The sequence below is a fragment of the Oreochromis aureus genome, linkage group 23, assembly GCF_013358895.1.
Source record: "Oreochromis aureus strain Israel breed Guangdong linkage group 23, ZZ_aureus, whole genome shotgun sequence".
NCBI lineage: Eukaryota > Metazoa > Chordata > Actinopteri > Cichliformes > Cichlidae > Oreochromis > Oreochromis aureus.
In genome coordinates this window covers 1,597,614-1,669,702 of record NC_052963.1, presented here as the reverse complement: position 1 = coordinate 1,669,702, position 72,089 = coordinate 1,597,614, and the positions used below count along the sequence as shown (strand labels likewise).

At 40.5% G+C, this 72,089-nt stretch overlaps 3 protein-coding genes and 2 long non-coding RNA genes across 6 annotated transcripts; 2 read left to right on the top strand and 3 right to left on the bottom strand.

The window, feature by feature from the left end:
• Positions 1–18,897: 18,897 nt before the first annotated feature.
• LOC120436415 lies at positions 18,898–20,203 on the bottom strand. Its single transcript, XR_005610407.1, has 4 exons — positions 20,020–20,203; positions 19,436–19,495; positions 19,249–19,339; positions 18,898–19,082 (listed from the first exon to the last, which is right to left on the bottom strand). It is a non-coding gene; the product is annotated as an uncharacterized LOC120436415 (long non-coding RNA).
• Positions 20,204–35,444: 15,241 nt separating this feature from the next.
• Positions 35,445–37,242, top strand: LOC120436008. Its single transcript, XM_039606233.1, has 8 exons — positions 35,445–35,636; positions 35,830–35,878; positions 35,994–36,002; positions 36,144–36,271; positions 36,431–36,499; positions 36,571–36,650; positions 36,924–37,025; positions 37,129–37,242. Exons 1-8 carry the CDS (start codon positions 35,622–35,624, stop codon positions 37,184–37,186), a joined length of 510 nt encoding a protein of 169 aa, XP_039462167.1. The 5' UTR covers positions 35,445–35,621; the 3' UTR covers positions 37,187–37,242.
• A 1,685-nt stretch (positions 37,243–38,927) lies between these two features.
• LOC116333551 lies at positions 38,928–41,929 on the top strand. Its single transcript, XM_031756803.2, has 6 exons — positions 38,928–39,023; positions 39,099–39,261; positions 40,250–40,347; positions 40,477–40,630; positions 40,841–40,967; positions 41,255–41,929. Exons 1-6 carry the CDS (start codon positions 38,929–38,931, stop codon positions 41,608–41,610), a joined length of 993 nt encoding a protein of 330 aa, XP_031612663.2. The 5' UTR covers position 38,928; the 3' UTR covers positions 41,611–41,929.
• Positions 41,930–42,031: 102 nt separating this feature from the next.
• LOC120436418 lies at positions 42,032–44,110 on the bottom strand. 2 transcript variants are annotated; one of them, XM_039607423.1, is made up of 6 exons: positions 43,947–44,110; positions 43,646–43,691; positions 43,327–43,418; positions 43,138–43,248; positions 42,664–42,940; positions 42,032–42,499 (listed from the first exon to the last, which is right to left on the bottom strand). In XM_039607423.1, the coding sequence occupies exons 1-6, from the start codon at positions 44,072–44,074 to the stop codon at positions 42,425–42,427; spliced, it is 729 nt and encodes a 242-aa protein (XP_039463357.1). In that variant the 5' UTR covers positions 44,075–44,110; the 3' UTR covers positions 42,032–42,424. The 2 variants fall into 2 exon arrangements, with proteins under 2 accessions (XP_039463357.1, XP_039463356.1); XM_039607422.1 differs by having other exon boundaries at positions 42,032–42,488.
• A 293-nt stretch (positions 44,111–44,403) lies between these two features.
• LOC120436018 lies at positions 44,404–45,541 on the bottom strand. The gene is made up of 3 exons (XR_005610052.1): positions 45,476–45,541; positions 45,143–45,258; positions 44,404–44,620 (listed from the first exon to the last, which is right to left on the bottom strand). It is a non-coding gene; the product is annotated as an uncharacterized LOC120436018 (long non-coding RNA).
• Positions 45,542–72,089: the final 26,548 nt, after the last annotated feature.

Genomic DNA, 72,089 nt, shown 5'->3' with positions numbered 1-72,089 from the left:
AAAACTTAAGATGTTTAATACACATTTTTTTTTACATCCAGTCAATCAACTCTGATAATTAAAATGAAACTGATTTACAAGTTCACTCAGCTACCTTAAGGAGCTCAGTTAATTAATAAACTTAAATCAACTTAGCTAACAGATTATGTTAGTTAAGCTAAAATAGATTCCTAAGTTAAAAGAACTACTAAAGTATTTGAATGAACTAAAAAACCCAAGTCAACTGAACTAGAACAAGAGTTTAAACAATAGATTATTTTAATTTAGCTGAAAGGGTTTTCCCAAGTAAAAATGACAATTAAAGGAGTTGAACTGACTAACAAATCTCAGTCAACTAAACTAAGACAAAAGTTTAGACAACATGTGATTTTTCATCAACATAACATTTGGTTGTGTTACAAGAACAAACTCTATTTCTTGACTTAACTTAAAATTTTAAGGCAGCCCTGTACCTGATATTTTTAAGTTGAAACAACAAGTTATATTTTACAGTGCAGTTGTGTTACTTTCCAGCCAATGACTCTTGCATGAAGGACTTTATTTTTTACAACTAGTAATTCAGGGGTTCATATTCTATACTTTATTTTCATATTTTTTTATTTAGTTTTGTAAAGAAATTTAAGAGACAAAATTAAATAATATGAAAGTGCTCTAACAGGTGAACACAGTGGAGCAGTGGTTAGTACTGCTGCTAAATTAAATGGTATTTAAACCCAAATTGTCACCTTTACATAATCATAATGTACCAATAATTAACACCAGAAATATAACCATTATGGAAGGCAAAAATTGTTTAACATCAGCATTGTAACATCAGAATAGAATATCTATGAATAGAAACCTGCACATTTTCATGGCCAACCACCTGGAGATGGAGAATAAACCAGCTGTACTCCATTTAAACATCCAAGGTATACTCTCAGTGACAGCTAAAAAATACAAGCCCAAACAAGGCTGGAAGGCTGGAAATGGCGGAATACTGGAAGAGCATATAGGATAACAACGCAGCCCATACTGGCTGAAGAAGCTAACTACGCTCCATGAGTGTCTGGCACCACAAATGAAATAGCTGCTAATGGACCAGACACACCCAGAATGGCTAACCAAAATCCAGACAGTCCTGATCCCCAAGGATCTCCTGAAAGGACCGGTCCTAAACAACTATCTCCCTCAGTACCACACAGAAGCTGATGTCAGGCATCAGATTTGGGCACAGAAAGGAATTTGCAGGAACACCAGAGGGGATGAAAGACCACCTACTGGTAGACAAAGCCATCACCCAAGACTCCAAGATCACCTGGATTGACTATAGCCTATGACTCAGTGTCCCACATGTGGATCCTGGCATGCATACAAGATCCTTCATCAGGAATTCAATGGGGATGTGGCAAAAAACACTAGAGGCCAACTTCAATCCAACTGCACAAGTTGCCATCAAGTGCTACGTTTACCAAGGAGATGCTCTGTCCCAGTTGCTGTTCTGCATATGCCTACATCACCTCAGTGAGATCATCAACAAGACTGGCTATGGATACCAGTCTATGTAATGGAGTAATCGTCAGCCACCTCCTCGACATAGATGACATCAAGCTGCACGCCGGGAGTGAACGAGACATTGATTCACTTATCCACACCACCAGGATATACAGCAATGACATTGGAATGTCATTCAGACTGGAGAAATGTAGTCGGATGGTAACAAACAAAAGTAAAGTAGTCAGAACTGAGGGGATTGTACTACTAGAAAGGAAAATTGCAGACAGCTACAAGTTAAGGGAAAGCTGCATGTACCTGAAAATCCCACAGGTAAATAGGAACAATGAAGAGGCCACTAGGAAAGGTGCAACCATCAAATACCTGCAGAGAGTAAGGCAAGTCCTAAGGAGTCAGCTTAATGGCAAGAAAAAGATCCAAGCAAACAATACCTACAACTTGCCTGTAATCAGATACCCCGCTGGGATAATGAGTTGGCCAAACGAAGAGAGTTAAGCCACTGACAGGCCCCTGGACAGTATGTACCGCTGGCACATAGAAGAAGTGGCTGAGATACAACAAAGATACCAGTGGCTGGACAAAGCTGGACTGAAAGACAGGACAGAGGAGCACAAGCTCTTAGCACAAGATCCATAGTGTTGGGTTTAAGTCTATCCTGCTGGTAAAGAAAACCTGTTACTGAAAGCAACTACACAGACACCAGTGTACATTTCACTTGCAAGGGGAGCGTTGGAGAGCAGTGCTGCAACTCGCCTGTCCAAGCAACTCCAACTCCTCTGCGTCCGCCTCACTCTTTTATTGACAACAGAGGTTACACATAATTCAGTTAACCACGTGACAGTTTTAAGGCAAGCATGTGTGTGTGAGCAATGTATGTGCCTGTCCATGTGTATGTGTGTGTGTGTGTGCATGTGTGTGTGTGTGTGTTTCCAGCTATACCATACATACACATACGACCTTTCAATGAACTTAAATTGTGTGTATGAGGTATGCAGAAAAGCAGAAGTCTGGTTTCTAAATCTATAATGGAAATTATAATGTCAAGGCTGCTTCCGCTCATCTAATGATACACAAGTGCACGCAGACTTTTATCAGACCTAATAAGGATACTTTATCAGCATACAAATGATTATATATTTCTAAGCATAAATGATTATATGTTCCTAAACACAAATGACAATATAAAAAATATCAATTCCAACACACAGAGGCCAGGCTCTACCACACCAGGTGAGACCCCAGGTGCAGGCTGTGTAAAGATGCCCCTGAGACAATCCAGCACATAACAGCAGGGTGCAAGATGCTAGCAGGCAAGGCATACATGGAACGCCATAGCAGTATAGCCTGGAAGTCCTGAGGTCAAAATGCACTTGCATTTATCGTTCATGTATGGGCAATCCAAGTGTGCCAACTATTATTAATTCTCTCCATTTACATTTTCCAAATAAATTAACAGTGATAGTTTTGTCTGCCGCTAATCTTAGTCTATCGCCTTTGTGATTTATTTTAATACTCTGGTTCAAAAATTTGGCTCTGTGAATGGGAGACTCCAAATCCAGCAACTGGTACATGTCCCGCAAATAAGTGTCCAACCTGCAGTATTTATTTATTTAGTTATAGGCGGAAAAACTCCATGTGCTGACAGGTAGGAGAGAATTACCAGTTTTTAGTAGAGATGGACCGATCCGATATTACGTATCGGTATCGGTCCGATACTGACCTAAATTACTGGATCGGATATCGGCCAGAAATAAAAAATGTAATCCGATCCATTAAATATCAAAAAAGCACCTCACAAAACTTGCGACACGGCGTAACTCGGCTCATAACCGTCGGAGCACGTCGGAGCAGTATGCGTCACGTGATAGAGCGGCTGTGGCGTGCGAGACCTGTAGGCGGTCTGGTTGAGCATTTGGAGCCTCGCTACCAAACCAGCATTTCATCTCCAAGGAAGTTATCCCAGAGAGAAGTAAAGCAAGTGTGTAAGTTCATCTCTGAATGTTTGTAAAGCGTTCCCACGTTAAGCTTAACAAGCGATATATGGAGCAACTGCCTCTCTCTCCCTCTCCTGCTGCTACTTCATGAAACTGATTAATGATCAGCTGATCGGCTTTTCTGTCGCGAGTCCGTCTCTCTTCTTTGTTTTTGGCCCACTTTGCACCAGAAAGAGGAAACCAGCGGCTGAACAACAGCAGCACATTTAAGCTTGATAAGCTGTTGTTAGAATGTATTTAATATTACTTTCTACACCAGGATCCTTTTCTACGTAGCTGACGGCTGGTAACTGTGCAGGGGCGGATCTAGCAAAGTTTAGCCAGGGGGGCCGACAGGGCATGAACAGGGAAAAGGGGGCACAAAGACAATAATTTATTTCTGTGCATTTTTTTTCACACTGCATTAAATTAAAGTTGATTACATCGATTAAGCATCATGAGGTGGGGGGTGGGGGGTGGTTCCTTATTTTTTTTGCTTTGAGTTGGCAACCCTATTAGTTAGGTTGCTTAATATTTCCACTAAGAACTCTTTAAAATACCAGAATAGGGAGGATGGTGCAGATTTAAGTTTATTAGATTGATCAGTGTTGCTGAACTATGAAATATTTTGGGTGCAGTGTGTTTTTTGCATACCAGGTATAACAGAATAGCTTTAGTGGGGGGTTTTTAAAACTTGAGTATGAACTTATACAAAATGCAGCAAGATATTAAAAAAACGGCAGCACGGTGGCACGGTGGTTAGCACTGTTGCCGCACAGCAAGAAGGTCCTGAGTTCAATTCCACCATCAGGCCGGGGTCTTTCTGTGTGGAGTTTGCATGTTCTTCCCGTGTTTGCGTGGGGTACTCCGGCTTCCTCCCACCGTCCAAAGACATGCAGCTTGTGGGGATAGGTTAATTGGATAATTGAAATTGTCACTAGGTGTGAATGTGAATGCTTGTCTGTCCCTGTGTGTTGGCCCTGCGACAGACTGGCGACCTGTCCAGGGTGTACCCCGCCTCTCGCCCTATGACAGCTGGGATAGGCTCCAGCGCCCCCCGCGACCCTGAAAAGGATAAGCGAATGGATGGATGGATGGATATTAAAAAACAGTTTTATTGATTAAAAAATACCGATATGAATCCGATATAGTGTATCAGCAGATATCCAAATTTATGATATCGGTATCGGACATAAAAAGTGGTATCGTGCCATCTCTAGTTAATAAATCTGCAAACTTTGTGACATCATGTTGAATTTATAGCAGAGTGTAACTTAAAAATATGCAGAATTAATTTCTACTTGATGGAATGATCTATCAAGACAGAACATGCCTGTTTAGTTTACTCATGTCCACTCAGTCCACAAACAGTTTTCAGAGCAGAGCTGTATCCATGAAAACTCAGACATCAGAACATCCGTCTTGAGGCAACTGTGAGAGCGTGTTCTGTCCCCTTGAAACAAACTGTAGGTTTCAACAGAAAAAATAAAAATTGAATATCAAGTTGGAAAACCTTAAATGTTAAATTGACTGCATTTTTAGGTAATGTCCGGTTTTCGGGAAGGTACCATAGGGTTGCTTGTTTCCAAAGACCCAGCTCAGCCCCCATAAAAGTTCAAACAGCTAATAAGTTACACACCTATGCACATCCAACAAGTTCAAACTGGTCTAATACATTTTAATTTAGCTTGACAAAAGTACCTCTACAGTACAAAGAAAATAATCTTAAAAAAAATGTCCAAAGAAACACCTTCATAAAGCCTGCAGAGCACTTAAAAAAAGAAAAAACTAGGTGAAAGTTTGGCCTCTTTTATGCAAAATATAGACAAATTATGGGTCGCTCAAGACTTTTGCACAGTATAAGAGTTTAAAGAAGTCTAAAGAATAAATCAAAATATTATGTTGCAACCTAAATATTTTGATTATAGAAAGTAGAAAAAAATGAAGGACATACTCATAATTCAAACAGAGGTCTGAACAAACCAGCAAACAATAGGCTAAATGAAAAATTAAAGCTCCAGTGGTCAGGTTTGGGATCTATGAGGAAGCTATGAGGAGCTCAGCAGCTGATTGTCAGCTGGCTGACCTCCAGGTGAAAGCTGCAAGACGGCCATAGGGACAGATGTAGCTATACACAGTGATAGCAACATCAATAATACATGAAGTTAAGAAATACCAAGATCCGAGGACCTGGAGAAGATGTGAAAGGTGAAGATAATGGTCCTCGTAGTAATCTAAGCATTCAGAACAGTGACCCCCAAACTGTGCGACTGGTTCCAGCAGATCCCATTAATGGCATCAGACATCTCTGCTCAAAACAGCACAGTCCTAGTATCAGCAAGCTCCCTGGACCAAAGCTTGAATGATAAAGACTGAATGCAGGGGCAGTGGACATTTATTTGTTTTTTTATGTCGCATAAAAAATGGTCACACACCCCAGACATAGGGGTGAGTTCTAATCACAATTTTGTTGTCATCTGAGGAGGCAGCAGTCACAGTGATCATTTTGTACAGAATAAATGTCTCTTGACCCATGAAAGGCCTCTTTTTTGTGTGAGTGTGCACAGAGTCCAAGGCAGAACGCTGGTCTTTACAGTGAAAGTTGATAAGACCATTGTGATATGCATTCTCTAGCTGTGGTTTAAAGTTCGGATGATTTAGAGTGAAACACTGGGCTTTGTTGAACTTCACTGATAGTGTACCCCTCTGAGGACTCTTTGAAAAACTGAGACGCTATTAAATGTCCCATTATTGAAAAAGGTTACTTTTTCAAGAAAAATGGCTGTTCATAGAAGTCAGTCAAGTGTTTGACTTTAGTGACTATGTTGGATCAGTGCCTATAATATCAGAGGATGTTGTTTCTAACACAGAAAATATACATGAATCTGAACTGGAAATGAAAAGGGGCCCAACCCTCATTTTAGTGAAATAGTTTTGTTAACAAGGAAATTGATTAACAGTTTCATGTAGGTCCTACAATAGACGTGAAATATTTGTTTGGCCGATGTTTAACTTTGTCTCTTATAGTGTGCCAGTGATTTTTTAAACAATGTTCTCCAGTCTCAGTTTTTCTTACTGATGAACCTTTCAGCAGTCTTTGCACATTTTTGGTTTTACGGGGTTCTGGGAAAAAAAAACAAAAAAACAACAACTGTCACATAGAAACATGTATACTTTAATCCAAATATTGTGAGGGAGATTTTTTTTTCTATTTTAGACATTTTATATAACAAATAATTCAATAATTTTTTAAGTAAATAAAAATATAATTATTCCCGGAAGCCCTATTCAGAGTAGTGAAATCAGTTGAAGTAAACATCCTCGTTGTCACACACTCAGTGTGGAGACTGAAACATTATTTTCTGATTGTTTTATGTTGACCTGTGGAAGATGTCACAGTGTACCCCACCTCTTGTCCCACAACCCCACAGAAAATGGATGGATGGATTGCAGGTTTACCAGCAGAACACATCATTAAAACTATATACAGTGGCTTGCAAAAGTATTCGGCCCCCTTGAACTTTTCCACATTTTCTCACATTACAGCCACAAACATGAATCAATGTTATTGGAACTCCAGGTGAAAGACCAATACAAAGTGGTGTACACGTGAGAAGTGGAACGAAAATCATACATGATTCCAAACATTCTTTACAAATAAATAACTGCAAAGTGGGCTGTGCGTAATTATTCAGCCCCCTTTGGTCTGAGTGCAGTCAGTTGCCCATAGACATTGCCTGATGAGTGCTAATGACTAAATAGAGTGCACCTGTGTGTAATCTAATGTCAGTACAAATAGAGCTGCCCTGTGACGGCCTCAGAGGTTGTCTAAGAGAATATTGGGAGCAACAACACCATGAAGTCCAAAGAACACACCAGACAGGTCAGGGATAAAGTTATTGAGAAATTTAAAGCAGGCTTAGGCTCCAAAAAGATTTCCCAAGCCTTGAACATCCCACGGAGCACTGTTCAAGCCATCATTCAGAAATGGAAGGAGTATGGCACAACTGTAAACCTACCAAGACAAGGCCGTCCACCTAAACTCACAGGCCGAACAAGGAGAGCGCTGATCAGAAATGCAGCCAAGAGGCCCATGGTGACTCTGGACGAGCTGCAGAGATCTACAGCTCAGGTGGGGAATCTGTCCATAGGACAACTATTAGTCGTGCACTGCACAAAGTTGGCCTTTATGGAAGAGTGGCAAGAAGAAAGCCATTGTTAACAGAAAACCATAAGAAGTCCCGTTTGCAGTTTGCCACAAGCCATGTGGGGACACAGCAAACATGTGGAAGAAGGTGCTCTGGTCAGATGAGACCAAATGGAACTTTTGGCCAAAATGCAAAACGCTATGTGTGGCGGAAAACTAACACTGCACATCACTCTGAACACACCATCCCCACTGTCACATATGGTGGTGGCAGCATCATGCTCTGGGGTGCTTCTCTTCAGCAGGGACAGGGAAGCTGGTCAGAGTTGATGGGAAGATGGATGGAGCCAAATACAGGGCAATCTTGGAAGAAAACCTCTTGGAGTCTGCAAAAGACTTGAGACTGGGGCGGAGGTTCACCTTCCAGCAGGACAACGACCCTAAACATAAAGCCAGGGCAACAATGGAATGGTTTAAAACAAAACATATCCATGTGTTAGAATGGCCCAGTCAAAGTCCAGATCTAAATCCAATCCAGAATCTGTGGCAAGATCTGAAAACTGCTGTTCACAAACGCTGTCCATCTAATCTGACTGAGCTGGAGCTGTTTTGCAAAGAAGAATGGGCAAGGATTTCAGTCTGTAGATGTGCAAAGCTGGTAGAGACATACCCTAAAAGACTGGCAGCTGTAACTGCAGCAAAAGGTGGTTCTACAAAGTATTGACTCAGGGGGCTGAATAATTACACACACCCCACTTTGCAGTTATTTATTTGTAAAAAAAATGTTTGGAATCATGTATGATTTTTGTTCCACTTCTCACGTGTACACCACTTTGTATTGGTCTTTCACCTGGAGTTCCAATAACATTGATTCATGTTTGTGGCTGTAATGTGACAAAATGTGGAAAAGTTCAAGGGGGCCGAATACTTTTGCAAGCCACTGTACAACTGGTAAAAGAAGTACTGAACACATCACCAATTATTTTATAATAATCCATCCATGCAAAGAAATCAAAACACTGAAATTATGTTATGTATGTTAATGAAAAATGACACAGAGAAAAAGTATTCAAGACATGAATAAAGGTGGTGGCGTAAAAAATCACGACATGATGCACTCAGCTGTCATGGCCTATATACACACCCAGCACGCAGGACTTCATTCCTGAAGCAAAAGCATGTTGAAGTGCTTTTAATGTCTGCTGAACAACATTTAGACAAGCCTGTGTAATACTGAGATCTGCAGGTGCGCATTCGCTGTCAAAATAAAAGACGCGCACCAGATAAGAAGTTGCAACGCGCGTTTGCTTACATATAAAAGGCTCTGTTTTTGTCCACTTGAGTGGGATTTTCACAGCATATTCTGCACCACATCTCTGTGTGTTCATCATTTGTTTGAAGCCAGCTCACCTCCTGCAACCACTTTTCTGAGAATGCGCACTTCTTTTGCGGTTCGGACTCCTTCTGACATTTCTTTGGAGGTGGAGGAACAGCAAAGTAATTGCTTAAAGGAGCTTCTTCGACATCTTTAAGAGTTCTAAACAAATGTCTGTCCTCCTCCAGAAAATCTTATGTACGCAAACGTGTGTTGCAACTTCTTATCTGGTGCGCGTCTTTTATTGTGACAGCGAATGCGCACCTGCGGACCACTTATATGCACCCCTGGCCATAATGCAGTCTATGTGTGGAAGTTAAAAGGCACTGCGCCCCGAAAACTCATACCAACAGTGAAGTGCTAATATCGTGGTGTGGGGCTGTTTTACAGCATATGGCACGCTTCATATAATTGAAGGAAGGATGAATGAAAAAATGCACCAAGATATTCTTTAAGTATTTATTAAGTATTAAATGAATTTCAGTAAGCATGTCCAACTTTCCCTGTGTCATTTCACATTATTATACATAATTTATGGTCATCTTTGCATGCATGGATTGGATGGGTTGTTATTAAAATCTGGTTAGAATTTCATGTCAATAGCACCTTAAGAATTATTTTTACTTGGAAAAATTGCCATAATTCTTTCTGCACAGTGGTCATTGTAGATATACAAGCCACAGTACTGAAGTGTCTGTGAAGGTTCTCAGTCATCAAGGTCATCATAGTCTAAGGAGCTTGGAAAGAAAAGCGTCTGGACTTCTTTAAGTTTCCTTGAAGACATTTCATCCGAGAAGCTTCTACAGTTCTAAGTGCAACTGGTGGAAAGTCCCTGATTTTAAACCCTATGGGAGTGTCAAAGAAAACTCAACAATGTGGTGTATGCTGTACAGTGTAATGAGGAGTGCTCAGACCTCTGCATTGGAGAGACCAAACAGCCACTTCATAAACGCATGGCACAACATAGAAGAGCGACCTCCACAGGACAAGACTCGGCGGTCCATCTGCATCTAAAGGTCAAAGGTCACTCTTTCAAGGATGCCAATGTTCACATTTTGGACAAAGATGGTTTGAAAGAGGAATGAAAGAAGCCATTTATGTCCACTGTGAATGACCATCTATGAACAGAGGGCGTGGCTGAAAACACCAACTGTCTGCCATCTATAATCCAGTTTTAGACCCTTCCCAAACGCCTTAACACCCACTCACATTCTGGGCCATCTGACCTCAGGAAATCACATGATAGGGTGGGGCTATTTCTCACAGAGGGTTCACCCAAAACCTTGGTTGATGTGACCTACACCCGTGTGTGATTAGGTAGAGGATCAACCCTCTTGGGGGGACACTCCCATAGGGCTTAAAATCTGGGACTCTCCACCAATTGCTCTAAGAACTGAAGAAGCTTCTCGGATGAACACTTAAAGAAGTCCAGACACTTTTCTTTCCAAGCTCCTTAGACAGCACTCAAGTAAATAAAATGTAGTAGTAACTCGTTATCTATGCCCCAAAATTGATTCTGTATATCTGAATGTCATGGCAGAAACGTTTTGTCACTCATCCAAGTGACTTCTTCAGTCTCAGCTGACTGCAGGTTTCCAACCTTATAAACAGTACAAGGTTGGGGAAACTCTTATCTATGGTAATCTTTAATCTTTAATCTTGAACACATGTACGAATTGTGTGAGACAATAGCACCTGCTTCACAGCATGGAGAATTGACCCACATTGTTACAGTGCTTCAAACAACTGTGATAGCTTTTAGTCAAAGGTGTAGCAATAATAATGAGGTGACATTCACAGAAATTCGAGGTTTCATATAATTTCAAGATCTTGTTTTAAAACTGATCAGTTCATTCACAAAAAAAAGTCACAACAAGAAAGCAAAGGACCAGGCTTGGACTTGGATATGTCTTCTGGAGTGCTGCCATAGCCCCATAGCTGACTGTCTGTTATCTGCTGCACTGCACATCATGTCAGTGCAAAGTAGCCCTTTAGATAGGCACTATCTATGACAAGCACTTGGTGGAAGTGATAAAGCTCCTTGCTTCTCCATTTTCCCAGATAGGAAACATTATTTATGTCTATATGGACTTTTTAACTTTTTCTTCCACAGGAAACTGCAAAATGTGCTTTGTCCTCAATAACTTTGTCCTGCTGGGAAGCAAAAAATTAAACTGCTGCACCTGACAACACAAAAAATTGCATTAAAATGGCATTAGCTAATACTTTGTGGTTATGAACCTTGTTTCAACAGCGGTTTTTTGTGAAAAGGTTGTCATAAAGTGCAGATGCTCTACACCAAACAGCACACAGACACAGTGAAAGACTGGATCCATGGAACATGGAGCGTTTGTCTGTTTTAAACTGTTCATTTTTTTTTTTTTTTTTGATGTAGTGAGTTAACCAAAATGGCGCTAGTGTGTACGGCTGGCCGTCTTTGGCTCCGTTTTCCTGAGTGTTGCTTACTTTTTGCCTTTTTATTTTCTATATGCTTTCCTGATGCTACTGCTCTAATTGCCTGTGATCGACAAACTCTTTTAAATCTTTGACCTTTGAATCACCAAAAGCCGGATCTATATTGGAACTTAGGGAATTTTTCCCAGTCTCATACCTCCGCCTGCACATAATACCTGCCCTTTCTTCCACCACACAAGAAACGACATAGGAAACGGGGTAAACGGAGTGGTATTCGTGTTTGTATTAAGGCCTATCTAAAAGCGCATGAAGTTATTAATTACCACTCCATCATGGATATCTTGTGGGCCCTCCCAGTGTACTTTCAGACTGTGTAGTCATCAATGGATCCGCTATGCTGGACAGCAAGCTCACTCAGTCTTACTGGTTGAGTTCCCACCTGTATGGAACTGGAAGCGGGTCTCTGGAAGAGGTGTGGATTATAGCAATTTACGCCGGCTGAGACCTGCTCCTAGTAGCGTCAATGTGACTCCAGATGGCTCTGCTAAACTCTAGGTCACTGGCGAACAAGTCCTTCGTTGTAAACGACTTTTTTCTCTCGTCAAGGCTGGACCTCCTGTTCCTAACGGAGACCTGGATTCGCCCCGGTGAGTCCTCTTCATTTTCGGAACGTCTTCCCCTGGATTGTGCATTCTTTAACTCTCCTAGGACCATGGGCAGGGGTGGAGGGCTAGCCTCAGTTTTTAGAAGTAAACTCCAAGTGCAGCAATTGCCTCCTGCCTTGTATTCCAGCTTCAAAGTACAACTAAGGGAGCTGACTGGCTCCCCCCACAGTCTCTGTGCAGTGGTGTATCAACCTCCGAAACTCAACAAGGATTTTATCCGTGAATTTGCTGATCTTTTAGGATTTCTTTTTTAAAATTATGATCGTGTTCTTATTTCTGGTGATTTTAACATTCACATATGTTGTGAGGCGGACCTACTGGCTAAGGACTTCCTTGCCCTTATTGACTCTTTTAATCTTACTCAGTGGGTAAGAAAACCAACCCACATTAAAGGCCATGCGCTTGACTTGGTTTTGTCATATAGACTGGATATTTACATCATGGACATTAATGATGCTGGGATTTAAGACCATTTCCCGGTCATGTTTGATGTTGAGTTATGCACTCTTAGACGTGAATGTCGCGGAGCAGAGAGGAGATGGATAAAAGATAAACTTCAGGTGTCCCTTGACATTCTGCATACGAGCTGATCTAAATTTAGAAGGCTGCCAAAATGGCAAAAGCTTCTTTTTTGTCGAACATCATTGCAGCAAATAGTCACAATCCTCGAGTTCTGTTTAAAATCTGTAACTCAGTGATTAATCCTTGCTCTGATGTTTCGAGGGAGGCTTTCCCAGCTCTCTGCAAACATTTCTAAATCATTTTATAGACAAAATCTCAGTGTTAAGGGCCCCTCATTTTCCGGCAGTAAATCAAGCCCCAGTTTCCGAATGTTCAGCAGCTTTCCAACAGTTTGAACCTGTGTCATTCTCAACTTTGAAGGAAATAATTAAAAACCTGAGCAGCTCAAATTCTTTGCATGACATTATTCCCTCTCATATCATTGAGGATGCTTTGAATACAATTGGGTCCTGGATCTTACTTTTAATGAACTCATCATTGTTATCTCGCTGTGTTCCAACTGTCTTTAAACATGCAGTTGTGCAACCTGTTATTAAGAAAAGCAGCCTTGATCATAATGTTCTCGCAAATTACAGGCCAATTTCTAAACTCCCTTTTATGTCAAAAATTTTAGAGAAAATAGTGCTTCAGCAACTACAGACCCATTTAGAGATAAACAGTATCAGTTATAAATTCCAGTCCGGATTTAAACCGCGTCACAGTACCGAAACTGCCCTACTAAGAGTTTTCAATGACCTCCTTCTAATCGCTGACTCTGGGCGCTCTGCGGTCTTAGTTCTATTAGATCTGACTTCAGCCTTTGATACAGTTGACCCTAAAATTCTTTTGGCAAGGTTAGAACATGTAGTTGGCCTTAAAGGAAATGTTCTTTCATGGTTTAAATCATATTTTTCTGAGAGGTCATTCTCTGTCATGATGGGAAAATATTCCTCTTCTTCTGCCCCTTTTCGCTGTGGTGTGCCTCAAGGCTCGGTGCTGGGTCCTGTGTTGTTCTCCCTGTATATGTTGCCATTGGACTCCGTTTTTGAAAAACATAATGTCTCTTTTCATTGCTATGGTGATGATATTCAAATCTACCTCCACTTGACTGGGGATGTTTCATCTTCACTACGTCCTCTGTTTGATTGTTTGAGGGATGTCAGTAGTAATATACCTACAGCATTTTTTGCCCCCCCCTCCGCATTCCCCCACCCGCATCCCCTCACCCCCTCCCCTATCCCTCTGCGCGTTCATGTGAGTGCGTGTGCGCGTGAACGGACTTTTGTACATGCTTGTGAGTTCAGGGGTCATATGAGTTTACATGTGTTTAATAGCGTTTTATTTAATGAAACCATTATGTGTTTTAATTAAGCTGTTTTAAAGGATTGTATAGGTCACAGAGCTCTGTTATTTAGACATAGATGATTTAATTTAACTAGTTTAGGAGCATTTTGCTTTTTCTTTAGTGCTTCGAACAGTCACAGGAGCAAATAGTTTTTAAACAGAAAGCTTTTTTCACCTTCTAAAAAACACATATTCACACATAGCCACACTATCACTGTAACAACCCCCAATGTTCCTTTAATGCAGACAGTCCGATAATTATCTACTAGTCACAAACACACATAGATGATTTAACTGTTTTAGGAGCATTTTGCTTTTTCTTTAGTGCTCTGAAACACACAGGGGGTAATAGTTTCAAACAGAATACCACAAACAGCAGGTATTCCTTTAGAAATAAACTCTGATACTTCTAAAACTTCAGATTCTTAATTCTGCAACAGTTAGACAGAGGGGGGTTACAGTTAGACCCCTACAGTCAGCAGAAGAGGTCATCCTTATCAAGAGCATCTCAACTGTACTTCCATAGTTTTCATCACAAACAGTGTCCTTTATCTTATCATGTCAGAGGTCAACTGAAACCAGGTCCAACAGAGCCACCAAAGGTTTTTCACCTTTCTTCCTTACATCCTACCCTTTTTTATCTCTACATCTCAGAGGTCAACTGAAACAAGACCCACCTATATAAAAACACCCTAATCAAACACCCTGTATTTTTCCTCACTACTTTACATCGGCCCTTGAGAGCATAACACTTTGTTCATCAGCACGAGCATTTTACTTTTAATTTAACTAGTTTAGGAGCAATTTACTTTTCTTTAGCGCTTTGAAACACACAGAGGCTAATAGTTTCAAACAGTGTCACAAATAACATGTATTCCTTTAGAAATACACTGTGATACTTCTAAAAAACACATATTCACACCTAGCCACACTAGCACTGTATCAACCCCCAATGTTCCTTTAATGCAACAAGTTGTCAAATCTAGTCAAATCTTCCTCTTGACATTTGCGCATCAGATTCTATTCAATCTTTTAAATCACATCTAAAAACGTACTTGTTTAACCTGGCGTTTAAGGCTAATTAGTGTGATTTTCATCTGGCTCTGCATTTATATTATGTAATTATTTTATATCTGTAATTTATATTTTATATTGTGATTTTATCTGTATCATGGTTTTACTGGAAAGCACTTTGGTGTACTTTGGTCTCTAAATGTGCTATTCAAATAAAATTGATATGATATGATTTAAAACTCCATCATCACATATGTCTGGATTTTTCCTAAAATGGCTTTTTTGATCATGTCCTGAATTTTGGCTTGTGTGGGATAAAACTGTAGCCAGTTCAAAATGTAATTAGCCATTCAGTCAGTCTCAAAATGAGCACTCTGTTTGTTAAAGTAACTAATATCACACATTACTCATTACATTCATTTTTACATTTTTACTTACGCTCTATGACACATGCATACAGGGCTTTGGGGGTGGGAACACTGAATGGCGTCTGGAGGACAGTCTGTTTATTCAACCTCACCTCTGGTGTTGATGGCCACTCCTCAATTTTAAATACATGTAGGGTTCTTGAGAAGGGGCAGGCTAGCACCAGCCGTTGTCTGACAGAAGGTCATTGGCACTATGCCCCTCACCCTGTTTTGCACTTTAGAACAGCACGCATCAACACCACATATTAGTGGACAGAGTGAGGCATGGAGGAGGCTCTTACACCTCCGTTCTCTGTTCGCTCTCTGGGGCAGGGGGCCAGGAGGAAGAGCTGGCCATGTGGTCAGGGTCTGGGCTGGTGGGCCTCCCTGCTGCTGTGGGTCTGCTTGTTTCCACCTCAGAGTAAAGGGGACCATCTCCTGAGTCTGGGGGCAGATTCCCCTTCAAGGGGTGCTGTACACTGTAAAAAAAAAAATCTGTCAAATTTACGGTAAAATACCGGCAGCTGTGGTTGCCAGGAATATACCGTGAAAAAAATGTGGGATCTGTAAAAGACAATACGGTATACTGGTTTTGTAACCCTAAATTTTAAGGTAGACAACGTATTATTTTACCAAAATCATGATAGAAAAAAAACAAATATATTTGTCAATTATACAGCAATTTAATGTAAAAAATACAACTTTCCATAGCTTTTTACGGATATTTGCAGTAAAAAAAAAAAAGTTATAATATAATAATATTTACAGTAATTTGTTGTTAATTTAACAGTAATAGGATAGACCCTATTATTGTAAATAACTGTAAAAATAACAGAAATATGTTAAACCTTATTAAAACCTTTGACAGTAAAAAACACAGTGAAATTGTATAACAAATTACAGCATTTTATTTTGACCAGATACATTTTACGGTAAATTCCTGGCAACCACAGCTGCCGGTATTTTACCACTAAAAATACAGTACAATATGAGGAACATAAATGGTTTACCGTACATTTTACATTTGCAACCGCTAAATATAGAAAAATCTAAAGATGCTCATATATAACCAAGGTAGTGAATATTACTGATAAACAATGAGAAAATTTGACATACCATTTGAAAACAGACTAAACATATCATTTTCTCTATTCCTACAAAACAGCATAGATCTTGAGAATACAGCATGTGTCCATATATATGGCTGGTAATCCATGGAGGAATGAATAAATATGAAACAAAATATTACCTGCCCCTGACCTATCAACAGTAATGAGTCACTGGGTCCTGCCTTGGTGAAGGAAAGGACTCAGTGGAGTTTCTAATGCGCATGGTGTCGAAGATACAAGCTCTGCAGGAGTACTTCAATGTCCATCAGGAGTTCACTTTGGACTGGCAGGATCCCTCTGCAGCAAAAATGGACAAAGTTTGATCAGTGCTTGAGCAAAATGCACAGAAATGAACAAAACATGCTGCCAAAAACAGATCTAATGATTAATGATTTCTTAAGTGTAAAATATACAGTTCTTAAAGGATAGCTATTGTCAAAATGCAACCTGGGCTGTTTTTTTTTTTTAACTGTAAACGAGACAAACATATATCTAAAAGCATAATTACGACAAACGAGCCGCTTTTTGAGATTGACCGTGATTTTGTTTTGTGGTCAATAGCCAGTGAATGGGAATACGAGGGGCGGGGCATAAATTTGAGCGCATCAAAATCGATACAGTAAAAAAAAAACAGCCCAGGTTGCGTTTTGGCAATAGTTATCCTTTAAATCTACTTATGTAAAAGTGATACATACAGGAGTGCAGAATTATTAGGCAAATGAGTATTTTGTCCACATCATCCTCTTCATGCATGTTGTCTTACTCCAAGCTGTATAGGCTCGAAAGCCTACTACCAATTAAGCATATTAGGTGATGTGCATCTCTGTAATGAGAAGGGTGTGGTCTAATGACATCAACACCCTATATCAGGTGTGCATAATTATTAGGCAACTTCCTTTCCTTTGGCAAAATGGGTCAAAAGAAGGACTTGACAGGCTCAGAAAAGTCAAAAATAGTGAGATATCTTGCAGAGGGCTGCAGCAGTCTTAAAATTGCAAAGCTTCTGAAGCGTGATCATCGAACAATCAAGCGTTTCATTCAAAATAGTCAACAGGGTCGCAAGAAGCGTGTGGAAAAACCAAGGCGCAAAATAACTGCCCATGAACTGAGAAAAGTCAAGCGTGCAGCTGCCAAGATGCCACTTGCCACCAGTTTGGCCATATTTCAGAGCTGCAACATCACTGGAGTGCCCAAAAGCACAAGGTGTGCAATACTCAGAGACACGGCCAAGGTAAGAAAGGCTGAAAGACGACCACCACTGAACAAGACACACAAGCTGAAACGTCAAGACTGGGCCAAGAAATATCTCAAGACTGATTTTTCTAAGGTTTTATGGACTGATGAAATGAGAGTGAGTCTTGATGGGCCAGATGGATGGGCCCGTGGCTGGATTGGTAAAGGGCAGAGAGCTCCAGTCCGACTCAGACGCCAGCAAGGTGGAGGTGGAGTACTGGTTTGGGCTGGTATCATCAAAGATGAGCTTGTGGGGCCTTTTCGGGTTGAGGATGGAGTCAAGCTCAACTCCCAGTCCTACTGCCAGTTTCTGGAAGACACCTTCTTCAAGCAGTGGTACAGGAAGAAGTCTGCATCCTTCAAGAAAAACATGATTTTCATGCAGGACAATGCTCCATCACACACGCGTCCAAGTACTCCACAGCGTGGCTGGCAAGAAAGGGTATAAAAGAAGAAAAACTAATGACATGGCCTCCTTGTTCACCTGATCTGAACCCCATTGAGAACCTGTGGTCCATCATCAAATGTGAGATTTACAAGGAGGGAAAACAGTACACCTCTCTGAACAGTGTCTGGGAGGCTGTGGTTGCTGCTGCACGCAATGTTGATGGTGAACAGATCAAAACACTGACAGAATCCATGGATGGCAGGCTTTTGAGTGTCCTTGCAAAGAAAGGTGGCTATATTGGTCGCTGATTTGTTTTTGTTTTGTTTTTGAATGTCAGAAATGTATATTTGTCAATGTGGAGATGTTATATTGGTTTCACTGGTAAAATAAATAATTGAAATTTGTTTTTGTTAAGTTGCCTAATAATTATGCACAGTAATAGTCACCTGCACACACAGATATCCCCTAAAATAGCTAAAACTACAAACAAACTAAAACTACTTCCAAAAACATTCAGCTTTGATATTAATGAGTTTTTGGGTTCATTGAGAACATGGTTGTTGTTCAATAATAAAATTATTCCTCAAAAATACAACTTGCCTAATAATTCTGCACTCCCTGTAGACAACGCAGCCCTAATCACAATCATAATTTGTTGGAAAACGTATTTAAGTTTCCTATTGATTTATCATAGAACTTGAAGTTAATGGCTGAATGCATGGTGATGAGACCTATCATTCAATCTACATTTTATAGCGTATGAAACTGCTCACCTGGACATGAACCTGAGCTCGGCTGATTAAGAGTAGTGTCTCCTGTCTATCTTTCTTTAGCAAAACTTGAATAATACCACTGCTTACCTCTTATTGAATCTTTGGGTGCAGACTTAATTGAAGAGCCTCGTATAAACAGGCAGGGTGTGATGTTTAGGAAACCAAAGAATACAGGCGCCATCATTTCTGCCAGAAGACTCATGGGGTGCAACGAAGCTTTCATTGTGGACTGGCTAGATACCTTCTGCATTCAGAAAGAAAACAAGAAGGGCATACACCATAAACAATAATAACTGACAAAAATAATGAGACAAGAAATTAAAGTAACAAAATAAGTGCAAATGAAGTTTCCCTGTGTTGCAGTGTAGCTGAATGTTTTTCAACAATTTGATTTACGGTAAAACACATACCAAATATTTCCAGCCAAGGTTTGTTTCAATCTTCAGCATGTTTTTCCTGCCATTGTCTTGAAACTGTTTCATCTGTCCCTCTCATTTGATGCTGTTTACAAAAACAAAACAGCAATATTGTAAAGGGAAAAAGGAAAATGAATTTAATGGAAAAAAAAGAAAAAAAGATTATGACCTGAAATCTCACCATTTCCTGAGAGTCACAGGTCCTTTGAGTATCCTAATGGTTTCTGCTCAAATTCAGTGTCTGAAAAGGGCAGGAACAAAACAAACCTTTTAATCATAAAAAGAGAGTTCTGACACTGGACGTTCACACATCGCCATTGCACATGTAAACGAAGAAACCACCGCCACACCAGTGACATGGGTGGGGGCAGAGTGTCTTCGGTAAAAATGAGCCTTAAACGCGCCATACCTGGTGTATGTCTGCTTGCAGCCTGCTTCAATACACTGAAAGAAACAACGTGGCTCATTCCGATGCAGTTTACAATGAAGCACGTAGCCCCTTGATGACTGAACTACCTTACCACAGAAATTACAGGTTAACATAACTCCATGTACTTTGGTAATTCCTCCCTAGCGAATTAAGCACGCCAAACACAGAAACTAATCCAGAGCAATGCTTCCCTCGCCACAGTAATGCTAACTCAACTCACAAATGCTAACTAAATTCACAACCTCACTCATAAAAAACGAACTGCTAAAATTATCTATAAACGCTGGGCTGGTGGATTTTTATAACAGAGATAACTTGAAGTTGCATGTACTCACCTCACCTCGAACTAATTGTAAGCTGCCAGGATGTCTACAAATTCCGAAGATGCTGTGGTCCAAGCAGCAATAAATGGCGCTAATATACGAGTTCAAAACTGTGTCCGTTAGCGAAGCCAACTTGAGTCTCCTGCATGAAAAAAAGAGCGGTTGGCACACAGCTCAGCAGCACGCCGCGCTATTGGTCATTTTCAGGTGATGTCATCCCGCAATGTAATTCCGCTCTTTGTTTCTTTAGGAGGAGGTTTGAATTTGATCAGAAGTCACGTCTGCAGACCGCTGCAGCCACGTCTTGCCTTGCTTCCCCTTTTTTTGGTGAAATGGTTCGCTCATACTGCACAATGTTGCTACCAGAATTTTTTTTTCTCTGCAATTCGAAAGTAAAACGTCTGTACACAGTTTACCAGCAGTTTAGCTACCAATCAACAGCATCACACAAACTCAAAATTTAAGGCGGACCCACTTAAGGTGGTCTGATAATATGGCGTGAAACACAACAACATAAAGTTGTTTTAAAATAATAATTAAAAAAGATTATTGAAATCAATTTTATTCACAACCATAAACTTTATTTTTAACATCTTCTTTTGCTGTTGATTTTTTTTATCAGAAGGTTAACAATGATATACTGCAGGCCTAACTTTTAATCTGTATATCAGTATCTGAATTTTAAAATAAAAAAAAATACTATCAATTTTATTGTCTTTCACTGCTGATATTTGCTTTAAATTCTTTTTTTTTAAATGGTATTTACTGGTTGTATTATTACGGTGGACCCTATTGTTTAACATCTTGCTTCTCTAAAAATGAATGTTTTTGTTTGCTTAAAAATCTACAGCTTTATACTGTGAATTCCAATGTGCACAACCCCAAAAGATGTAGTTTTACTCAAATAATACCGTAAAATCTAAGTTTTTCAGACATTTTCAACATTACAATATTTAATTGTAAAATGTATGCATATTTATTTGTTTTCACAGACAGTATTTATAATTTCAACATTTTATCACAGTAAAAAACAAAGTTTTATCCAGTCTCACAATTAACGGTTATTCAATCTATTTAATACAGTAAAAGGAAGTTTTTGGTTTTACACTCCATTACCGTTGGAATTTGACGGTGTTTTGCTGTATATTTTACTGACTTTTGTTACAGTGTAGAGTATGTTTGAGGAGTGTGAGTGTGTGTAATGTGCTCAGTACTGTGTGTTTCCATGTTGGGCGAGTGCTGAGTATTTGCATATGTGTGCATGAGGGTGGGAATGCATGTTTGTGTCTGTGTGTGCCTGTTTGTTTTTCCACTCGATAAAAGTTAACGTGAGGGTTAGGGACAAATGCAATCGCATGGCAGGATGTTGTAAACGGACCAAACTTCAGTCAGGAGAACAACTGAGATAATCCATCCACAATACCAGGTTAGTCATTAATATACTGCTGCATGGGCTGGGCTGTAGTTACAGTGTAAGGGTTTAAACACTGAGCTTTAAAATGAACAGTGGTAATAAAAACCGAGAGAGGCCGACAGTGATCACTGACTGTTTTTAGGGGCTTGTTTTAATGTTTTGTATCTTGTTCTATTTAATCTCAACATGTTAAAAACACAACAGCCTTAGTGAACACAGAGTAGTTTGGGCCCGGAAGAAGGGTTCATACGTCATCACTTAAAGACTTGATATATATGTTAAAAAAAAAGAAAGGTTCTGGCCAGGTTGGGTCCAAAAATGTGTGTTTGGGTTGGGTATAAAGCAAGGACTCTTGGAAAAAATAAGTAAAATTAATTTTCATAAGTTACCAAACCATAATGTTCTGCTTTCATTTTAATTCAATTATATAGGATTTTTAGTTTTGTGGTTTTTGGTGTTTTTTACTTTAAAATGTGTTTCCCCCCAGATCTAGCAAAATCAGACTTCCATTATGAAGTGGAGTTATGTAGGAAAACATACCATGTGCAGATCAGAGGCAAAGCAAATGTAACTGGGACGTGCTGCTTGTGTTCTTCTGTTTACTATCAAACACCCACATAAATACTGTGACTGCTATTGCTTTTGAACATTTGGTAGAAAGTGTTGATACATTTGTTCTCTCTCCTCTGCATTCCCTCTTAAAATGCAATTTTGATGTGTTGAGACCCACAGGCTGAAAATGACTTCCACTCCAGCTCCGATACTTCATACTGTTTTCTTGCTCACTGTTTTTGTTGTTTTTGTTTTTTACACAGTTCTTTCTCTGAATGTCCAGTGATCATTTTTCTTTGGCTTTTTTTTTCTACCTTTGCTGTGTTGTGAGATACGTATTAAGTCAAATTCAGCTATAGTTGTTACATTTTGTATGGTGATGCACTGTGCTGACAGTGTTGGACAGTGTTTTTTTTCCTCATCTTCTTTTCTCTGTCTTTCATAAGCAATTTTGTAGCCCTTTGCTATTGAGAAAAAGCAGATACTGAAGCAGGCACTCTCGAAATTTGTAAAGGCATGCCTATTCAAATATGATTTAGTGGTATTTTCTAGCAGGGACTAGCAGGATCCTAAAGACCTCTTTTCTAACTAATGAAAACAAACAGCATTCCTGGCAATCTCTAATATCACCTGTTCAGCCAGCCAGTTTGCTCTCAGCTCACATCATACCAACTATCAGACTAGTGTTCAGGTGTTCATGGGTTGTCATTTTTCAGTGTCTTCATAGTTTAGTGGTTATACATTCGCCTAACTTGAACATACCTGATTAAAGGCCAGGAGGACATATAAAGGAAGAGGAAGAGGAGTAGAAGAAAAAAAATCTGCCAAATCAATCCTGTGGATCTGCTGTAGGACCCCTTGTACTGTTGTGGATTTTATTATGACATATATACCTGTATACACTAGACATGTAATCATATTTACTCACGTAAATTCTGTGTAATCATATATACTCATATATGCTATGCCCACTCACAATGGAGTGTTTTATAAAGTGGAGTCACTGTGTTAAGCATTTAACCTGAATGTTCAAATCACACGGCCCACATATTTAGGTCAAATATATCTAGCATCATATTTATGAAAAGGTTTGAGCCACTTGTTGTAGGAACACATGTTGATCAATACTGTTTGAAATTGTAGTAATTAAGATCAATAAGTAACTTTTGATTGTGTTATAGCCAACGGTGACTAGTCCAACATAGGGTTAATGCAGCTTGGCACTGCTAAAGTATGCACATAGGATCCTTTCTCAGCGTTCATCTGTGTTTATCTGTACCATCCCACGGTGAGTACAGCCCTTTCAATGCCTGTATAGTAAACAAACCTGGCCCTGCTGGGCATGCCCCTGAGATTCTGGTACATGCCTCAATCACCTGAAGGAGAGAAAAACCCTTACTTAGCATAGATAGTCGTTTATGTCTGGCATGCGCACCCAACAAAATTGTCAAATTGATTAACTGTTAATTGCCGCTTTGCAGACTTTCTGACTCACTTTGGCCATAAAACTGACAAAGGGACTCAATTCAGTGATGGATGTAAGACTGGTTCTCGAGAAGTTATGGGGTAGGGTCAGAAAGTATGTATTATAGGTGGAAGATGAAAAGAAAGAACAAAGGATGAAGGGTATACCCAATGGCAGGAGGGGGGATCACTGTCCCTATATAACACGAGTTGGATTTGCATTGGGTAGCTTGTGTCTGCTGTTGTTTGTTTTGTGTTAGTTTCTAATCTGCATGTGCTCACGGCGAACGCCCTGGGGGAGCTTTTGCTTTTTCCTTTGTTTTGCTGAACGTGATTGTTCAATAAAATAACTGACATAGAGCTCTGCTCTTCTCCTGTGATTTTTGTGTTTTTGATTTTAATTGGTATCTGGATGCAGAAATCAACTTCCTTCTAACCTGAGTGGTGGTTGAACTATCTCTTAAATTTTCAACTCAACAGTACATAAGGAAGCAGCCAAAAGAAAGAAGCTACTGTACTGTAATCAAGCTCTTGTGCTGTCTACACTGTACTTTGGACTGGTCGAGTTGTTTTGTTACCTATGCCCAAATTAAGGGCAACATAAATCTTGAAATAGTGCCCCTACACCTCCATCTGTTCAGCATTCTTGGGTGGACTTTATATACTGCTTTACCTGACAAGATGCTGATGATTCTGAGCCACTAACTGAATCACTAACTTATCCATTCAAAAATGTATACTAATTGGTACTCATTATATTCAAATGAGTCCTGGCCAGTTAGTACAGTCATGGTAAAAAGAAAAAACACGCTCTTTCAGTTCTTCGGTGTCCTTAGCATTTACAATCCTTTAAATGCAACATTAGATTAACTAAAAACATGAGCTATTACTCATTGTAACAACTCGATCTTTTTCTTTTTCAACCATTCTGTAGATTTTCTGCAATCCTTAGATCACTGCCTGTTAAATGGCACAGTTTTGGCCAGGATTTAGCTCTTGGAAAGATATCCTTACACCTGACTCTAGAATTCTTCACTATACAGCAGAGTTTATAGTCAACTCAATGAATGCAAGGTGCCCAGGTCCTGTGGCTTCAAAGCAAATCATCAGGTACCAGGTGTTTGTGCTGATATGCTGTATTTTGTGTTCTCCATACACGTTGTTGCACATTACAGCTGTTACACCCCTAGTCTAGGCGTGTAGAGACGTACATAAGGTTGGAGGAGAGAGAGACAAGTACCCGCCCTGATTCCCAAGCCAAACATCCGAAACCGGTTGTGAGTAAAACAAAGGTGATTTTATTGAAGGTCAGGAAGCATAGCTCCAGGGTGAACCCAGGCCAAAATAATAAACAAAACCAACTAAGACCCACCAGAGAAAACGAACTAAACCCTAAGAAAGAAACGAAACAAACATATAACAATCCTAACCGTCGCTCCCTAGCTCCGAAAAGAAAACTGTTCAAAAGAAAAAGGCGGCTCACCCCTTCCGCTTCAGCCTATGCGTGCCTAAGCCCTAAGTTGGAACACCAGTGGCGGCTCTCACAGAGCACGCTCACACAAATACACAGAAAAGTATAGGTTGGAAACCAGGGCCAGGTCCGCGTCTACTGTCAAACCGCTCGCTTGCTTCTCTCTCTCTCGCGGCAGCTGTCAGAGCGGCTTTTTGAATGCAGTCACGTGTTCCATGGTCCAATCAGCTGCTCACTACTCTTCATTAGGGGAGGGACCTGCAAAGAGTCTTAAGCACAGTAAAGGGACACAGAACAAAACAGCCCACACAGAGTTCTTATGGCCACAGCCGTAACAGCAGCCCAGACATCTTCACTTTGGTCTCATCTGTCCAAAGGACATTTGCTCAGTAAGTCTTGTGATTTATTTAAATGCAAGTTTTAAATCCTAAGCTTTGCTGTCATGTCATTTTTAGAGACAAGAGGCTTCCTTCTGACAACCCTTCTGTCAAGAGATTTATTCTAAAAGACACTTCTTCAGCTGAGAGTCTAAGAGTGAAGACACACACACTGCAGTTTTTACTTGCAAGGGCGATCACAGAACGCTCACACCAGAGTGGGGGCCCTGTGATGTGCGCTCTGTTCTTGCACTTGTCTTCATTTATACACAAGAAAAATAATACAATAATGCATACATTTGTTTAGTGGAATGTTGATACGTGAGCATGTGCGTATGTGAATGTGTGTGTGTGTGTGTGTGTGTGTGTGTGTGTGTGTGTGTGTGTGTGTGTGTGTGTGTGAAGCAGCTCCTTTTCCTTGTAGGGAGTCAGAACTGCTTGTTCAGCTCTGTACTATCGCTGTGAGAACTGATAAAAGAGAACAAGTAACAACAGTCTAAGTCATCAAAAAGGTTATTATGCAGTATTCTATCATATTTAAACATATCATTAAAAGCTTATACTGACTACTAAGTACAATTTTCCATTGACACCGTCAAACAAGTACTTGTCCAGCTTGAGTGCTTGTCTTTGGAAATCAAGAAGCAGAAATGAGTAGCGGCAGAGGCAAAGGATACACAATGGAAGGTTAGAAATGAAGAATGCTGCCCCAATTTCTGCCCCAGGAGCAGCGAACATAACAGGAGTGATGGTTTTTAAGTGGCAGCTAATTCTAAATGCAGCATTTCTATCTGCTCAACAACATCAGAAAACAAATAGTTTGTACGCAGTTTGTCACACAGTGTGTTTCTAGCTAAAGGTCCTGTATTACACAGGGAGAGAATGACAGCTAACTTCACTCAGAGATGGAGAAAGATCAGAAAGACAGGACAGGAGAGGAAGAAGGTAAGGAACAAAGTCATATTTTAAGATCAGCACTATTCAGTGGAATTTGATAAGCTTAAAATTTTAAGCTTACATGTATGTCCTTGTGTTATTAAATAATAATTTCCATAATTTTGTTGTATATTTAAGACAATAAATGGCTTTTCTATTCTATTCTAAATCAGGCATTGAGTCTGTACATGTGTTTTTTCATATTTTGAAACATGTTACAAAACAAACTAAGGTAGACTAACTGTGTTTTTTAAAGGTTGCATGAAAATATTCTGCAGGTTAGTGCAGGATAAAGAGGTTAGTTTGCTGTACTGTGATGGATTTTAAGTAAAGAACAGTGTGTGTGACTGGTGCACAGTGGCTGTCTAGTATAAAGTTAGTATAAAGAGTATACTGTCAGTGTAGAGAATAGAAATCAGTCAGGACAACAACTTGTGTATAAATCAGCCAGTACATTAAGAAAGTCTGCTGGAGCTCTCAATCTACTGATATTATTTTATCATTACATTAATATAGCACAAGGTTCAGTTAGCTTTGCACAAAAATAGTACAATAATAATAATAGTGATAGTGAGGATGGTGGTGTTATCTGATCATGGAGATAGTGCCGTGACAAAATCCAATGTGATATGCGACCATGGTCACTTGGGGATGGGCAGTGGTTGAAGCAGGCCTGGTGGGGAACTTGGTACCTTATTATTTGCACACACAGGGCAGGCCGTGACATACTCCTGAACATCCTTAACAAGAGACGGCCACCAAAACAGACATTGGAGGAAGTTTATAATTGAACTTGACTGTGTGAGCCCAGTGGATGACTTTTCCTCGAACTGTTGTGGGGACGTACAGTTGGCCGGTAGGACCCGAACCGGGGTCAGGTTCTTGTTGTTGGGCTTCCCTGATCAGCCTTTCTAGCTCCCATGTCAGCAAGCCTATGATGGATGTAGGAGGGAGAATGGGCTTCTCCTTTTCTTCAGCTTTCATATCTGGTACAAACTGGCAAGAGAGGGCAGTTCCACGATCCCAGCCTGTAAGTTATCCATCCATCCATCCTCATCCGCTTTATCCGAGATCGGGTCGCGGGGGCAGCAGCCTAAGCAGAGAAGCCCAGACCTCCCTCTCCCCAGCCACCTCCTCCAGCTCATCCGGGGAACACCAAGGCGTTCCCAGGCCAGCCGAGATATAATCTCTCCAGCGTGTCCTGGGTCTGCCCTGGGCCTCCTCCCGGTGGGACATGCCCGAACACCTCACCCAGGAGGCGCCCAGGGGCATCCTTGTCAGATGCCCGAACCACCTCAACTGGCTCCTTTCGATGTGGAGGAGCAGCGGCTCTACTCTGAGCCCCTCCCGGATGGCTGAACCTCTCACCCTATCTCTAAGGGAGGCCAGCCAGCCACCCTTCGGAGGAAGCTCATTTCTGCCGCTTGTATCCGCGATCTCGTTCTTTCGGTCACTACCCACAGCTCGTGGCCATAGGTGAGGGTCGGGACGTAGATCGACCGGTAAACTGAGAGCTTCGCTTTTACACTCAGCTCCCTCTTCACCACGACGGACCGGTGCAGCGTCCGCATCACTGCAGCCGCAGCACCAATCCGTCTGTCGATCTCCGGCTCCCTTCTCCCATCACTCGCGAACAAGACCCTGAGATACTTAAACTCCTCCACTTGGGGCAGGAACTCATCCCCGACCCGGAGTGGGCACTCCACCCTTTTCCGGCTGAGAACCATGGCCTCAGATTTGGAGGTGCTGATCCTCATTCCCGCTGCTTCACACTCGGCTGCGAACTGTTCCAGTGCGAGCTGGAGGCCCTCACCGATGAAGCCAACAGAACCACATCATCCGCAAAAAGCAGAGATGAGATTCTGAGGCCACCAAGTGAAAGCCCTCCGCCACTTGGCTGCGCCTAGAAATCCTGTCCATAAAATTATGAACAGAATCGGTGATAAAGGGCAGCCTGGCGGAGCCCATCACCCACCGGAAACGAGTCCGACTTATTGCCGGCAATGCGAACCAAACTCTTACAACGGTTGTATAGGGATCGAATGGCCCGTAGCAATGGGCCAGACACCCCATACTCCCGCAACACCTCCCACAGGACACCCCGAGGGACACGGTCGAATGCCTTCTCCAAGTCCACAAAACACATGTAGACTGGTTGGGCAAACTCCCATGCACCCTCAAGTATCCTCGAGAGGATAAAGAGCTGGTCCAGTGTTCCGCGACCAGGACGAAAACCGCATTGTTCCTCCTGTATCTGAGGTTCGACTAACGGACGAACTCTCCTTTCCAGCACCCTGGCATAGACTTTCCCAGGGAGGCTGAGGAGTGTGATCCCCTGTACTTGGAACACACCCTCCGGTCTCCCTTCTTAAAGATGGGGACCACCACCCGGTCTGCCAGTCCAGGGTACTGCCCCTGATCTCCACGCAACATTGTAGAGGCATGTCAACCAGGACAGCCCTACAACGTCCAGAGCCTTCAGGAACTCGGGCGGACCTCATCAACACCAGGGGCTCTGCCACCGAGGAGTTGTTTAACTGCCTCAGTGACCTCGACCCCAGAAATTGGCGGGTCATTCCCCTCATCCCCAGACTCTGCTTCCTCCTCGGAAGACGTGTCAGTGGGATTAAGGAGGTCCTCAGTATTCCTTCCACCGTCTGACAATTTTTCTCAGTCGACGTCAGCAGCGCACCGCCAGCACTATACACAGTGCAGGTAGAGCACCGCTTTCCCCTCCTGAGACGCCTGACGGTTTGCCAGAATCTCTTCGAGGCAGTCCAAAGTCTTTTTCCATGGCCTCCGAACTCCTCCCACACCCGAAGTTTTTGCTTCAGCCACTGCCCGAGCCGCATTCCGCTTGGCCTGTCGATACCTGTCAGCTGCCTCTGGAGTCCCACAGGCTAACCAAGCCCGATAGGACTCCTTCTTCAGCCTGGTGGCTCCCTTCACCTCTGGTGTCCACCATTTGGTTCGGGATTACCACCACGGCAGGCACCAACCACCTTGCGGCCGCAGCTCAATGCAGCAACCCGGCAATGGAGACGCTGAACATGGTCCATTCGGACTCAATGTCCCCAGTCTCCCTCGGAATGTTGTTGAAGCTCTGCCGGAGGTGTGCGTTGAAGATCTCGCGGACTGGGGCCTCTGCTAGACGTTCCCAGCACACCCTCACCACGCGTTTAGGTGCACCGGGTCTGTCCAGCGTCCTCCCCGCCACCTGATCCAACTCACCACCAGGTGGTGATCAGTTGACAGCTCAGCCCCTCTCTTTACCCGAGTGTCCAGAACATATGGTCGCAGGTCTGGTGATACGATTACAAAATCGATCATCGACCTGCGGCCTAGAGCATCCTGGTGCCACGTGCACTTATGGACACTCTTATGTTCGAACAAGGTGTTCGTTATGGCCAAACTGTGATTTGCACAGAAGTCCAATAACAAAACACCACTCGGGGTTCAGATCAGGGAGGCCGTTCCTCCCAATCACGCCCCTCCAGGTCTCGCTGTCGTTACCCACGTGAGCATTGAAGTCTCCCAGCAGGACAACAGAGTCTCCAGGTGGGGCACCTTCCAGCACCCCCAGGGACTCTAAGAAGGCTGGGTACTCTGAACTGCCACTCGGTGCATAAGCGCAGATGACAGTCAGGACCCGTTCCCGACCCTGAGGCGCAGGGAACAAACCCTCTCATCCACCGGAAAAACCCCAACATACCGGCAGCAAGCCGGGGGATATTAGAATACCCACCCCAGCCCGCCGCCTCTCACCAGGGGCAACTCCAGACTGAGACAGAGTCCAGCCCCTCTCCAGGAGACTAGTTCCAGAGCCCAAGCCATGCGTGAGGCGAGCCCGACTATATCTAGCCGGTACTTCTCAACCTCACGCACTAACTCAGGCTCCTTCCCCACCAGAGAGGTGACATTCCATGTCCCTATTGCCAGTCTTGGCAGCCGGGATCGGTCCGCCAGGGCCTCCGCTCCTGGCCGCCGCCGACACACAATGCACCCGACCCCTATGGCGCCTCCTGCGGGTGGTGGGCCTGCGGGAGGATGGGCCCATGACTCCTCTTCGGGCTGTGCCCGGCCGGGCCCCATGGACTAAGGCCCGCCACCAGACGCCGCTCGGGCACCCTCCCGGGCCTGGCTCCAGGGCGGGCCCCTGTAACCCTATCCCGGCAGGGTAAACTGTTCCCTCGATGTTCTTTTCATACGGGTCTTCTGAATTGCTCTTTGTCTGGTCCCTCACCCAGGACCAATTTGCCATGGGAGACCCTACCAGGGGGCAAAAGCCCCCAGACAACATAGCCCCTGGGATCCCTGTGACACACAAACCCCTCCACCACGATAAGGTAGCGATTCACGGAGAGGGTGAGGTTAAATCCGGTTAAGAACAAGGCCCACCTGGCTTTCCGGGCGTTGAGGCGCTTGGCCGCCTGAAGGTATGCCAAAATTCTTTGGTCGGTCTAGACCAGCACCGGGTGCTCCCCTCTAGCCAATGTCGCCTGTGGAAGCAGATTTCTTTTCAGTTGTATTAATCACATATTTAATCATATCACATTAGTAATAGTAATTTCACTTTCTCACAGTAACGCCATTTTAATGGGAGCCGCTAAACAGATAGTGGGACTCCTTCCCTTATCAGGGATGTAAATCCTTAGGTGACGGCTAAGCAGAAAACAATGTCATAATTCTCTCTGTGAGGGAGGAGGTATAGCCGCCTCGTGAGATGGGCCAACATGTGAGAGTTGTGTAATGTTCTCTGTTTGGGAAGGTATAAAAGAGTTCAGGGCGGTGTCCATCCTCAGAAAACTGTTTGGTGTTTGATCTGAACGTTTTCTCCACATTGCAATGTGTTAATCAAACCACTTCAAATCGAGCTCACTGGGTGTGTTGCAGGTTATTGTTAAAATTTCCATAACACGCCACTCCTCCACAGCCAACTTTATGGCCAGAAGCTCCTAATCGCCCACATCATAGTTCCATTCTGTCTGGGAGAGATGCTGGGAGAAGAAAGCACAGGGGTGTAATTTACCTTCTACTTGTTGTGAGAGGATAGCTACCATGCCTGAATCCAAGGCATCGACCTCCACCACAAACGGTCAACTCTGGTGCACCTGGACCAGAATGCTGCTTCAGCCAATCAAAGCCTGTTGGGCAGAGGGAGACCAGTGGAAAACCAGTTTGGGGGAGGTGAGTTGAGTGAGGGGGGTACCCCTTACCAAAATCTCTTTGGTAAGGGGGTACCCCTTACCGTAGATAGAAATTGATGAATCCCAGGAATCTCTGGAGCTCCTTCCGGTTTTTGGGCTGAAAAAGTCTGTACGTGGAACTCCCATTTTTCCCCCTCCGCAAACAGATGATAATCACATGTTGGTAACCGGCCTCCTTGTCTCTCGTTTGGTCCAAATCCTTGCACCAGCCTCCAGGTCCCCATGACAGTTCCAGCTTTAAGTAGACAACCTAATGGCCGATGAACAGCAGGTTAGTCAGAACAGCTGACTGCTGATAGGTGACCAGCCAACACGAAGGCACAACAACAAAGAGCGAGAGCAAGGAAAAAACAAAAGGAGAGAAAGGTGGGACAGCACGAGCGACTCTGGGACAATAACACTACTAGTAAAGTTTTAATTACATTTTTTAATTTTTGTTATTGCAGTGTTTGGCATAATTTATAGGAAATTTCAATGTTTTTATGCATGCAAATATTTTTCATTGTATATAAAAAGCCTCAAGTTATGTATTATAACAAACATCTTTGTTATTTTACAACTTCATTATGATTATAACAAATATTGTATATTTGTTTTGTACCTAATATAACTGTGTGTCTTTTATTGTGTGCTTTTTATCTGTTTTGTTATATTTCTTGCACAGTAGGAGCACCCACAATACAGGGAGTGCAGAATTATTAGGCAAGTTGTATTTTTGAGGAATAATTTTATTATTGAACAACAACCATGTTCTCAATGAACCCCAAAAACTCATTAATATCAAAGCTGAATGTTTTTGGAAGTAGTTTTTAGTTTGTTTTTAGTTTTAGCTATTTTAGGGGGATATCTGTGTGTATGGAATCAGAACGATGCCACCTTGAAACGAAACCGAAAAAAATATTGAAACCGAAAAAATCGCTTACAATTTTTATTTTTCGGTTTCAATCCATTTTTCGGTTTCAATCTGCTGGCACTGTTTTGGCGTCCGGAGGCGCGCTTGAGGGGGCGGGGATTCCGACCCGCATGAATTTGCATACATTATAGAGTGCGTTGCTCGTGCTGACCGAGCTGCCATTTTTCTCTTTTTGCCTCTTTCAATGGCTTCATCAAGTTCAGGTGGACCCTCTAAACCGCAGGTAAGTAATCATTTTCCGTCGTCTTTCTTTGCTATTTCACTCGACTGGACATAGGTTTAGTTTTTATCAGCTAAATCTGGTGAAGTTGTGGTAAAATGCCAACATTAGCCTATTCGTTGTAGCAAGCTAGCTGGCAGCTAAAATTTGCTAAATTCAGTGATGCCCCTGTCTCTTTTAGGAGTTAGAGGCCCGTGTTATAGGGCTTTGGAGTTGACGTCACGCCGCAATGCATTGTGGGAGCGCGGCACCATTTTCGGGGTCTACGAATCAAAACAAATACACTGTGTTGGAACGATGATTACAAGATGCTTAAAAGCAGCTCAAAAGAGAATGGACTGTATAGAGACCGATTGCGTCCAGAGGCGAAGTGGCGGTACCTGCAGAAAATCGCGTGCATTGGAAATGTGGACCCGTATGAAACACGGCGGTGGAGTAGAAACCCTGAAGACCAACCGCTACTGACGTAGCCTGACATATTTTCGTACCTTATCTGTGGAGTCAGCGCGTACAACTCGTCATTCAAACAAAGGTAAGTCAGCTCGAGTACTGCGAGTGAAATGCATTTGATTTCCCTGCAAACATTCAGATTAGTGCAGCATAAATTCATTCATGAGGGTGAAATTACAGTGAGAACATGTGGAGGCTGTTAGAGGGATAACATAGTGAGTTCAGTGCATTGATGTGACATTGTCCTGAAGGATTTAGTTATTCTCTATGGTTAAAGAAATTGCAATAATTTATTCATATTTATTATAAATAATTCTAATTATACATCTTGCTTCAATATTTGTATCTTGTGTCACTAAAAATACATCTTTAGTTTTATACATTGATTAATGACCTGCAGAATCTCCTTATCATATTAAGTGATTCATAATTGTCACTTTATGCTTTCTCCATCTCTAAAGTGATTACATCCTTGCATTACATACTTTAGGTTCATTTTCTGCAGGCAGGTTTCTGACAGAGAACAGGCAGATTTACCCTATAACATGCAGCGTTCTATAGATGGACACATAAAGAAATGAAAAATTACATGTATGTGCTAACTTTCTAAACACTGTTACATTTATGATAAAGTAGATAAAACACATTTATGTCGGCCTTGGCTCATAGTTCTTGTCTTTAAATGAACTTTGTCTGTGTGTGTTTCAGGTACTGCACTCTCAAAGACTGAATGAACCAGCATTGCAGCCATGGGTCACTGTGAGCATCACAGGGAAGGATGAAGCCGCCCACTGCACCTGTATGGCCGGAGTCGTGGAGACCTGCACCCATGTCGCTGCTCTTCTGTTTAATGTAGAAGCAACAGTGCGGATCTGTGGCACAAGGCCTGTTACAGATGAACCTCCATACTGGGTTTTGCTGGGTTATGTGACCAAGATACAGCCAGAGGTTGGCCATAAGATAGACTTCTCCTCTTCAGCTGCCCAAAAAAAGGCTCTTGATCAAAACATAAACAGACCATCCGTATTGAAAGGTAAAAGGAGCCGTCCTCAAAAAAGAAAAATCCCACCTGCTACTGTGGAGGAGTTGTCATCGCTATAATGCCATAATGTTTTATATAGGGGTCTAGATTTATGCCTGTAGTGCACTGCCATGTAAATAATTTGCATTTACTGAATATGTACTGACTGAGTACCACTGTTCAAAAGTTGAATAAAGAAACAAACTAATTTTTGCCTCTTTTTTTTTTTTTATTAAAACCACTTTATAGAAAATCACATCAGTTACAGTGTAGAATCCATGTCATTTATAGTTTATAAAAGACAAAATGTTTACATAAAATCATGACAGTGTTTACATGATATCACCCACTACTAACATTATTTACTGTATCTTTTGAAAAATAAATACCACTATTTATACAGCACAAGACTTAAGAATATTTAACAGGAGCAAGTTTCATTTTCCCTGGTTTTACTACCACACTGTTCAACAAACGCAGCGAACCTTCACCATCTTATCCAGAAGGGTCACCTCTTCACCCTCACATGGAAGAAGTAATCTGATTGGCATGGTGGTATGTTTGAAGCAGGTCCCTTATGTAGCGCTGGAACCCAGTCACGATGTGTTTCATCCATTTCATAGGCTGGTTTGCTGCAATAATGCCAAATAATTAGCAACTCTATAAAGAGAAGGTAGTTCTGCAAAATCACTCAGTAGGATGTTTGTTCTAATTTGCTATGACCTCAGAGTGCATTGAAAATAAAACTAATGGGCTATAAAGAGTGATATGAACAGATTTAGAACTTACCGGAATGAAACTGTCTGGAGCACCAACAGATATTTGAAGATGGAAGAGAACTGGATATCAGCTCGTCTCACAGCTGCTATCCAGGCTAGACACCTTCGTTTGGTAACATCGATACACGAGCTGCCTCATGTTGGGAAAGAATGAAAAGATAAACCCTTTTCAAGCTTATTCTCTTGCCGGTCGTGCGATCACACATTGCAGCCGACCACACAGCAAATACGAACCATGGCTGTTGTGTGTGTCTTTGCTCCCTTTTCACTTGCGCTAGACCCCCAAAATGGCGGATCGGGCCAAAATCCTTTCCACGCCCACCCCCGTGACATCACGCTCCAAAGCCCTATAACAGCGGCACAAGATATAGTCAACAGGTTAGCTCAAAGTCTTCAGCAACCTAATACCACATGTATACCAAATGCTGAGCACTCTCACGAGCACTCAGGTGGACAAGCCCAGACCCCAAAAGATACAGTGCAGACGGAGATGGCAAGGTTAGAAATTGTATTGAACAATTATACTTTTTAATCATTTGGATTAGTAAAAAAAAAAAAAAAAATCCCTGCATGTTGAAAATTATTTCTACTTCTCACATGTAGGTCATTTCCAGGATTTTTTACCAAAAAAGGGGGAAAAATCGCTTTTCCCCACTCCAACGTAGTGCGCTGAGGCCTAAATCCAGCAAGCCTTTCAGTGTATATATATATCTAGTGAATAAAGGCTGTACCAACACTCCTTCTGCTACTGAGGAGCTGCAGCGGAGCCAAGCAGGGCTGGGAAAGAGATCCCTCATCTTGACTGATGATATGAGCCATACAATGGTAATGTCTCACAGATTTAATGTAGTTAAATTTATATAAGAGAAATGCATTTACATTAAAAAAAAAACCTGTTCTATATCAAATCATTATGATAGACATGCAAATGATAGTAGTTATTCTTTTTTTTGGTCATATATTAGCACTGATAAAAATATATCTTAATTATGTCGTTTTACCAAATGTACTGTTTTAGATTAATAAAATGATCACTGAAGAATATCCCAAAATGGATGGAGTGCAAGGATGGTTGTTGCACAAGTCCTCAGGTGCATAATTTTCCTCTTTGAAATTATGTTTTTAGATGCTAGTGAAAGTTGAAAATTGTACAATGTTTTTTCTATCAATCTGTGTATTTAGGTGGTCAAGGTAGGAGGAAACTTGTAGCAATTCCTCCTGATGTAAATGGCTACACAGGAAGACTGATCCGCAATGTTTCCAGTGCAGCAAAGACCCTCTTGTATGTTGTTCCGCTGCAGCAGGACCTTGATCTTACTCCTCTTCCATCAGATGCAGCTGAATTTCAAACCATGCCAAAGGCTTCTTGCCAGGTGTGCAAGGAAAGTATGCCTCTGCATATCCTAGCACTCCATGTCAACAATTGTGTGAAGTCTCAGTCAACAGAAGAGGAAGATGAGGTGAATTTATGTTATATTGTGGAATATTGCCTTATTAACAGTCTATAAATATTTGGGATATTTGTGCACGGAATTATAGAAGGCTTTTTTCTGTGTGTGTGACTATTCTGTTTTTGTTAATGTACAATGCATTATAGTAATTACAATTGTACTTCATAGACTGATGTCCAGCTTCTGTCTGTCATGAATTCACCAAGCTTTTGTAGAGAGCCTCTTGACATGAAGCAGGTGATAATGTTCAATCCACATATTTACAAATCATTGTTTCTTTCATGTTTTAACAATATTTTTTTCTCTAGGACATGAAAGAATGCCCAATCTGTCTTTGCTGCTTTCCAGTGAATGAGATTGCCCAGCATGCAAGCCTGTGTGGTGAAAGGTTCCTTCAAATTTATACATATTAAACACATTTTCCTATGTTTACATCTGAATCCTTTTGAAAAAATTTTATGGCATTACAGTTTTGAGCTCAGTATGTAGTTACAGTAAATACTTACTTGGTCCACATTTTAATGCGTACAGTATATTTGAAACACACAATGTAATCACCGTACCTGTTAAGCTCAGGACCCAATTTAAATGCCAGTAAAATTGGTTAAAGGACATCATAAGTTACATCACATATATTTTTGCTATTGTTCATAATTTTTAGACCTGAGGACACTTCCACTCACATGACAGACGTTTATGTCAGTACTGACTCTGAGTGCAGTGTGCCAAGCGACAGAACAGATCCTTTGACTGATTTAGTCAGGTATGATTTATATTCTTTGCCATTTCAGATTATCTGGTTTTGTTTATAATACATTTGCTTTCATTTTAAGAAACAATAATCATTTTCAATTTTTTTTTCTCAGTGAAGCAGATATGCTACAATGGCTTTCAAGTCAGGTGATATACCAGCAAAGACTTTAGGATTTGCATCACTCGGAATGATCTTGTTCAAAGAGGCTTCATTCAGTGGCAACGACAGAAGAATATATATATATTCTTATATATTCACAAATATATGTGACAGGCAAAAACTAGTAAACACTTTTAGCAGTTACAAGAACTAACAAATGAATATCCAACAAAAGGGAATAGAAATACATTGTACTGCCAATACTTTGGTTTATTCTTTGTATGACTTGAAAATCAGGCTTTAGGGAAAACTAAATGACATGTTTCTATCATCAATTACATGAAGTAAACACACAAGCACTTGCATACACATTTAAGACATGAGACACGCTAATTCCATCTCATAAAATGTGTCTATAGGTGAGACGCTTTGCGTTGATTGGTGCTGCTGGACCACACTGGAGGTGCGAGTCTGCCGTGTAATGGTTTATGCCATTACAAAGGAGCTGGCCTCTGTACTCAACTGGGCAGGGGAAAAAAACCAAGGACCAGACAAAGCAAAAAGGGCATTTAAAGAGACAGCGCTGTGCAGATGCATATTTGGTAAGTTTTAACATTTATTGTAGTTTTAGGAGCCTAAAGTGAACAATAAAGGGATCAATTGATGTGCTGGGTGCGTTTCACATTTCCTATGTCTGTTTTTTGCTATATTACTTTGTCTTTCTTAATAACAAGACTTTCATGTCCGGTTAATCTGGAGATGGAGTCTTTGGTCTTCGGCTTGTTTTGTCCTCGGGTTGTACACTTTGTACAGCCCGAGGACCCCATGTTTTCTTTTTTTTTTTTTTAAAGGATACACGGCACACCATGCTAAGACATATCACATTTTCAGCTTATAGCTCTTTGGGAATCAAATGCAGCAGTTTGCTGATTTCCGCCTGGTGACTTTCATGTTTATCAGCCTAGGCGTTTACATACTTTCTCCCTGCTGAAGACAGTTAACAAGAGCTTATTCATGTGCTCTAATTCACTTTTTTTGTCTTTGTTTTTTTGTGTGTGTGTCTATTTTTGTCCTAGATGGCCTGGCGCAGCAGGTAGGGGCGAACTCTATGTCTGAGTTGGTCTTTGCTCAAGCAGTCCAGAAATGGCTCAGATATGCTCCAGATCGTACGGGTGGCGCGCAGGACGCACATCATCCATCCCCATCCCGGAGTAAATAATAAAAAGTGACGTGAAACATAGAAATGTAAATAGGAAACTTTGTCTTTAATAAAGTATTTTGCAAATGATACATGTCTATTGACCTTTTTTTTTTTTTTTGTTTTTTCAATAAAAAGCAACTGTAACGAAAGAGGTGGAAAATCAATACCATAGCTCAACAGTGTTTCAATATCAGAATCTGACATTGTTTCATTGTCAACAGTGTTAGAAAATATAACGTCGAATCAATGTCAGGTTTCAACATTGATTCAACATCAAAACCTGACGTTGTTTCAACGTTAAAAATGGGTGCAAGAGTGACGTCGGGTCAACGTCACACTTCAACGTTGATTCAATGACGTCGCCTGATATTGACTCAACATTGTTTCAATGTTTCCTTGCTATCTGGGGTTCCCCTGTCAACAAACTCCACCTGACTTTTATCGGAGAAGCAGGAATTGATACTGGTGCATTAAGCAAAGAATCTTTGACTGGTATAGCTATGTACATTGTACTTACAGTTCAGATATTGAATATGGCCAAATCAAATTAAGATACAGTATAAGGTTAACCCTTTAAATTATTTTGTCTTTCTGTATCTCTATGTAGAAATGATGCATGGTATTGAGACTCGACTGTTTGAAGGCAGTGGCAAGAAGGGAAAGAGTCCTGCCTACTCTATCAATGATTTAGAAAATAGTTTCTACAGGTTTGTCTGTTTTTATACATTTCCCAGCGTTATGTAGCATATGAAGCATGTTAAATATTTCTTTGTATCTTGCAGAACTGCAGGAGAAGTGTTTTCAGTGAGCCTTGCACAGGGAGGTCCACCACCATGCTTCCTGAGAAGCTGGTGTTCTCAGTTTCTTGCAACAGGAAACTTCGATGCGCTTCAGCTGACCAAAGATGATGTGGATGACACTGAATATAGGTCTCTAATTGAAAAGGTGAGCCGTGTTTGTACAGACTAGTGAAAAAATGCTGATTGTTTGTGTGTGTATACAGTGTTGGGGAGTAACGTAAGACATGTACCGGCGTTACGTATTTAAAATACAAAATATGAGTAACTGTATTCCGTTACAGTTACCGTTTAAAAAGGTGGTATTTAGAATACAGTTACTTTGTTGAAATATATGAATTACACAGCGGCAGCGTTACGGTTGCCATGGTTACAGGGTGATGCGCGCTCTCTCTGCGACTGTGTGTTTCCTGGGTGAGAGACCGCCTTTTTGTTGTTGTTTTTGTGCTAAGCTAATAGGCAGAGTGTTACAGGCATGGCCCTAAAGAATGTAGCCTCATGGGCAGTGTAGTCCGTGCTGCAGCGAGAATGGACTGCCATACACGTTATGTGTCTGTGAGCGAGGGAGGGAGAGAAAGGAAAAGGCCGAGCTGTCACGGAGCAAAAACGGGAGCTGGAAGCATGTAAATATAATAATAACCACTGCAGCCAAGAAGAGTGCCTGACGAGCCCAGCTGTAAGTAAGCTATTAAGACTTGACTGTACACTATGTCCGTGTTTTCCTCCGAAACAATAAGTTCCGTTGGAGCAGCCTTTCAACGCCTCTCTCTGTCTCTCACTAGCAAATTTGACCCAGACAACAAAGTAAAGCTAGTTTTTGGCTACGAGCCCGACACGAACCCGACATATTAGCCAGAGGTCTCTTTACTATGATTCAGAGCCGCGGACCTTCAGTAATAATAATAAATCACATTTATGTAGTTGTAAACAGCATGATAATATATTAAGTAATCCAAACTATTCAGAATATGTTACTCCCATTCAGTAACGTAACAGAATACGTTAAAAAATACAGTTTGGGGCCTGTAATCTGTAGTGGAATACATTTTAAAAGTAACCTTCCCGACACTGTGTGTATAGTTACATAATTTCAAAAACTTGAAATCATTTACTGTTTTGTTTTTGTATGTTTTCAGGTGGAAGTGGCAGACAACCTGACAGACCTCACTGAAGACATTGTGAGCTGCGGTTACACAGGACTTGTGAAGCTGGACAAACGGGACAGTATAATAAGGTAGTATAATTTAATAGACAATATACCAACCAGAAACATTTGAAAGTAATATTTTGTAAGTTCAAACCCTGGTTTAGACCACCATACCCCATCAGTTTCACTAATGACTGTGTTTGCTTTTCTAAATAGATCAATTGTTGTGCATGCTACGGTGCGTCTGACTCCAATGCTACAGCAAATCATAAATGGCATGAAGATCTACAACCTTCTGGAGGTGATTGGAAGGCACGAAAGTCTCTGTTCAAACCTGTTTGTTCCCAGAGATGAGAATGATGATACAGCGGTAAATATGTCTTTATTTATTTCAGTGGTTTAGTTTTTACAACAGATTCTAAAAATACATGTGATGTAGTAATAGCCCTGTGAGGACTTTTTTGTTTCAGCCTTTATTTAGGTTGCTCAGATTAATGACTATTAAATAATTTCTTAATAAATAAACAATTTCTTATTGTTTATTTGAAATCACAACACGTGACCCCCCCAATCTCTTTAGCCGGATGCTGATTACCTAATGAGCATCCTTGAGCCTGAGCTGAGTGAGAGGGGAAGTCCAAGGCATGCCAAAGAAAATGCCATCATCAACTTCTTCCAAGACTTCCTGGAGAATCTTGAAAGCTCAGGTTTGTGCCGTCGGCCAGTTACTGGTATTATCATCAAAACAACATTAACACAACAGCTGTTACAAATACAGTGTTGTAACATTTCTTTCAAACCTACTGTACTCTGCAAAATTGTCATCACAAACGATAACAGTCTAAAGGAACTGAAATCTCTGTAAAGATTTGTTTATATGTTTTGATGTTTTATACAATCTACCACGTCTAAATGACAAAATTGGTTTTGCATATTAATAAATTTTGTGGTATGATAGTTAAAGATTTAAAGTAAGTCGAATCTGCTTCTTCAGATCAGGATAAAGACAAAAAGAGCTGTGAGTATGGGATCCAAGACCTACAGGACCAGGACGAACACTGGAATTCCAAACACCAACCACCGAGAATGTCTGTCCCAGCGATTATGCAGTGGTTAACTGGACAAAGACACAAACCATGCCTTCCTTCAGAAAGGGCAAATTTTAAAATACATGTAAGATTTGAGCATCAATGCAAAGATACGATGCCTGAACACTACATATGTTACCCACTTGTAAGTGCCTGCACAAACACAATCTTCTTTCCTGTGGCACACATGAACTCATACACCGAGTTCACAGAAGTTATGACAACAGCTGTCACAATGGGGAGAGATTTCAGCCGTGTGTAGTTAACACTTGAATAGCATACCATCACAAGTTATGCAGTATTGCACTGTATTTCTACTATTTGTTTAACCCTTTAAACCTATTTCAGTTCTTGGAACACAGAGTAAAAAAGGAAAAAATATTTACAGTTAAAGATTATTTTTCCACGTTGTTTCACTTTTTGTTCTTATAATGTTAAAAACTATGTTCTCAAAACGGAGGAGCCCATTCAGAAGACTGCATTCATAAAAACTTGAGTCTAAGATTCAACTTGTTCGCAAATTAAATTCTTTAAGTCTGAAGAAGTTTAAGTGAATTTTGTTTAAATATATTTTCTGTATATGAAGCATGTAGTTTGCTGAAAATAAATATTCTTACACTTGATGAATTGTTTTTTTTTCAGTAATTAAAAGGATATCATTTAATTGTTTAGAGTATTTATTGACATGACATGTTAAACAAATTTAATCAACCCAGTTACAAAAACATCAGACATGAGATGCTTAACTGAATGTGGCTACTTTAAACATTACGTTATAAAAGGTAACAACAGTATTTGATGCAATTAAAAAAGATACATTCATCAAATAATCTGAAATTACATCTTAAGATTGATTGATTTGCTATTCTGTCATTACAATACAAATAATGTGGTTAAATCCTATGAGAAAGGCTAACTGAGTGGGTTCTGTTGTGTTACTGAATGAACTCTGATGTAGTTCAGCACTCTCTCATAAAGGTCTCTTCCGTTGTCAAAGGAGGGACTAAGAGGATGAATGGCTGCCCTCAGTCCTGCCATCGCCTCAGGCCCCAAAGGACACTGTATTGGTGGAAGAACTACTCCACCACCACTTTCTGGTCTCGAACAGTCAAGGTCCAAAGAGAAATGTTCTTGAATGTCCTGAAAATATACTGTTCATAACAAAAGCAAGTGTAACTATAGTATGCAGCAATTACAAAGGTATGTCTTTAAAAACAAGACAGGTGCACATTTAAATATATGCATGTCATGAATTTCAAGGTACAAAAACCTAAGCGTTATAAAACATCTGTAATAGCACATTTTATAGTCGTACCTCAGTGTTTTCTGGTGCAGCCACAGGATTTTGAAGAAGTCCTATAGTCCAAAGTTGATTAGGCGTAAGACTTTGTTCTGTTCGCAGGGCATGATTATCCCACCCATTCTTGAAAGTGTCAAGGTCCTTTTGCAGACGTTCCACAAAGATGTACTGAGCACAGAACAGGTGGAGGCTGTTGGAGGGGTCAAGCAGGCAGTCTTCCTCAAGGTTGTGAAGTAGCTCATAATAAACACTGGTTACAGCCATCCAGACATCACGCCACAAGCGCTCAACTCTAAAAAATATCAAAAGAACACATTAGTTTACAAATCCAGGCTTGTACCTGTTTTTGATTTACTAATGATAAAAGACCCATGTATTTAAAAATAAGTAAATAAATATTGAATAAGACGCTGGTGAATGTGATGATTGATTTGGGTTTACAAGATATATATATACATATATATATGCTAAGCCCTGTATATAACTTACCTTTGATTGTGAACACTTTTTCCTGAAATGTAGATTGCTCTGCCACAACCACGAACAGTAAACATGCAATGAGCAATGCCAACATTTTCGACACCCTGGTCTCCTCTAACTCTGCATGACGAAATAGAATACAAACAAGTTTTCAGAAAGTTGACTAATAATATAGAATGTATCAAGGTTTTACATTACCTTAAAGGAAAGCCAAACTGTTCAACAGAGCTCATAAAGAAGCCTAATGCAGTTGATGCCTTGTTATTATTTCCAGCACCAAGGTACATCATCTGGAACATAATTTATGAATAAATGATTTTGTTTTGAAGAAACAAACACAATATCTAACAAACTAATAAACACCAGACAGTTATATACTTAAAGTAAAATAAAGACAACTCAATACTAATGAACGTAAATTTTTTGTCAAAGGAGTGGAAGAAGAATACGCCACTTTCTCTCTATAGGGTAGTTAATTTTGAGAAAAAAATTGTGATTGCAACGGAATATTGTTTACCTTTCGCGAATAGCCATCAATCCCAGCAAATATAACTATGCCATATCTAAAAAAAAAAAAAAAAAAAGCAAAATATGAAACACACACACGTCCAAGTATAACATTTGTCCACAAGTCTGACTTTATCAACTTGTTTGTTTCTTTGCTTACTAAACAGGAACATTTTTTTTACTTTGTAGAAATAGAAATTTACCTGGATCTTCTAACTGTTAACGTAAAATGCCTTATGCTCAAATCAGAAATGAAAATAGTTACAGGGTATCCAGAGTACTGAACATACAAACACGTACTGTACACAAACCTGATGAGTTTGTGGTTTGTATCTACATGAACCAATGAGAGGGGACCTTTTACAGAGTACACTCTTCTTGCAACACAGCCGACAGATGCCATCCTTTCTAGGATTCCTGCAGCATCTACCCTATGCATCGATGCAGACACTTGCTCCCATCTGACACGGTATCCCATGGCCTGCAGTTCCCCATCATCATTCGATAGCGATGTGTGGCAGTCTCATTTTAACTGACCTAACAATGCTGTCCAGCTCATCATCTGTGACACTGCTATATGATGCATGCACTGAAAGTCCATACTCTTGCATCCGACGAAATAATGTCCTTTTGCTGACACCCAGAAGCCGAGCTATACTGGGAATGGAAAATTTCATGTTGATGAGGCTTTTCAAAGATTCTTCTGATATACTAAGTTTACGTTGTCCTCTCGCTGTGTATACAACATCAACAAGAGAAAATGTGGGTGTCTCTCTCCGTCTTGAAAATTTATCAGTCTCAAAAGATTGGATAAGGCATTAAGAATATCTTGTGGTACTGCTAAAATATTACCAAATGACCGTATAAGTCTCAATTCATGAGTGATGACATAATGCAAATAGTCCATATCTACAGGTCTGCGTTGTAGAGCTCCATGAAGCTTTGTTAGCAATCTTTCATAGAACTGCCTCCTTATTAATGGTACCTGGAACAGAAATTGATACATTTGCTAATTGTTGCACTAATGACATAATAATCTATGCATACATACATGAACACAACAGGAAGATAAACAAATTAAATCGTTTCCATAAGCAAGTACATCCATTTCATAAGAAATACATTTCTTATGAATGTATTTCTTATGAAATGTTAAAATATCAGTACTACAGTCTAAATATCAGGAGAGCAAATCAATATGCTTTCAGATGTGTGGCTACATGTTGGTGACAAATGTATACAAATACAAATGTATTTTAAAATACATTTGAGATTTAAAAATACTAAAAAATGCAAAATATGTGAAAAATTTTTGTCCAGATTGGAGCAGAATATTCATATTTGAAATTAATTTAGTTACAAATGGCTTGGCACAGCACCCTTTTTACACTGACAGACACGCAACTATTTTGTTTTAAAGAGTACGGCAACCAAAGATGTATAAAAAAAAAAGGTGACCTGCAACACTGCCATAAAGACGTTACTTCCAAACCTACACTTGTCTTACCGTTATGTGCCTGGAATCTGCCATTGCTTAATATGTTATCATCACCACTGGCCATCAGGAGTAAGGCTCTGGCATCCTTGTAGATACTTTTGCAGTTTGAACCTCAAATCCCTGTACTGCAGAATCCATTTCAAAGTTAAAGTGTTTGTTTATTCACAAAAGAGACAGGGGCATCACTGAATTTAGCAAATTTTAGCTGCCAGCTAGCTTGCTACAACGAATAGGCTAATGTTGGCATTTTACCACAACTTCACCAGATTTAGCTGATAAAAACTAAACCTATGTCCAGTCGAGTGAAATAGCAAAGAAAGACGACGGAAAATGATTACTTACCTGCGGTTTAGAGGGTCCACCTGAACTTGATGCAGCCATTGAAAGAGGCAAAAAGAGAAAAATGGCAGCTCGGTCAGCACGAGCAACGCACTCTATAATGTATGCAAATTCATGCGGGTCGGAATCCCCGCCCCCTCAAGCGCGCCTCCGGACGCCAAAACAGTGCCAGCAGATTGAAACTGAAAAATGGACTGAAACCCCCAAAAAATGGATTGAAACTGAAAAATAAAAATTGTAAGCGATTTTTTCGGTTTCAATATTTTTTTCGGTTTCGTTTCAAGGTGGCATCGTTCTGATTCCATACGTGTGCAGGTGACTATTACTGTGCATAATTATTAGGCAACTTAACAAAAAACAAATATATACCCATTTCAATTATTTATTTTTACCAGTGAAACCAATATAACATCTCCACATTCACAAATATACATTTCTGACATTCAAAAACAAAACAAAAACAAATCAGCGACCAATATAGCCACCTTTCTTTGCAAGGACACTCAAAAGCCTGCCATCCATGGATTCTGTCAGTGTTTTGATCTGTTCACCATCAACATTGCGTGCAGCAGCAACCACAGCCTCCCAGACACTGTTCAGAGAGGTGTACTGTTTTCCTCCTTGTAAATCTCACATTTGATGATGGACCACAGGTTCTCAATGGGGTTCAGATCAGGTGAACAAGGAGGCCATGTCATTAGTTTTTCTTCTTTTATACCCTTTCTTGCCAGCCACGCTGTGGAGTACTTGGACGCGCGTGTGATGGAGCATTGTCCTGCATGAAAATCATGTTTTTCTTGAAGGATGCAGACTTCTTCCTGTACCACTGCTTGAAGAAGGTGTCTTCCAGAAACTGGCAGTAGGACTGGGAGTTGAGCTTGACTCCATCCTCAACCCGAAAAGGCCCCACAAGCTCATCTTTGATGATACCAGCCCAAACCAGTACTCCACCTCCACCTTGCTGGCGCCTGAGTCGGACTGGAGCTCTCTGCCCTTTACAATCAATCCGCCACGGGCCCATCCATCTGGCCCATCAAGACTCACTCTCATTTCATCAGTCCATAAAACCTTAGAAAAATCAGTCTTGAGATATTTCTTGGGCCAGTCTTGACGTTTCAGCTTGTGTGTCTTGTTCAGTGGTGGTCGTCTTTCAGCCTTTCTTACCTTGGCCATGTCTCTGAGTATTGCACACCTTGTGCTTTTGGGCACTCCAGTGATGTTGCAGCTCTGAAATATGGCCAAACTGGTGGCAAGTGGCATCTTGGCAGCTGCACGCTTGACTTTTCTCAGTTCATGGGCAGTTATTTTGCGCCTTGGTTTTCCACACGCTTCTTGCAATCCTGTTGACTATTTTGAATGAAACGCTTGATTGTTCGATGATCACGCTTCAGAAGCTTTGCAATTTTAAGACTGTTGCATCCCTCTGCAAGATATCTCACTATTTTTGACTTTTCTGAGCCTGTCAAGTCCTTCTTTTGACCCATTTTGCCAAAGGAAAGGAAGTTGCCTAATAATTATGCACACCTGATATAGGGTGTTGATGTCATTAGACCACACCCCTTCTCATTACAGAGATGCACATCACCTAATATGCTTAATTGGTAGTAGGCTTTCGAGCCTATACAGCTTGGAGTAAGACAACATGCATGAAGAGGATGATGTGGACAAAATACTCATTTGCCTAATAACTCTGCACTCTCTGTATTGTTGTATATCTACAATGACAAAGAAGAGCTATTCTATTCTAGTCTATTACTGAGATGCCCCACCTACTGTTTTCTTTTTTTCTTTCATCTTTTTCTTTCTTACAACATGCCATCACCCATTCAATTTTTCTATGCTGTAGATATAACTTATTTAACATGGCTTGAAATGCAAGTGGAATGTAGTTCTCCTCACAGGCAGCTTTTCATCAACTGTATTAAGTGCAATTATCCAGGCTTTAGAAGTATCTAAAAGCATGCTTTTCATTGGGGGCTTAAATGTAACTCAGTACCTTGGAGGAAGGTTTGTTTTATTTTTTTGTTTTTTCCTACGCACAAGTGATATCACATCTATTGTGCAACTTTCAAAAATTTGAAAGGCTGTCATGTTATGATAAAATAAAAGGAAGAAAATAAACATGTACGAACAGAAATAGGTGCAAACATACAGTACCAGAATCCAGTACCAGGATCTCCAGCACTTTAGCCTTAATTTCAACAGTAGATAATTCAGTATTTTTTAAGCACTTTTTTACAAAATGTACTTTGTGCCCGATGTAAAACATAAAAAAAACAAAACATTTTTTGGATTTTGGCCTTTTAGTATTTAACCCAAAAAACAAACTTGGGTAAATTGCACAAAAATCACAATCTTGGGCCATAAGAGAGGTCAGAGTAACAGAGTTCTACTCAAAAACTGGCAACAAATAACACTGATTCAAACAAGCTGACTTTTCAAAGTGAGACAAAGGGGAAACTTAAATATTGGCTGGTCAGCCCACAAAGACACAAAAAGGGGTAGAATACAAAAAACCCTAAGTGAAACTAACATAGCAAATTTCATTTCCCCCTATGATCCAGAGTTGTGGTACCTGCGTCTCCATGTAGGCTTGCTCCACCCTTTTTCCACCTCTTAGTTCATCAGCCAAGGAGCAGCTGTCATTGAGGTAACTCAGAAAACAAAGAAAAAGATTAACTCAAGTTATACATACAACAGTGTTAACTAAAATGCTATTACTTCAGAATATAGTATTATGTAAATTAATTCTATACCAAAAATAATTCTCTATTACTGTGTAAATTAAATCCTTTATTTAAAGAAAGCTAAATATACAGTTTTAGAAAACCCCAATTTCTCCAGTTTTTTTTTTTACTGAAAATTATGCAGTTTAATGTCTCATTTTACAAAAAAGCAATTGGAGTTAAAAATAAATCATGGAATCGATTTACAGACCAAAATGTGTTCTAACCTTTGACTCATCAGTAGCCACCTTTGGCAGATATAACAGCTGAACACAGCCGTGTCATTCTTTCTACAATAGGAATCAAATATTCTCCCATATCTGTAGCAGAAGTTCCCATAAATGTGGACCTTGTAGGCTGCTTTGCTTTCACTCTTCTGTCCAGTTCAAACCAGCTCAATGGGTTTAAGTCTGGAGACTGTACTGGACACTCCATGTTACCAAGCTCACCATCTTGTTCTTTGTTCCTGAGGTAGTTCTGGCACAGTTTGGACTTACGTTTTGGGTCATTATCTTGCTGTAGGAACCAACTAGGAACAACTAGGTCCATACCAGAGGGTACTGCATGGTGCTGCAGAATGCTGTGGTTTTGGTTCAGGGTGCCTCTCACTCTGTACGAGTCACCAACCCTGGATCCAGCAAACAGCCCCAGACCATCACACTTCCTCCTCCATGTTTGACAGTTGATGCCACACACTGTGGAACCATCCTTTCACCTACTCGACGGCGTACAAAGATCCTGCGTGATAAACCAAAGATTTCAAATTTTGATTCATCAGTCCATAACACCTTCTTCCAGTCTTCAATATTCCAATGGACTCCAATGGTGTTTCATGGCCCAGACAAGCCTCTTTGTCTTATTCTGACGTCTGGCTTTCTTGCTGCAACTCATCCTGTCAAACCTGCAGCTTGAAGTCTTCTCTTCACAGCTGAAACTGAGACTTGCTTACTACGACCACTATTAAGCTGCTTGAAGCTGTTGTCCTGTGAGCCGCCGATCACACAAGCTGTTAACTTTCAGAAACTTGTCCTCTGGTTCAGTTGTGTCTTTGGGTCTGTCAGTAATCCTGAAAAGTTGGAACACCTGTAGGAATTAGTAGCACCAGCTTTCAAGGCTTGATCAATCTCCATTGCTGCAGAACAGCTTTAAATTGTTAACCCATGTTGTCCCTAAAAAAGGCCTTTTGGTATAATTCTGAAATATACATTATTTTTCACTTTTGGCTAACCTTAATTTTTTTCACCACTTACCTTTGTACCATTCAAGCTATTTATTGGACTTGAATGATTTGAATTGGAATAAATAACTGGAAATATTGGGGTGTTCTAAAACTTTTGATCACTAGTGTAAGTGTAGTGTTATGTATAAGTCTCTATTGTTGCACTGTGATGTTTGGTAGATATTACCCAATATGTGTGGCTGTAACTGCAGCCATCACATGACTTTAGGTTTCCTTTCAGGCACCATATGCTTCTTTTTTAAATTACCTTTCTTCTTTTACTTCACTTACCTATACATTTGATCTCTAAGGTCCCTTTATCTTTTGCCATGCTTGTGTCTGATTGGTAAATCGCCCACCCAAAGACTAACTTCTCTTTGTTTTCCAGTGGTCACATTTTCAAGTCATTTCATGTTTTCCTGAAAGTTCTTTGTGTTGCTCTTCCCCAGTTTCTAGTTAGCTTTTTTCCTTTCAATATCTTAAGCTGTGTTGTGGGATTTTCTGTTAATAAAGTCTGCAACACGGCCAGCTGTGGTCAAGCTATTTTAACCCTTTAAAACCGGTCGGAGCGGGCACGCTCCGTTTTGCGTAACTATTTTTAAATCCCTGTAGAACCGGAACCACGTAAGCTAGCGCAATAATTTTTTTTGCGTATGAAACCAGAGGAGTTGTACTTTCATCTTATGCCATCAGCTTGCCCTAGGTCACGGTTTGCTTCCACATATAGCTTTGGAAAAATTGCATAAAATGCACTTGCAGTATCAAAAACATAATATTCCAGAAACACGCTTTGCTGATCCAATCAGCTGTTCGCAACACTTCCTAGGTTTGAATAGACGTCAGCGTGAACTATCGCATGTCTGCCATTACCTGCCCGAAACCGGAAGTGACGTTATTTTTGTGGAAAATGTAGTTTTTTACCTTCGGGGCCTTATAAGCCTATACTGATGTTTTTAAAAGTCATGTTTGACTTTATGCTTTTCTGCACAGTTTCTGGGATGCTTAGAACTAAAACTGCACTGCTGGAAATAGTTTATTTTGATGCACATGCTGTTTTTTTTTTTTGCAAATTTGCATTATAATATTTATTTTCATTTTTCCTGCAGTGTATAAAAATTGGTGTATTTCAAAAATAAAACTATGAAGACACTCATAATAAATTTCCTGTTGTTTGAAACTATTTTGTTCAACTTTTTTGTATTTACAGTTTTGAGGGATAAACCTCTTAAATTTCTCTAACTAGAAATATATGTAAAAAAAACAAAAACGATTTTCTTTTTTTTTTTAGTTTATTGCACTTTTTTGCAATTTATGTAGTTACTGTGGACTTTTTTTCTCCAATTGATCTTTCTGAGTTAACTTCAATAATTAATTCCTCCAAACCATCAACGTGTCTTTTAGACCCCATTCCTACAAAACTGCTCAAAGAAGTCCTGCCATTAATTAATTCTTCGATCTTAAGTATGATCAACCTATCTCTAATAATCGGCTATGTACCACAGGCCTTCAAGCTGGCTGTAGTTAAACCTTTACTCAAAAAGCCATCTCTAGACCCAGCAGTCTTAGCTAATTACAGGCCAATCTCCAACCTTCCTTTCATATCAAAAATCCTTGAAAGAGTAGTTGTCAAACAGCTAACAGATCATCTGCAGAGGAATGGCTTATTTGAAGAGTTTCAGTCAGGTTTCAGAGCTCATCACAGCACAGAAACAGCTTTAGTGAAGGTTACAAATGATCTTCTTATGGCCTCTGACAGTGGACTCATCTCTGTGCTTGTCCTGCTAGACCTTAGTGCTGCGTTTGATACTGTTGATCATAATATCCTATTAGAGCGATTAGAACATGCTGTAGGTATTACAGGTACTGCACTGCAGTGGTTTGTATCATATCTATCTAATAGACTCCAATTTGTTCAAGTAAATGGAGAGTCCTCTTCACCCACTAAGGTCAATTACGGAGTTCCACAGGGTTCAGTGCTAGGACCAATTCTATTTACATTATACATGCTCCCTTAGGCAGCATCATTAGAAGACATAGCATAAATTTTCACTGCTATGCAGATGACACGCAGCTCTATCTATCCATGAAGCCAGGTAACACACACCAATTAGTTAAACTGCAGGAATGTCTTAAAGACATAAAGACCTGGATGGCCGCTAACTTTCTGCTTCTTAATTCAGATCAAACTGAGGTTATTGTACTCGGCCCTGAAAATCTTAGAAATATGGTATCTAAGCAGATTCTTACTCTGGATGGCATTACCTTGGCCTCCAGTAAGACTGTGAGGAACCTTGAGTCATTTTTGACCAGGACATGTCCTTCAATGCACATATTAAACAAATATGTAAGACTGCTTTCTTCCATTTGCGCAACATCTCTAAAATTAGAAATATCCTGTCTCAGAGTGACGCTGAAAAACTAGTTCATGCATTTATTACTTCCAGGCTGGACTACTGTAATTCTTTATTATCAGGATGTCCTAAAACTCGCTGAAAAGTCTTCAGCTAATCCAAAATGCTGCAGCAAGAGTCCTGACAGGGACTAGAAAAGAGAGCAGATTTCTCCTGTTTTGGCTTCCTTCATTGGCTTCCTGTTAAATCCAGAATTGAATTCAAAATCCTGCTCCTCACATACAAGGTCTTAAATAATCAGGCCCCATCTTATCTTAATGACCTTGTAGTACCATATCACCCTATTAGAGCACTTCGCTCTCGCTCTGCAGGCTTACTTGTTGTTCCTAGAGTATTTAAAAGTAGAATGGGAGGCAGAGCCTTCAGTTTTCAGGCCCCTCTTCTGTGGAACCAGCTTCCAGTTTGGATTCGGGAGACAGACACTATCTCTACTTTCAAGATTAGGCTTCAAACTTTCCTTTTGCTAAAGCATATAGTTAGGGCTGGACCAGGTGACCCTGAATCCTCCCTTAGTTATGCTGCAATAGACGTAGGCTGCCGGGATTCCCATGATGCATTGAGTTTTTCCTTTCCAGCCACTCACTATGTGTTAATAGACCTCTCTGCATCGAATCATATCTGTTATTAATTTCTGTCTCTCTTCCACAGCATGTCTTTCATCCTGTTTTCCTTCTTCACCCCAACCGGTCGCAGCAGATGGCCGCCCCTCCCTGAGCCTGGTTCTGCCGGAGGTTTCTTCCTGTTAAAAGGGAGTTTTTCCTTCCCACTGTCGCCAAAGTGCTTGCTCATAGGGGGTCATATGATATGATTGTTGGGGTTTTCTCTGTATTTATTATTGTGCGATCTATTGTACAATATAAAGCGCCTTGAGGCGACTTTTGTTGTGATTTGGCGCTATATAAATAAAATTGAATTGAATTGAATTGAATTAATGCATACATATTACAATTTGCGCTATAATGGTTGTATTGATGTGTAGCAACTTGAAATGCTCCCAAAAAATGGCACTAGAGCATGTAAAAATGTAAAGATAAGCTCTGGCGGACCTGGTTCTATGGTAGGTCTTAAAGGGTTAATTACTGCATGCAGGAGAGCCAACACACATCAGACATCACAGTTCACAGTCATGGGGCATCGCAGCGTCCCTTTTATACCCTCACACACAACTCTGTATTTTTCAGTTACTACAGGGTTTTGTCTCATGGGCTGTTGCTGGTCAGAGAGCGACTCCTGCTATCTTTTCCCAGGAAGCTCCTGGCACTGGTCATCTTTGGACTTTTGTCCTTCTACGCCCTAACAGTTAGCAGATAGCATAGTGAAACATCGTTAAACGAAGCTAAGCAGTTTTCACCAGGTCATATTGACACATACACATACTGCATCTAAGCATGCAAAGGTTACACAAAAATCATACCGTGAAGTTCTAACACCTAAATCTGAATGTGAAATGTGAAAACTAGAATTTTCCGATTACAGCTGAGTCCCAGTCTGGTTTTAGACTTGAAATTGTGTCTGAGCCTTGCCAGTTATCTTTAACTTACTGACAGCACTACATGTTACATTTTAATATGAATCTTTTGTATATATTTTTTTATTAGTAACTGTCACAATACTAAAGAAAGACTGATATTTCTCTGTACTTAGTTCAGTGGTTCTGTCATAATACGACATATGCAAACAACATAAAGGGATAAGATGAGTGCTTGTCTCAAACACTGTAAGAAGGCACATTACATGTTCCTCATTAGACCATCATTACACTTAACTCATTCTACGTTATTACTCCAGTACATTCCATATTCTTACTTCAACAGCTGGTAAAAAAATCTAAAGAGAACAGCAGCCAAGGTCAAATCTCTAACCCACTCCTTTAGTTGGGCCACAAGACAAAGCCATCTAGACACACACTCCTCCACTACTGCCTCTGGAGTGAGTGCCAACCCTGCCTGGATGTCATGAGAAATGACATAAATCAGCATGGAAGACTTCCAAACTAGTAAAAATAGTTTTTAACACAAAGTACCTGGTGAGTTTTCTTTTTTATAGTGTTTTTTTTTTTCCTGTATTTTCTCAGGAGGGGAAAGCGGTGCTCTACCTGCACTGTGTATAGTGCTGATGTCAACTGAGAAAATTGTCAGATGGTGGAAGGAATACTTCGAGGACCTCCTTAATCCCACTGACACGTCTTCCGAGGAGGAAGCAGAGTCTGGGGATGAGGGGAATGACCCGCCAATTTCCGGGGGCGAGGTCACTGAGGCAGTTAAACAACTCCTTGGTGGCAGAGCCCCTGGTGTTGATGAGGTCTGCCCCGAGTTCCTGAAGGCTCTGGACGTTGTAGAGCTGTCCTGGTTGACACGCCTCTACAATGTTGCGTGGAGATCAGGGGCAGTACCCCTGGACTGGCAGACCGGGGTGGTGGTCCCCATCTTTAAGAAGGGGGACTGGAGGGTGTGTTCCAACTATAGGGGGATCACACTCCTCAGCCTCCCTCGCTGGGAAAGTCTATGCCAGGGTGCTGGAAAGGAGAGTTCGTTCGCTAATCGAACCTCGGATACAGGAGGAACAATGTGGTTTTCGTCCTGGTCGCGGAACACTGGACCAGCTCTTTATCCTCTCAAGGATACTTGAGGGTGCATGGGAGTTTGCCCAACCAGTCTACATGTGTTTTGTGGACTTGGAGAAGGCATTCGACCGTGTCCCTCGGGTGTCCTGTGGGAGGTGTGCGGGAGTATGGGGTGTCTGGCCCATTGCTACGGGCCATTCGATCCCTATACAACCGTTGCAAGAGTTTGGTTCGCATTGCCGGCAATAAGTCAGACTCGTTCCCGGTGGGTGATGGGCTCCGCCAGGGCTGCCCTTTGTCACTGGTTCTGTTCATATTTTTTATGGACAGGATTTCTAGGCGCAGCCAAGTGGCGGAGGGCTTTCACTTCGGTGGCCTCAGAATCTCATCTCTGCTTTTTGCGGATAATGTGGTTCTGTTGGCTTCATCAGGTGAAGGCCTCCAGCTCGCACTGGAACGGTTCGCAGCCGAGTGGGAAGCAGCGGGAATGAGGACCAGCACCTCCAAATCTGAGGCCATGGTTCTCAGCCGGAAAAGGGTGGAGTGCCCACTCCGGGTCGGGGATGAGTTCCTGCCCCAAGTGGAGGAGTTCAAGTATCTCGGGGTCTTGTTCGCGAGTGATGGGAGAAGGGAGCCGGAGATCGACAGATGGATTGGTGCTGCGGCCGCTGCACCGGTCCGTCTTGGTGAAGAGGGAGCTGAGTGTAAAAGCGAAGCTCTCAATTTACCGGTCGATCTACGTCCCTACCCTCACCTATGGCTACGAGCTGTGGGTAGTGACCGAAAGAACGAGATCGCGGATACAAGCGGCGGAAATGAGAAGTTCAGCCATCCGGGAGGGGCTCAGAGTAGAGCCGCTGCTCCTCCACATCGAAAGGAGTCAGCTTAGGTGGTTCGGGCATCTGACAAGGATGCCTCCTGGGCGTCTCCTGGGTGAGGTGTTCCGGGCATGTCCCACCGGGAGGAGGCCCCGGGGCAGACCCAGGACACGCTGGAGAGATTATATCTTTCGGCTGGCCTGGGAACGCCTTGGTGTTCCCCCGGATAAGCTGGAGGAGGTGGCTGGGGAGAGGGAGGTCTGGGCTTCTCTGCTTAGGCTGCTGCCCCCGTGACCCGGCCTCAGATAAAGTGGATGAAGATGGATGGATGGATGTATTTTAAACACAGGACCAGAAAAAATGAACTGAAAAAAATAAACTATGGATAGAAATGTAAAAGAAAGGACAGTAACAGTCAAAGCAGTGTAAAAGTGTCTAGAGGGTAGCACTTCTTTTAAAGTTCAATAATAAAGGGGTAATAGTAGGGAAAACATTTGGAACTAGAAATTAATAATGTTGTAATTTCTAAGTTATTACCATGCAATTACCGCTGGTAGTTTCTGTGTCATAAGCACAAAACAGCTGCAAAATGCAAAACTGTCTGTTTCTATTTTATAAAAAATAAATAACCTATTAAAGTTTAACTTAAACTTAGAATGTGTGTAATTACTACCTGAAAACACTTGTGGTAGTTTCTGTGTAATAAGCATAAATAGAAACAGTCTGCAAAAACCTGGCTGCCAGTAGGTGGCAGACTGCTGCCTACTGGGAGTCTACACTTTCTATTTTATTCCTGGATAAATACAAAGAAGAAGTTGGGCACCAACTGCTGACTTTAACCACCATTTGCCTCCTTTTGGGCTTGTCTCGTAGATCCATGCTTGTATAAACCAATGGATTATAACAATATATTTGGAACCAAACCCACATTCTAGCTACTGATGTAGGACTACAAGGTAAGTAAAACATTTTTTTTATTCCTTAAGTTATATTTAGGACCATGTCTCTTGTAGTTATTAGCTTATGTCACATATTGCCAACTTACACCACTAACAGAGTAGGTAACAGTAGGTTAGCAGCTAACGATAGCTTAGCTAATTTTGTTTTTTAGTCCTTTATTTATCCCGGTAAAAAATCTAATTGAGATTAAAAATCTCATTTCCAAGAGAGACCTGGCATCATGGTAACAAAAGTCAAAATACATGTAGTATATAACATATAAGTATATAACATTTAAAACAAATACAATATCCTGTACGAACATGTGCAAAATATACAATAACAGATCAATTAAGAACAATCACACTGAGTAAAAGAGTTATTCTCTTGTTCCTTTAAGATGGACTTAAACTCCCCCAAGGTAACCAATTCTGATTATTTTAGTTCCTTCTGCAGACTATTCGAGGAAACGGGCAGCGTATTTAAATGCCTTTTTCCCAATTCTGTTCTGATTTTTGGGACAATCAATTGTATGATATTGTGCGAACGAAGGCTGTATTGGTTGTGGTTTTTACACATATAAACACATAAATAAGAGGGAACCAGCCCAAGGAGAGATTTATAGATAAAGAGCAACCAATGGAAAAGTCTGCGAATATACAAAGATGGACATTTAGCAGCAGCATACAAAGAACAATGATGTACATGATTTCCATAGCCAGTAATAAAACATAAAGCACTATGGTAGACAGTATCCAACCTCTTTAGGTAGTGGACAGGTGCATTCATAAAAAGCAGGTGACCGTAATCCAATAAGGTAAAAAAGTTGCACGAATCAAGTGTTTTCTCACTTGGAGGGAGAAACAGGAATGATTTCTAAAAAAGTAACATAGTTTTAGTTTTAACTTCGACACAAGCCTTTTAATGTGGGTTTTAAATGACAAATTCTGATCTATAATGATCCCTAGATACTTGTAAGATGTGAGTGTTTCAATTTCATTTCCTTGAATAGTTTTAATCTTAGGAGATGTAGCTAACAACTCTTTGCCATTTGAGAATAACATGAACTTGGATTTCTCTGGATTTAACACCAACTTAAGTTGAGTTAAATGAATTCAGGAATTCAGCATTTGATAAGTTATCACAAAGGTTGTTTATGTAAAGAGAAAAGAGCAATGGTCCTAATATGGATACTGGGAGAAAAGAGGAAGAAGACCCAGCAGCATGGACACACTGTTTTCTTGCTGACAAGTAATTTGATAACCAACTTACAGCATTTACAGATAGACCAATATTGTTTAGGCTATTTACTAAAATGGCATGGTCAACTGTATCAAAAGCCTTTGACAAGTCAAGAAAAAGCAGCATTTTTTTTGCAGTCCATTGAATCAATGATGTCATTAACCACTTTGATAGCAGTAGTTATTGTGCTGTGTTGTTTTCTGAATCCACACTGATGTTGAGAAAGAACTGAACTTTTGTCCAAAAACTCTTTCAGTTGTTCACTAATAAACTTTTCTAGAACTTCTGCTAGAACACACAATTTAGATATGGGCCTGTAGTTGTTGGGCCTGATAATACTTACATATGTACATATATATCTTTGGATGGTTTGGGGCCAATCAGTGATGAAGGCGGTGCAGGATGGTGGTGTTGTGCCCCTCACAACCCTGAATTGAACAAGCTACCATGTTGCTACCATGATATTAGCTGGATATTAAGTAGTTTGGTAATTGCATGGTAATAACCTAGAAATTACCACATTCCGTTCTTATTTTCCCTTGTTTCCCTACTATTACCCCTTTATTACTAAAATGTAAAAGAAAGTGCTACCAGTTTCAGTTTTTCAACAATTCTCAAAACTAAATATGTAAACGTTTTACTGTGTTGGCAATGGTAATACTTCTAATAAGGCAGTATTAATTCTATCTAAATTTATATTCAAAGTGAGAGAATGTGATGGTTGCACAAATCAAACTTAAAACCTGAAGAGGTAATTCAGGTAATTTTCTTGGAAGTGGAGAGAAACACTGCTTTTAAATGTAATTCAAAAGAGCCTTACCTGGATGCAACATCATGGCTTCAGCTCAATATCTGATAAAGAAAGCAGAATATGCAACAAGGCTGACAGATTACACCTTTCAGCTTAGATTTTGTTATGCATTCTAATTCTAAAGGTCAAGAATGAACGTCCATGAAGAAAATGTCAGTGTACTAAAGGTATCAGTAGATAAGTCTTACTGAGAGTGCAGATCTAATATCATATCCAATTTTAGTTTTTATTGTGTAATGGGGAAGGCTTTAGGAACCAGGGAACCCAATGGAGGGTATAAAAGAGGAAGTAGCAGCAGGTGCTCTTCTTCACGCATTTGCACTGAGGAGCACCTGTGAAGGTGAAGAGCCTGAGATGATTGAGAAGACCACAAGCAAGTTGTGCAGCAAACATAGTGTTCAGCTGGAAGTATGTTAATTTAATGTATTTGACATTAAAAAAGGATATTTATGCACTGCAATGTAATTTATATTGTATTGCCTCCTGCAGGACAGGCTGCACATGTGAATTTGTCACTGTTTTTTCCTCCTCCTTTTCGTTGCGTTTTTCTCCCAAGTTGGTTTTAGAGTAGGGTCACCTTTTAAAACTGTTTTTTTATTCTGGGTTTGTTTTTATCTTTACTGGGCTGGTGCAATATTAGTCAGGCAGTGTGCAATCCCTGAGCTGGGCTCTTACCTTAGGGAGATTAGGTCTCACAGAGGTGCTCTGTGTGGATTTGCTGTGACTAATTTTCATTAAGAGTGATTGTAGTGCTACAATTATTGCCTGAACTAAAACACTTAGTGAATGCGATAAGTGTTCTGTTGGGTGGATTGCTTTCTTTTAAAGCAACAAGCATCTGGGGCCGCCGGGGGAGAGCAAGCCCTCAGGTGATAGTTGCATTGCTGGCGGGTTGCACCAATAAGCGTATATTGTGGTCGTTAGTGACCTTTTTATTGTGATGTTTTAGGCCTATTGCAAACCCTTTGTTTTCTTTTAAAATAATAAACTTTAATGTATCCTGGCTGATATTGACTCTCTTGTCCCGTTTATTCTGGGCTCATTCCTGCAAGAGCTTTGGGCCTGAAAGTTTACACGAGTAGTGTAGAGGCCCTTAGCAGTTACTCAGTGGCTTTTACACACTACAATTGTATCATACCACAATTTGCTACTGTACCTTTCCACTGTTCAGATTAAAAGACAGCATCATCATCTTCAGTAGTACTTCCACTCAGTAGCTGTAATTTGATATGTCATGCTAACAGCACTCAGTGTCCTAATTCTGGCACTCAGATCAGCTTATCATGCTATAGCAGGGGGCTCTCTGTCACTCATCAGCACTACTGTGTACAAGGTGGAACAGGCCTTCTTCTGTCAGGCTTAGCATCAGCTTTACCTTTTTCCTCTTGGCTTCAAACAGCTTTAAACTCATGCCAGTTTATACTGTGTTATTGATATCGCTTCACCTGACATCAGCACTGTTGACCAGCCGTCACCTGCTCATGTCACATCTGTCACACATCATACACCTGGTATGGTCAGCCTCTGCTTCTCACCTTCATTATCAAATTGTTTCATGACAACCGCTCACATCCTGCCTCTTTCTCTCTGTTGTAAGATTTTATGTTTTATGTGTTTTTATTCGTTGTTTTTCATTAACAAGCATATCATGAAGTGTTCATATTTCACAAGGTTTGCTGAACTTTTCCACCGTTTTGCAAGCTGACATTTAACCATGCAACACAAGTAAGTTAAACAGGAAACAGATGCAGCACCCAAACCACAAGAGTTGAAAAGTACACCACGTTTCCTAGAGGAAGCAGCCAGACACACATGTGACACACACACACCCACACACAACCGTTGGTAAAAGAGGAACTTGTAAAAGAGGAAATGTGATGTACTTGCATACGCGATGTAACCTATAAATAAAGAACTGTCGCCTGCACTCAGTGTGGGTCTCGCCAGAGTCCTCACCCGTGCACGTTGCTGTTATTATATTCTAACTGTCTGAGTGTCTTTATTCAACCTGAAGAATGTCTTATTAAAAATAAACTCTTGACACTCTCTCACACACACACATACACACACTACAGAAAAGATATATGCTTCTTTGAGTAACTCCATTTGATTTGTCTTTCAGGTGTTGTGCTTTTTGAGTGTGTTTTGTTACAGATGCAGCAGTTGGAGACCCACAAGTCTGCTGGCTTCATCCTAGACTTTGCCACCTTACACACAACAGCGATTTCTTTTAATTTATTGTATTTATTTTAAATTGTAGCTGTTCTGATTCCAGCTAATTCTAGCTAGCCTTGCATGGTAGTTATCAATAGCCATCCATTCATCCTTCTTCCTCTGCTTATCCAGGGTATGTGGTTGGTCTGGACTGTATCCCAACTATCATATGGACAGAAGGAGGGCACACCCAGGTTGCCAAACTATTATCTGTTAGTAATCTATCAGTAAAATAGTAATCTAAGCTTGTTTTTGCCTTTAACACCATTTTTATCACTATTTTAGGCTAAAGTGGTGATAAAGTGGCCCTGAGGCATTAATATCACTGAGTGAATTTAATTAAAATCTGCCTTAAATTTTTTTGAAATTCTCTTAGCTGAAGATTATAGCTGGGACTGTTGTTGTTTTCAGTTTCTCACAGTTGTAAACTGGCACATGATTCCTGTAATCTCACACAACTAACAGTACAACTTGTCCAAATTCTAAACGTGTTAAAAAAAACAAACATGTCTTTTCTTAACTGCATAAATCATATTGGTATTTGTTGGACTTTCATTTCTTATGGGACTTTGACTGGAACAGTCTACCCCATTACTGATGTAGAATTGGCATAGAAATAGTTTTATGATACTTTTATCAAAATTCTAAATATGTCCCTTTCTGCAAACTTAGAATAAAAGCCCAAAACAATCCTCCGTTGTCTTTTTAGGTCTCCTTGAAATACTTCAAATACCCAGCCATGGCTGTATTCTGTGTTGGGGTAACAACAAAAAATGTAACACTGCCTCTGCTCTAGGTCTTGAGTTAATCACCTTTTACTGTTTATGCAAGTGCAGCAGTAGCAGTAATGAAAATAACAGCGAGCTGCAGACATGTGAGTCAAACTGAGATATTATGCAGAGAAACACGTAAAACGTTAAATGAATGGAGGACTTCTATCCGTACCCATTCATAGCATCCCAGCTGTTCTGCATCTTTGGTTCTCAGTGACCAGATGCTGTTGCATCATTTTCCTCTCGCACAGATCACATTCTACAGACAGCATACGAGCTGTGCCCAGGCCATGTGTGTCCTCGTTCACTAACTACATACCAGGGTCCATGCGTGGGCGCTGTGTTCATTAGGGTACCACACACAGCAGCCATCTGGAGTGGGAGTTTCCTGCACTACTACACACTGGCTTGCACTGTTCCCTCGGTCATACTGGGGGATTCAAAACAAATGATGAAATTTTAATTTGAACCTTCCAGTTTCATATGCAGCTGTTTTGGGAGTCACTTTGGAGGAGAATTATGGGTAATGTTTGGCTGCAAGTTGCTGAGGCGGCATGATATGGCGTCACTGTCAGCAGTTTGTCTCACTGACAATCTTTTGTGTGTGTGAGGGCAAAACATAAACAGATTTTAAAACAAAGTTACAAGAAATTGCTCATATCCACTGCCATACTGTGGCTGTGAGCGGCTATGAGGAGCTTTGGAAGCAGATGCTAATTGTTACTGGACTCCCAATTTGACTTTTCACATCGTTTCTCCTCCAACATATCCACAGTGCATATAAATACTCATCGCAGGCTAGAAACCAATGTTTTAAGAGTACAAATCTTAGTTTTCCTGTTGAAACACAATTCCATTAGTCAGTGTGGATGGCACAGTGCTGTATTAGTTTAATTTTCAAACTTTTGGTATTACTTTTAACTTTGAGAACACAGTCAAGTATCGACTTTGAAAATAAGCTCTTCTCTAAATGTTTTCAAGCTGTCTTAATCATGTTTTTCTCTCCATGTCAGATATGTTGGTATGTTTCCTGAATTCAGCTAAGCTGTAGGAGTTGCATAGGACTAAACTTGGTGCTACAAATTTCAGACATAGATTTGGATTAGATAGATTCTGGGCAATTTCAGGGTGTAGAGACCAGCTGCACATGTCTTTTTTTTTTTCTTTTTTTTTTTTTTTTGGTGTGTGTGTTTTTTGTTTTTAAACTATATGGAATTTATTTTTCCAATCTCTACAACAGAGATGTTGAAGTCAAAGCCGGCATGATGGATGCCGATGTGTATAGTAAATAATTTGGAATAAAAAGAAATCTAAATCTAGATCACCCACATTTTGACATGCACTCACTGAACACTGTTAGATACGTTCTGCTGGTACCATGTTGAACCATTTCTGCCTTAAGAACCGCCCTAATGCTTTGTGGCCTAGATTCAACAAGGTGTTGGTTCCACCCCATCCCAAATAGGGTGACAAATGACCGTTGAGCAACAAGACTCTAATCATTGCAGCTCTGTGGAGCACCAGTAGCCTCTACCAACAGAAAAGCAAACAAAACGCTCTAATTCTGCAACTGGCTGCACTTTATACCTGCTGCTGATAAGACACACCCTGGTCATAACCTGCCAGGGGTGTTCAAACACTTTTCCAAAAAGACAATTAGCCATGTAAACATTGAGGTGATATTTTTATTTTCAAATCTAAATCTATCCATAACCCTATAATTACATTTAAAACATATAACCATACAAATCCCAAATATAACCCCTTGGACATTTTTGCCCCAGGACGAGACAAAGGAGAAATAAGGTGAGTGATATGCTATAAATCAGCACCCATATTCACAATAACTGCAAATATACATTACATGTATATTGTGTTTGTATACAAACACATTATAATCAATTACAATTGTGGCTGATACTATCTTTATCGTACACCATCTGTAATATGCAATGTAATATTTGCACCATATGCAAATTGAACAAGTAATGAAACACCACTTCATTACATTGGCTCTATTAAACTGGAATACTGTGACTGTCTGTCATGATCCGGTGCATTTTGGTCTTCCTGGAGTAGTTTTCCACTTCTCTCCTGAGATGTCAACTCCACCTCCAGGCAGAGCTTCGGGCCACAGGTCCACCTTCTCCTCACCTGCGGCTCATTGCAGCAGCATTTAAGACCAGTGCAGACCTTCACTCTTTGCCAGATTGTCAGCTTACGGTTGTGGGAAATTGGTGTTCCTATTATGTACACTGCTAGCCTGTCTTTGTGTAACCTCTCATGCTCTGTGCTCTTGGCAGGAGCCTTGGAGCTCACTCACTTCAGCCAAGAACTGGATTCTCTCCTATGCTGGTCCCTACCACTCTCTACTGGTTTGCAACTCAGACTTTAATTGAGCTACTTTCATGTATAAAAGTTATCTTCACAACAGGAAAAATGACACAAACAAAGCACAAAGAGAGAGAAAAAATACAAAAAACATTCTTTCCAAGCTCCTTAGACAACATACAAGTATTTATTGCCAGATGCAAACATAACCATCTGATTTTATTAGTCCTTTATTTATCCAGGTAAAAATCTCATTGAGATTAAAAATCTCATTTCCAAGAGAGACCTGGCATGATCTTTGCAGAATACTAAAATATATTTAAAGTTCGTAGGGGGGGATTTAAGAGTGAAAGTTACACTGAGCAGTTGGAAGCACTGGCTAGCTTAACTTTAATATATTGCAGTTTCTTCATTTAAAATAAAGTTGTTACCAAAACAAATGGAAAATGCAGGAAAACGTCTGGCATTGTTGAGGTCCAACTTTCATATGGTTTATTGTCTGTTAGCTAGCTTTTGTCAGACGAGTCGATGTCCAGTCAGTTCCAAAATGCTCCTGAATTAGATAAAATAGTCAGGGTGTGTGGCTCAACTGATAGCAACAGCTGTGAAAACTCACTTAAATCACATTTGATCTCCATTCTGATGCTTGGTTTGAACTTCAATAAGTTGTCTTGACTATGTTTATGTTGTGCCCTTAAACAGGGGAAATAGTGAGGAGAGGTGAAAGAATGGCACGGACACACAGCTCTCGCTCTCACTCGTCTGTATTGAGTTTCATAAGCAATACAACCAAAACAATATTCATATGGATGCACTCAGTCTCAGGACAACAGTTTCCAAACTGAGTCACCAGGATTCCCTGTATGAGCTGAAGAGAATACTTTAGATAACATGAACTTTAACATTGGACAAAAACATCTTTGTAACTCACATATGTTAGCTGACACAGTCACTAATTTTCCACAGCAATGAAATAATACTTTAAGTACTGTATGTCTTTCAGCAGTTACCCTATACAGACAGTGGGGGTGTCCAAATTCATGGGCTGCATCCTCCTGAGGCCGCATTCGTAGGCCGATTATGTCACAGCGACGCGACGAAGGTTGTCCAAATTCGTAGACTCCTCCAAATGCAGCTGACAAATGTGTCCTCCTTTTCCCCGAATTTGAAGGATGGGTCGAGCGTATCCTTCGTGTCCCACCATATCCCAGAATTCATAGCGCGGCCCAGGTAATTCCAGTTTCCAACAATGGCGGCTGCTATTAAGTTTTTAATATTACTCTTATTACTCTTTCTGGGTCACAAAATAAACTTTTAACATATTTTCAGGTGAGAATGTAGCTGTGTAAACTTCAAATATCTGCTCGGTTACTCCCGGCACATCATTTTCAGATCACCGCGGTCTTTTGCTACTCAGGTTGTCACTTAGACAACCTAAAAATGTTATTGTTTGGCTTTTTTCAGTGTTTTATTTGTTCGTGAGTAAATCGTTTTGGCTGAAATTAAAGATATTAGATTAGATTAGATAAAATAAAACTTTATTAATCCCCCGGGTGGTTTTCACACAGCTGAATAAACGTCAAACAGAAAACTGATTAAACAGAAGTGTGAGATGGTCGAGAATTTACGCCAGTGTCCTGTTATATTTTAGATAGCAAGGAGCAGACGGCCGAGTTTATTAAACTCCACCGAGACAGCGGTGACGAAAATCTGAAGGTTAGACCGTCCAATTTCACACAGGGTTAATACGCCTTTTTCAGGGTCAAATTCAAGCACTTTTTAAGCACTTTCAAGGTCCCTTTTCAAGCTTTTCCAGCACATCAAATATAAACAGTACTTGGTGACAACTTTGCTTTTAGCCTTAAACCCTCTGGGCTCCAGGGTATAATTGGCAGTTTTTGACTACTTTTGATTTGGCCTCTATATTTCACCTTTAAAAACTGTTTATCTTGCCAATCTGTTATTATCTCATTTTGACAAACACAAAACTCAGCACAATTGATCTAAATTCAGACAAAATTTAAAATACGAGTAGAAAAAAGTGATATTTTTGACTGTAAAAACCACAAGCATGTTTAACGAATCATTTTCATAACTTGAAATGCAAATAGAAATTGTAAATTTTTAAAAAATATGCACAAGTTTTGCAAACAACCAAGTTATATGGTACTACGAGCCAAGGCTCAGACGTTTTTTATATAACCATTTCAAACTATTTACAGAACAATCAGGTGCTCTGCATCAAATAAGAAGGCACACAAATTATTTATGCAACTCCAAAAAATAGTTTGTGTCCACTATAAGACAGATGAGAACAGCACAGGGATAAACCTGCAGGTCTGACAGCAGGTGTGTCACTCAGCGTTTACACTGCAACCTGCCTTTGGTGGCTTTTTTCCAGCAACTGTGACATTCACTAGTAGAACTGACACACAAAACAAAACGACTACACTACACACTAACTGCACAAGACAACACACTAACTTGAGACTCCAAACACGTTAAACGTCACAAATCTCTCACGTATCAAAACTCTCTCTCTCTTTCGCTCACTCGCGCTCTCTCGCCGGTCACTCCTAAAACTTCCCTCTCTTCCCAAACAACCAAATGCCACATGTTGCAATATCATTTTTTTGATTGGTCGACATGGTACATTTTTCAACCAATAGGGAAGGAGTGTTTTTTCTTTTTCTTTTTTCACTCATAAGCAAAGCGTCTTTGCTAGCGCTCTCCTTAGAAAACGCCGTTTTTACCGTTTCTTCCCGGAGTAAACGCCACTGTTTTATTAAAAAAAAACAAAATAACAAAAAACACATCGGTTTTACGTGGCCTATCAACACCATTTAAAAACTGGTATATAGTTTGAAGTCCGCACGTTCGACCCAAGTTGAAAATGGACACTCTCCATTCGTCGACCGCAGAGGGTTAATCAGAAAGCCTTAAGTTGGCTAGTTATGTATCGGGCTAATGTTTAAAGCTTTCACTTGAGTAAATTAACTCATATTACTGCTAAGTAATGTTAGCTAAGTTCACAGCATATTCCATAATAGCGCTGCCATACTGCATCACTCTCAGTGCATTTCAATCATTTCTCCAGCGAGTTTGATAGCTAGCAAAATAATAACCATAATTTTAATAAATAGCATGTGTAACGTACACATACTGGAAAATTATTTACTAGAACTCACCTATCATGCGACAGAAGAGCGCAAACTCCGCCATTGTCGTTTTCCATCAAACACTCATTAAAACAGCAACCTACAGGTATGTTAGCGCACTCATCCCCGACTGGCCGAGGGAGGGGCGGGGTCACATATTGAAACAGACGCAAGGCAGCCCAGGCGGGGAAATTTTGCTTTTACATTTTGTGACTCATTTTATTTCTCTATCTGATAAGAAAACTATTCAATCAGATAGTTATTTGTAGTGAATGAAATACAGTTACACTTTCAAGCACTTTTAAGCACCACATTTGAAATTCAAGCACTTTTCAAACCTTGAAAAGACAACATTAAAATTCAAGCATTGTCAAGGATTTCAAGCACCCGTACGAACCCTGTTCACAGCCATTTACTTCCGGTCTACCCGACCTTCTGAGGACCCGGCCTTCGCGGTCTACGTGAGCCGGGTCCTCAGAAGGTCGGGTAGGCCTCAGGAGGATGTAGCCCATGAATTTGGACATGACCAGTAACAGAAAAATCATGACACAATATGGCGGAATACTAGCGAAAACTAGCATACACAGCAACACAGTTTAACTGGAACTTCTCAGCAAAAACAGTCCACAATTCACCTCTTTCGTTACAATGAACAATGATAATGGGCTAATAATTAACAGTAACACATGCTGCCACATTTATACAGTTCTGTGGATATATTGAGGAGAGGTGAAAGAGTGGCACAGACACGCAGCTCTCGCTCGTCTGTATTGAGTGAAGGAGGAGACGCGTGAATCCACCTACTGGAGCCCTGAGGCATTACCAGTGGATCGACGCACAATCAACCCAGGCAAAACTTTCACTACTTATCTCCCTCTATATTTCCACTGCATATTATATAAAGCAAAACTATGAGGTGCTGTAAGGGACATTATTACTGAAATGCTCTCACACACACTACTGAAATGCTCTCACACACACTACTGAAACGCTCTCACACACACTACTGAAACGCTCTCACACACACTACTGAAACGCTCTCTCACACACTACTGAAACGCTCTCTCACACACTACTGAAATGCTCTCTCACACACTACTGAAAACCAAGAAGATTTCAATTGAACAGGAAGGTATTTTAGCTGCACAGGAAGGTGACGAAAAACAAACAGCACATTAATGCACAGCTAACACTGCGGTGACGTCTACAAAAGTCTGTTGGAGGTATAATTGAAATTTTTTTTTACTTTCAGCAGTGACTATCCAAACATTGTTGTAGGGTAGCAGCCTATTGCAATACGTCTGGGCATCCTGGCTACGCTAGCTGCCCCTATAATGTGGAAAGACTGTATCTGACAGTACCTCATCTACAATGAAATTACAACAGATCCTTGTCATTTTTTACATAAATTCTTTGTTGTTTGAGGTGAGAACCAATGAAGAAGATGTTGAAAGATTTTTTACTTTTGCTCTGCAATGTGTTGAGGTGCTCCAAAATGAATATTCGGACAATATCAGACAAGAGCGGCTTTATAGAGAGCTAGATGATCATACACGAACTCTATCAGAATTTCTTACTGCTGTATCTCGATATGATCCCAATAATAGGGTTGCCACTAACCTACTAGGATCCTTGTATAGATGCTTTTGCAGCTTGCTACATGAATATGATGCTAGACAGAGATCTGCTTATGTGACCCACAGATTGTTACCCCCAACAACCTTGAGTGGTCATCCTTGTCGGCCACGATACACTATATCTGCTGAACAGATTTCTCACTTTGTTTCCATTGGTATGACATGGCAGAGAGTTGCATCATGCTTTGGAATAAGTCGAAGAACCCTGTACAGACACAGACAAACTTTGGGAGTTGAGCCATTAAGCTATGTGAATATGTCAAATCAAGAACTGAATGGCCTTGTGACAGGTATCCTACAGAACACTCCAAATGCAGGGGAAGTATATATTCTTGGAAGTCTGAGATCTCGTGGCTTAAAAGTTCAACGTTGGAGGGTCAGACAAAGTCTACAGGAAGTGGATCCTATTGGACGTGCATTTAGACGTCGTCATGCGATAAGATGAAGGATCTATAGTGTTCAGGCCCCCAGCCACTTATGGTAAGTTCACTGGTTTGAAACAAATTGTCAGGCCTTGTGTTTAAAAGTGTTAACACAATATATCAAAATTAAATGTCTTTCATTCAAAACATTAGTGAAGTTAATACATATGATCAGCATAAGGTAATAAAATAAAATAAAAAAACAACCAAAAAAACAGAAATTGCCTTGTTTAAGTATGTTAAATATTTTGGGGGATTCATAGTACATCAATTTAGATGTCGTCTAATGTATATACTGCTGAGTTGTTTAATCTTTTATTTTACATCGCAATGTAATCTCTAACATCGATTGTGCCAGGTAAACGTAGTGTGGAAAAAGACATTTTATGCCACTGAGGTGTGGTGTTATTGAAGTAAATGTACAAAATAGTACCTCTAGTTTTTGTTTAAGTGCAGGGTCAGGAATTCACTATTAAATAATATGAACAAACATGTGGAACTGTAGTAATGCTTTCCGATCCCTCAGCAGGCATTTTGATGTCAACCACAAGTTGATTAGATGGCGCTTCGTCCTGCGTGGCTGTGTTGATGGCTTCAGCCGAACTATCATATATTTACGTTGCTTATCCAATAACAGAGCCTCAAGTGTCTTGTCATTATTTTTGGAAGGAATACAAAACTTTGCTTTGCCCTTAAGGGTCAGGTGGATTCATGGTATGGAAAATATACAGGTTGCTTGTTTTATGTTACAGAGAAGAGGAGTAGGCAGTGTTATTACAGGTGTTTCAGTACATAACCAAAGAATTGAAAGACTGTGGGCAGAACTCAACAGAGTTGTATCAAGACACTTTATAAATATTTTTTAACTTTATAGAAGAACAGGGTATGTTGGATTCACTGAATAAGCTACGTCTTTTTTGTCTGCATTATGTTTATTTGCCAAGGATTGAAAGAGCATTAACAGAATTTGTCAATCAGTGGAACAACCATGGTCTCTCTACACAAGGAGGACAGACCCCTCTTCAGCTGTGGCATACAGGTGTCACAAACAATGTGGGAATCCAGTCGTTTATAAATGACATTTTTCATGTTGATAACTATTATGGCATTGATGAAGAAGGGCCATTACCAGAACTTCAAACAAACAATAATGTCATAATTCCAGATATTGACATCAACATAAATGAGACTGCAATGAACAATCAACAAGGGAATCCATTAGAAAATGATGGAAATCATGGAATAGATGTGTTTTCTTCACTTTTACACCTTCTACATAGAATCAAATATTTTGCAAGAAAAAAAAAAAAACATTTCAGAAAACATATCTGATCGAAACTAACAACATATTCAAAGCATTTTCTTTAACATGATAAAATGACAGCTCTGTTGTCAAACAGAAACTGCGACAGGCAGAAGAATAAACAAACACAAAGACAACCATATCAAAAACAGATGCACATACACATGAAAAGCGTAAAGTGAGACAAATTTTACATGTTCAAACTCAACGGTCTAAATAAACTTCTGAAGTGCTGTTAAACAATTGGTATCTACCTGTATGAATCCTGAAGAACAATCACTTCTTGTCAAATTGATGTCTTAAAACCTCAATTTGACAAAGGCAGGTAAATTTGGAAATATTACAAGTTAATATTAACAAGTTAATACTCAATACTCACTTTGAATCAGTAGAGAGACTAATACAAAAGAAAAACACACAAACTCATCCAGCATATTGTGTTCATACCCTGCCAAAGCCGTAAGTATTACCTAATGCAAAATCAAACTTCTCCTTGAACAGCTGGTATGAAACATGTACTGGCAGCCTAATGCAGTTAACACACGTGTTGGCAAGAGGGAAAATTGGTGTAGAAGAGAAGTCGTCATCTCCTCTATAAATGAACTCAATCGAGAGTGCTGGGGAAAAACCAATAGGTGGCACCGCAGTTGCTCTAGTTGCAAAGGCCAATATCTTCTGTAATTTGGAAGGTCCTTCTTCTTCTTCATAAAACAGAGAAGGAAAAAAATGTCATAAGGTTATTTCATTTGGCCAACATAAATTGCCAGTAAGTATTAATCTAAAGCAAGAATCTTAATAACTGTTATTGCAATGACTATAGAGCATGCTTTTCATCTTTCAATAGTCTCAAAGAACTATGTAAAAATGTTACTACAACCAAGAGGGTAATTAAGAAGCAGCAGAAGCTGTGGTGTTATTGTTATACAATTATGTTATTTAAAATAAAGATTTCAGAAATGCTAAACTATAAATCGTTACATCTGTTTATTGTACACTAAAGTGACAATTACCTTCTGCATCTTGGAGATAGTCTCTCCAGAAGGTAACAACCATCTCCTCAGCAGCTCTTCTGTTGTTTCCTTCTCGAGATAGATGAATTTTGAAAAGATCATCCACCTGGTCAGCAATCAGCATATGTGGCTCATAGCAGAACAGAGGGCGAAAGCTGTCTGGATACCTTCTCATTTTCTCTAGAACCCCAAGAGTTTTCAGACCTTCACAAAATCTAGATAAACAGCACAAAGAAATTTTATTTAATAATTCTGCAATTTCATGCTTCTAAGTTCATTGTATATTATCAATTTGGCACAATCAATTATACTAGGTTATTAACTGGCCATTTTGATTAATAGGTAAGATTTTTATCACCATTTTAATAATCTGAAAAACACGGAATACCCAAATACCTTTGAAATGGACCTTGAACCCTGTGGATGACCTGAAACATGACAATGACATGTACCAGCAGATCCCTGTCTCTTAGTGAACGCAGAGGCCTCAGGCATCCTGCATTGGCCAAGTAATCAAGCAGAGGTTCTTTTGACTTCTCAAGGTCCTCAACGGTTGTACTTTGAGATATCTAGCATTACAAGGAGCAGAGGAAGGGCTTGTCATGGAAGTTACTTAGTAGTCTTATAACCTATTAGAAGGAACCCAGCCACTAGAGGTCTACACAATCGTAATATGCCCAAGCGTACATTGGAAGTTAAAGGACTGCACATATTTTTTTCATATGTTTACGATGTGCTTAAAAAATAAGAAAATGTACTCTTTCATCTACCCTTATCTGCTGAGTCATAGTTTAATACAGCAGCAACATATAAAAACTTGGCATTCAGCCATGGCCAGACTGATCCGGATAAACATTCCCTGCAAAAGAAAACTGGAATACAAACTACAGTGGAACCCCGACTTACGAATACCCCATTTAACGAAAAGTTCAAGTTACGAAGGCACCTAACGGCAATATTTCTGCACGTGTTACGGCAAAATGCCCGCGCAACGAAATCCGCTGGCTCTGATTGGCTGAGCCCAGAATTCCTACAATGCC

Excerpts from the sequence above, each read along its gene's own strand:
- LOC116333551 (XM_031756803.2), top strand. The coding sequence starts at position 38,929 with ATGCATGGTATTGAGACTCGACTGTTTGAAGGCAGTGGCAAGAAGGGA. Across the intron at positions 40,348-40,476 it reads AAACGGGACAGTATAATAAG|ATCAATTGTTGTGCATGCTA; the intron begins GTAGTATAATTT and ends TTTTCTAAATAG. Across the intron at positions 40,631-40,840 it reads ATGAGAATGATGATACAGCG|CCGGATGCTGATTACCTAAT; the intron begins GTAAATATGTCT and ends CAATCTCTTTAG.
- LOC120436008 (XM_039606233.1), top strand. Across the intron at positions 36,272-36,430 it reads CAACAGAAGAGGAAGATGAG|ACTGATGTCCAGCTTCTGTC; the intron begins GTGAATTTATGT and ends TGTACTTCATAG. Across the intron at positions 36,651-36,923 it reads GCAAGCCTGTGTGGTGAAAG|ACCTGAGGACACTTCCACTC; the intron begins GTTCCTTCAAAT and ends CATAATTTTTAG.
- LOC120436418 (XM_039607422.1), bottom strand. The coding sequence starts at position 44,074 with ATGCATAGGGTAGATGCTGCAGGAATCCTAGAAAGGATGGCATCTGTC. Across the intron at positions 43,692-43,946 it reads ACAAACCACAAACTCATCAG|ATATGGCATAGTTATATTTG; the intron begins GTTTGTGTACAG and ends TTTTTTTTTTAG. Across the intron at positions 42,941-43,137 it reads AAAAGTGTTCACAATCAAAG|AGTTGAGCGCTTGTGGCGTG; the intron begins GTAAGTTATATA and ends GATATTTTTTAG.